The sequence below is a fragment of the Urocitellus parryii genome, chromosome 2, assembly GCF_045843805.1.
Source record: "Urocitellus parryii isolate mUroPar1 chromosome 2, mUroPar1.hap1, whole genome shotgun sequence".
In the NCBI taxonomy this organism is placed as follows: Eukaryota; Metazoa; Chordata; class Mammalia; order Rodentia; family Sciuridae; genus Urocitellus; species Urocitellus parryii.
The window spans coordinates 174,031,050-174,103,138 of record NC_135532.1 but is presented as its reverse complement, the minus strand read 5'-3'; the positions used below and the strand labels follow the sequence as shown (position 1 = coordinate 174,103,138).

Genomic DNA, 72,089 nt, shown 5'->3' with positions numbered 1-72,089 from the left:
TTTGTCAGTGCTTAATCTCCTCTTCTTCTTTTTTTTTTTTTTAGTTATGGTTGGACACAATACCTTTATTTTATTGATTTATATGTGGTGTTGAGGATCCAGGACCCCACAAGTGCTAGGCAAGTGCTCTACTGCTGAACCGCAACCCCAGCCCCAACCGCCTCTTCTTTAAAGCACACTGGTCAGATTGCATTAGGAACTCTCTAGTGACCTTACTTTAACTTACTTAACCTCTTTAGGCTTTTATCTCCAAATACTGTCACATTTGAGGTTAGAACTTTATCATGTGAGTTTTAGGGACATAGCTCAGACCACGACATCCAAACTTACTTTACAGACAAGTGAGGTAGGCCTGGGGGGCAGGGGACTCTTCCTGGATCTCAGAATTGGTGTCAGAAGCAGGAGTGGAGAGATGAGCCCCCTAACCCGTCCTTTGCCTTTCCTGACAGCCTGGAATTCTCTTTGTCAGCTCTCTGCAGTGTGTAAGCATATTTCACCCTGAGTAAACTTCCACTCGTTTCTTTGTGGAAAAGAACTGGATTTCAAGATGAAATGCTCATGGAGAAGATCCACTTGCCAGTTGTGTGGTTTCTGGCAACTCATCTAAAGTTCTTAAGCCTATATTTCCTCATCTATAAAATGGGAAGGTTAGTCCTAAATTTACCAAACTATAGTCCGTATATGTTTTTCTGGTGAGAGCTGTGGGGTAAGGACAGAAAGGAGGGTGGGCCCGAGGGTGGCCCCAGTCAAACAAAATTTTAAAGTGCTCCTGACACCACAAACCAGATGAGCGCATCCTCTATATGTACTTTAGAAGTTTACTGTAATTTAAATTTAAATTTTGAGACATCAGAGCAAATTCTCTGGCCTCAAGTCTACCTCCAGATCAAGCTGATACGCCTACGTGGGTTTCCACACATTTGTAAGAAAAGGTAGACTGCAATTCAAGGCTGCAGAGCATCCCAGTGTGATAAGGCCAGCTCTCCCTGTCTCTGCATGCATCACTGGCAGAGGAGACATGTGAGGCCCCCAGCATTCCAGAAGACAGAGGTGCCATAAGTTTCCAGATCCTGGTGCCATGTTGGCTCGTAGTGTGGAAACTCCTCCTCGGGACTCCTCGTTGCTCACCTTCTCCACCTGGCTCAGAAGTTACCCTCAGGCTCTGTGCCTTCATCAGGAATGAAGAGCTTGCTCCTGATGTCCCCTGGCCTCAGCCCAAGCTGCTGGTGACCAAACGGGGGAAAGAGACGTTGTGGTCTCTGAGGTGTTCCATGCCACTAGCAGCTGCTATGAATTCCACAGGTCCCTGCCACTTCTCACCAAGTTCTGGAGACTGGAAGTCCAAGATCAAGGTGCCAGCTGATTTTCTGGTGAGAGTTCCTTCCTAGCTGCTGATGGCCACCTTCTGTGTCCTCACATGGTCTTTTCTCAGTGTCTGTTATAGAGCAGGGGAAATGGGAGAAGGTGAGAGAAAGAAAGAGCCCAACTATTAGAATTTAAGTCAGATGGTATATTAAAGCAACAAGCAGCATTTTTTTTCTTCCCCCCTTGGCATTGCCATTTATTAGATATATGACCTTGATAAAACTTGTTGTTTAACTAGCAGCATCTTAAAGCTACTTAAACAATGACACAACATATTAACCTCTTGTGTGTGTGTGTGTGTGTGTGGTACTGGGGATTGAACCCAGGGGTGCTCTACCACTGAGCAACATCCCCAGCCCCTAATATTTTTTATTTTGAGACAAGGTCTCACTAAGTTGCCTGGGCTGATCTTGAACTTGTGATCCTACCTCTCCCACTCCCATGAATACTTGGAATTATAGGTATGAGCCACCACACCCAATTTCACCTCACTATTTGAAGTTGTGCAGTATTTCTCTTTGTTGCTGTTGAGTGTTTCATAAAATATATACTTGGCTTCTTGAAGTAAAAATATTCCACTGCTATTGAAGTCTGTCCTTCTGATAACTGTTTAAATGTTTTAAATATTATGTTTTGAAGCTATAGATTCCTTATCTAAAATACAGTTGTCCTTAATCCCTTGTTGGAGATGATTGCTAAGAGGATCATTAATATACATTATTTATATTATACTATATTAACAAAGTATATATTTCATATCATTATAATGTATTAAATATAACTATGATATATAAATATAGTAAATATTTAAATATTCATAAATTTTTGTGATCTGTATAAATTGATTATACATTATTGATGTCAGAAAACTTCAGGAAATTGATATTCCTTATTAAGGAGAAAGGCGCTTTTATTCCTTTGAGAGCAAAAATGACTCCCATTTTCTGTTTAGGGAAAAGAGGATTATGTGTCTTGGGCTGGGATCTATAATAGGAAGTATTTGCTGATAGTATTTGTTTTGGGGGTATATTCAGCATATAAGCCCCTTTACTGTTTAGGGGAGCATTTTCTTGTGTGGTCTTGGGAAACACAACCATATCCCTTGGAAATTAGGGTATGGTTGCATAATCCAGGCTCAACCCCCTGAATATGTGCCAAGAACATGGATCTGGAGTAAGTGGTATAAATATGCTGACTGGCTTCAGAGGTGGCAGCAGCAGTCTCTGGTGTCTCAGACAATAATGGCAGAAGTACCGGAGACAGTGTTCAGCAGCCACAGTGATAAAGGATTCCAACCAGGCCATCCCCTTGGTTTGACTGTGGTTGTGGTTACACTGCCCACCTCCTCTTGGTGCTGCCCGTGTGATCATCTAGCTGTCCATCCTTCACCTGGCATCTACCCAATATCTGTCCAACAAATTCCTTTCCTGCTTAGGTGAGCCAGAGTCACTTTCTGTTGCTTGCAATTGCAAACCCCGACTCATTCTTCTTCAAGTAGGAAAAATAAATGAGCAAACAATTCCTTGAAGTTGAGGAAGGTGATGGGGAAAAGATGAGACTGAGGAAGGCAGAAGGCACTGGGATTTGGAAAATTTGGAGGATTTGGATTTTGGAAAGTTTTTTTTTCTAGAATTAGTGGAAAGAAATGATGGCTATCAGGAGGCTGGAGTTGTGGCTCAGTGGTAGAGCGCTAACCTACCACACATGAGGCACTGGGTTCAATCCTCAGCACCACATAAAAATAAAATAAGGTATTGTGTTCACCTATAACTAAAAATGTATGTATATTTTTTTTCAAAGCTAAATCCCCTACAACTGGCTAATTTAGACACTCAAAGGCAAAAGGATTGGTGTGTAGGAGAAGAACACAAACACAGTGAGTAAAACAACCCCATGTATGTATATTTTTAAAAAGAAATGATAGCTATCTGTTTTGCTCAAATTAAACTACATTGCCTGCAGCTATGAGCAAAGCTTCCAGACCCTCAGAGAAATGAGTACTGCCATTCAACTGTCGAAAGTAAAAATGTGTCTACCATCCAGGGGAACTGAGTCACCTAAATGATAGAGTTCTTCAGAAAGGCTGGGCTCAGTGGTGCACACCTGTAATCCCAGCTGCTCCAGAGACAGAGGCAGGAGGATCGTGAGTTCAAAGCCAGCATCTGCAACTTAGTGAGGCGCTAAACAACTCAGTGAGACTGAGACATGAAAGCATTTCGAAGAGGAGTTGAATGTTAGCGAAAGCTGGAGGACCTGACGTATTTGAAACATGAAATAAACTTTCCATCTAGGATCACCTCATTCTCAAGTTTGTGAAAAGAACAGATTGTATAGACTTTGTTCTATTTTAGGCCCCAACTGGATGATTATCCGCAGAAATGACCTGTTGATACGTTGTATAGCCACTCTGTGCCTCAGTTTCCACATTTGTAAACCATTGATAACAGTATCTTCTTCATAGCCCTGTTATGAAAATTAAATGAATTAACACAGTAAGCCCTTGGAACAGTGCCTAGCACCTATTAAGAGCTCAATAAACTGGACACGGTGGCACATGCCTGTAATTCCAGCAGCTTGGGAGGCTAAGACAGGAGAATCCTGAGTTCAAATCAGCCTCAGCAACTGAGCAAGGCTATAAGCAACTTAGCGAGACCCTGTCTCAAAATAAAATATAAAAAGGACTTGGCTGTAGATCAGTGGTTAAGTGCCCCTCAGTTCAATTCCAGTACAAAAATAAAAAGAGCTCAATAAGTGCTCATCATTCATCTTGTGATTGTTGGAGTTTTTGTAACTTAGGGTAACCTCTGATGTACTCCCAATGACTGTGGGAACAAAAGCAGCTTTGGGCAGCAATTTAGTTGAAACAAGATTACTTAAGAAACCCAAAAGGTGTGACACTCCCCAAACATCAAGTTTTAGGGGAATTAAAAAGAGCACAACCATTTGGGGGGCCCTCAAGGATTAACCAGTCTGCCACTAATCAAGGGGTCCCTAGAAGTACACTTTTTGCCAGACATGTCTTTTAAATGATCCAGAGGCAGGTGGAGAAAAGATTTAAGAAAAGTTTGTCATCATGAATTGTCAGCTAAGAGGACAAAGGATACCCAGGGATGCAACCCAGGAAACCGACAAGGAGTAGAGGGGGTGCTGGGTCATAGATCACAAGAGAAAGCTGAGGTGGGAAGGAGAAAGACATCAGACAGGATGCTGTGGTGGGCATTACCAGAATTCCCATGCAGATTCAAGACACAGACCACAACCCCCTCCCCCATCCAAATCTCAAAAATGGTCCAGAGGCAGAGATCTCCATTGGCTGATGAGAGACCTTGACATCCTCAGGCCTGTTGCAAATCCATGAAACTAAAACCAGACTAAGACAGGTGCTCATCACAGGAGATGGAGCCTGGGCTCTGGAGTCAGATCCTGGCTGCAATGCTCATGCTGTTCCACCCACCAGAGGGATGAACTTGAGCAAGGTACTTTGCAGCTCTGCACCTGTCCTTCCCACAGTAAGAACGAAATTGATGTTAGCTATTATTATTGCTTGCTGACAATATCATTTGCCACAGAGCAGAGGAAGTAATAAGGGGAACTGTCACTCTGAACCTAAATTTGGCCAAAAGGAGGAATTGGTTGGCAGAGTGGAAGTGACAGGAAGCTTGGGAGAAAGCAACTGTCTTCTGAAGAAGCCTGTGATAGTGAGAGACACATTCATTGGATTTTTAACAAGTAAAAGAAAATAGTTCAGCTTGAAATGTTAGAAAGATGCTCAAGAGTTTAGTTACTTTTTTTTTTTTTTTTTACATTTTTCTTTGAGTACTGGAGATTGGACCCAGGGCCTCGCACATGCTAGGCAAGTGCTCTTCCACTGAGCTCCATCCCCACCCAGCCTTAGTAACTTTCTAGGACATTCTTTTTATCTGTGAGATGGTCAGTCAGTGACAAAAGGGAAGAGGCTTAAAGAACACACCTGGTTACAGATGCTATTTCTTTGACTGGAAGAGAAAGTGAGCGTAGGCCCAACAGACACATGACCCCAAATGAACTTAAGAAGATGGAATGAATGTCAATCATGCTTCTGAGAAAGTGAAAGCCACACAGGAACTGGGGCCTGTGAGGGGCTTCATAAAGTCATATTCAAAGCAAAAAAGGAATACGCTGCTTGCGGTCAATGTTGTCATGTTGGTGGGTGACGAAGAAAGCAGAACTCCTCAAAATTCGTATTTTGCTTCTGTTTTCTCTGTCATGTCAAAGGGAATGTTCTTAGAACTGAAACGCCTGGAGGAAAAGGCAACCCACGGTGGGAGAAAAAATTGCAAGAGATCTCTCCAGTATTTCTACATGAATTCCAGGAATCCAACCAGAACAAATTATTTTCCAGAGGATGGGGAGACTTGCAAATGAATTGCCCTCCAGGCATTGTCTAAAGGGTAGACACGTGCTCTGGAAGCAAGCACTTACTACGATTTTCAAAACAGTGAAAAAATTCAATGCCTCAACCCACAAGTCATTGTGTTTATTGAGCCCAGAACCAAAATGGATTATTAATGATACTTTCATGTGCACCTCACAGAGGCGGGGGTTCTTGGAGTCAGTGTAAGGGGCTGGAGAACTGATTGATCTCTACCGTTTTGTCCCCAAGGAGGATTTCAACCCAAATATCTCAAATGAATTCTACCAACACTGATTACTTTCATTGGGAACATGTTTTCTGAAACTAACCCCACTAAAATTTAACTCCTTCATTGTCTTTCCATGCCACTCATTTGAAACATTTCCATTTTTATCCATTTTTATTTTTGGTTAACTGAAATATTGTTCACTGAAATCATTTTTTTTAAATCATTTTTTTAAATTTACAATTTTAAACTAAGTTTTGCCTCATTGATTGATCTGTATCAGATCTATATCAAATTTTACTTAAGATCCTGCCATGCTAGGTGACCTTAGAGTTGCTCCCCGCACCCCAACATCCATTTCCTTATTCCTGGTGACACCCCAACTTTTGTCCAGTAACCATATCTTCACCATGCAACCCAGGGGTGTTGAAGAAAGTTAGCTACATCCCCGGCTAAAGTAGGGACCATAGCTTAGGCCTCATCAGAAAATTGTTGATTGCAGGGAAGAAACAGGACATAAATGAATCCATTGACGCTGGAAAAAGACTTAGTGGGATTCTGGGAAAGCAAATCTCCCACCTCTTCCTTTGAATAGTGTGGTATGAAGATGTGAAGCCTGGAAACACTTCAGCCATTTTGCTGACATGAGGGAAGTCTGGTTTAAAGACAGAGCCACTTGTAGATGTGGCCACAAAAACTAAATTAAGATCTATTGGTGAACTTTACAGTTATACAAATCATTAAACACTTCCCTCTATCCCTTCCCTTGCACCTCTTTTTTTTTTTCCCTCTCCTAGTATTAGGGATGAATCCAGGGATCCTCTACCACTGAGTTACATTTCCCAGCCCTTTTTATTTTTTATTTTGAGACAGGGTTCTTGTTAAGTAGTCCAGGCTGGCCTAGAACTTGTGATCCTCCTGTCTCTGCCTCACAAGTTTCTGGGATTATAAGCATGAGGCATTGTGCCTGGTTCCTTCTTCATTTTTGAAGACAATATAGTTTTCTGTTCCTTGCAACTGAAAGTATCTTGATTGATACACTAATTGCTAATTTTCTTTTATGTTTTTTTTTTTTTTTTTTTTTGCGGGGTTGGGGATGGAGTACAGGGGTTGAACTCAGGGCACTCAATCACTGAGCCACATCCCTAGCCCCATTTTGCATTTTATTTAGAGACAGGGTCTCACTGAGTTGCTTAGTGCATCATTTTTGCTGAGGCTGGCTTTGAATTTGCAATCCTCCTGCCTCAGCCTCCAGAGCCTCTGGGATTACAGGTATGCACCACAGCACTTGGCTGCTGATTTTCTTTTATGACCCTTATTTATATCAAGTCCAAATTTTCCAACTCAAATTTTGCAGGCCTAAATTTCGTCAAGATTTTACTTTCAAATTTTGGTTAAAAACACGTTAAAATGTTTTCTTTCTTTTTTTCTTTTAGGGTGGCTATAGATAATGCCAAAGTACCTTTTTAAAGCTAGAATAAAGGATTTTTGAATGTTTTAACCATGAATGTTTAAGAAATGTTTGACTTGATTAAAGCATCATATAATATGTACCTGTATCAAAACATCACATAGTACCCCATAAATATGTACAATTAAAATGTTTTTAAACAATATTTTAGTTGTAGATGTACTTTATTTTTTATTTATTTATTTTTATGTCATGTTTATGATCAAACCCAGTGCCTCACACATGTGAGGCAAGCACTCTGCCATTAAGCTACAACCCCAGCCATTTTAACCCCCAGTTAAAATGTTTTAACTTAAGAAATTGTTAGCTTTATTTTCTATTGTTGTATCTACTAATGATCATGAATTAATATAAAAGATTAAAGATAATTCATATTTATTTATTGGCTAATGTATGACAATAGTCTAAGCAATGAGGCGGTGGCGGGGCATGCCATGGAGTATTACCAAGGACAAAACAATGACTGGCCAAGTGGCTAGTGGCTGTGTATCTTCCAAAGAGCATGGTAAGGATGAAGAGGTTCAACCATTGGTGTGATGGTCCAAAAGTGCATCCAGTAATCTAGGATGGGATCAGAGAATGAAGGCAAAAAAAGAGTCTATGTTAGCAGCAAGCAAAGAAGAAAAATGACAGCTGGTGTTCTACCTAGAAGACAGTTCCTCCAGTTCAGCTTCATCCTACCAATCAGGACCCTGGGATGTGAAGGCCCTGTCAGTTTGGGTCCAACTCCATCTCCTCTGCCTTCTGCCTTCAGACCAAAGTAGAGAAGGACCCTTGCCTCTCCACAAAGTAAGAAGTGCACTGGTAGCCAGGATCCTCATAAGAGATGTGCAGCAGACACTGTGCTTCTTTGTTGCACTCCAGCCCAGGCTGCTGGATTGGTCCATAGGGAATTGTCACCTTACCTGTGCCACTCCCCTCTTCTGGTAGTCTGGCAAAACCTGTGTACCTCTCAGAATCTTGATTATTAATTGTAGAAGAAAATAAGTCTCATTTATTCGCAGAACAAATAAACTGTATTTAAAAAGAGTTTTATCTATAGATATCTTGGGTCCATGAACCCAAGTTATGAAGCTCCAAATAGATGTTAGTTTGTAGTCTGCAATTCAAATGAAAGAGGCAAAAGAATTTTATAAGATATGTGTTTTCAGAAGGGTCAAGTAAAGTAGAAAAATGTAAAGCTATTCTAAGTTTTATTTGTGTTCGAGATTTTTTTCTTTCTTTTTTTCTTTTCTCTCTCTTTTTTTTTTTTTTTGGTACTGGGATTGAACCCAGGGACACTTAACCACTGAGCTACACATCCATAGCCCTTTTCATTTTTTATTTTGAGACAGGGTCTGGCTTAACTATTGATGGTGTTGTTAAGTTGCTGAGACTGGCCTTGAACTCGTAGTCCTCCTATCTCAACCTCCTGAGTCATTGAAATTACAAGTGTGCACCCACTGTGTGCAGTTTATGTTCAAGATTTTATTTGATTATTAAATATAAGACTTGTTTGGCCAGTTTTATGTTAGCCAGCTCAGTGACTTCTCTCACATCTTGATATTAGCCTCAAAATTCACATTTCCCTTGGTGCCTTAAAACTCTTTCATTTGTATATTTAAACAATTTTGGAACTGATTTTTTACTTTCAGATCATACCACTCTTTCATAAGGATACAATCCAATCCTCTGCATGAAATAATAATTATTTATTTATTTTTGGTGCTGAGGAACCCAGGACCTTTTGCATGTTAAGTACTTGCTTTGCCACTAAGCTACACCTTCAGCCCAATACTTCATCTTTTTTTTTTTTTTTTAAAGAGAGAGAGAGAGAGAGAGAGAGAGAGAGAGAGAGAATTTCTTGTAATATTTATTTTCGGCGGGCACAACATCTTTGTTTCTTTGTGGTGCTGAGGATCGAACCCGGGCCGCATACATGCCAGGCGAGCACGCTACCGCTTGAGCCACATCCCCAGCCCATACTTCATCTTATTTGCTTCAACACATCTAGATTCAAGATGTGTTCCCACTACTGATTTTCTATTATGTAGTTGAATCTATAAGTTTATTCATTTGCAGATTTCATACTCAGGTACCACATTCTGATTGTGCTGCATGGCTGTTCTTACTTTCACCCCTGGCCTCTTGATCACTTCAGACTTTAGTCTCCTTCAGACTTGCCCTACTTTGCTTGTATTCTTTGTGAGGCTCAGCGGCCACAATCCAGTGTGGTTTTTCTTTTTTTTTTTTTTTTTTTTTTAAGAGAGAGTGAGTGAGGAGAGAGAGAGAGAGAGAGAGAGAGAGAGAGAGAGAGAGAGAGAATTTTTAATATTTATTTTTTAGTTCTTGGCGGACACAACATCTTTGTTGGTATGTGGTGCTGAGGATCGAACCCGGGCCGCACGCACGTTGGGCGAGCGCGCTACCGCTGAGCCACATCTCCAGCCCCAGTGCGATTTTTCTGACTGTGGACCTAGGATGTGAATAATGACATATTACATCACATCATATCAGCACATGCAAATTAGGCAATTTGAGGAAGGATTAATAAAAGTACTGATACACAGGGCTACTAATGTCTCTAGATCTGAGGAGAGGCAGCGATGACCAGAGCCCAGAAAATGAGAGTTCAAAAGTGACATAGAGAGGGCTCCCAGTTCTATGACTTCTGGTTGAGGGAAGCAGCCATTCTGAAGAAACCCCAATAGGAGGGAGCCAGGGGAATAAGTGCCTGCCTCTCATCTCTTGCTAGGGGTCTTCATTAGGCATCACTAGAAGTCAACAGAAACAGGAATGGCTGATATAGTCAGGTCAACTGTTCTGAGCATCCTTTGAGAGAAGGTGGAGAATTGATCTGGAAGATCAAATAGAGCTGGACCACTGTGGTTCTATGCAATGGCAGGAGACATCATGTTACCTGTTTTATTTCTATTATGCTTTTGTAATATGTTTGGGCAACAGTAGCATCTTTGTACAATGTGTTCTTGAAGAACCTTTAATGACTCTTATTCTTAGCCTTACAATTTGTCATACTATAAACAATATAAATTATTTCCTGAGTTACCAATTGCTTGCTTACACTGAAACTTGACCACAGTCACTTTTCTTATGTAATATAGTTTTACATAATTTTCCAGCAGAGAACTGGCTGGGGACGTAGCTCGGTAGTAAAGTGCTTGCCTAGTATATATGAACCTGTGGGATTGCTCCCCAGCTCCAAAAAGGAAAAAAAAAAATGAAATAGAATTTCCCAGCAGAATTATTCCTATCCATTTCACTTTGTTTTGTTTTTGTTTATTTGATACTGAGGTTTGAACCCAGGGGCACTTAACCCCTGAGTCACATTCCAGCACCACCACCACCCCACCCCCGCATGCGCACACATCTTTTTTCTCTTGAGACAGGGTCTCATGAAGTTGCTTAGGATGGAATGTGTGATTCTCCTGCCTCAGCCTCCTGGGTTACTGGGATTACAGGCATGTGCCACCATAACTGGCAACTTTTTATTAACTAAAATAATTTTTTTTTAAAGAGAGAGTGAGAGAGAGAATTTTTTTAATATTTATTTTTTAGTTTTTTCAGCAGACACAACATCTTTGTTTGTGTGTGGTGCCTGAGGATCGAACCCGGGCCACACACATGCCAGGCGAGCACACTACCGCTTGAGCCACATCCCCAGCCCTAAAATAATTAATATTGTAAGGATCCGGCGAATCGTTGGAAAAATGTCGGGGACTAGAAGGACATTCTCCTTCAAAGATTAGCCTGACAGCCCCCTGGGAGACATCCTGCCCTGCCCGGAAGGCATCCTGCAGCTACCTATCTCCCTGGAACACCCTGCGGTTATCAGGATCATCAAACATCTTGCAGCTGGCAGTTTTACCCACCCACATCCAGCAATTGCTAAGAGCTTCCCCATCCCCAGCATATAAATACCCCTGTGTGAACAATAAAAGTTTGCAGCTTGATCAGAACTTTTGTCTTGCTGTCACCCTTCGTGTCTCTTGTCCCTTCATTCCTCCCCATCTAGGTTCGCTGCCCACGTTGATGTGTCCTGCCGGACGGGACAGAAAAAGAGACCACAAGAGACCAGCTTCATGCAATGGGCAGGAGGGAGTTTATTGAAGAGGATCCTAATTCAGCGCGCTGAGGCTCAAGGCTCACTCAAGAAGGGAGAGCAGCCCAGAGCCCCGAGCAGGGGTTAAGCAGTGCTTAAGTACACTTTTTGGGGAGGGCAGGAGGCTTTCATACATCAGAACAAATCATCATGAGGCGCGGGAAAATTGAACAACAACTCTGAGACGCGATTGGCACATTCATTGGTGGGAACAGGTCGGGCGGGGGTGATTGGTCATTCCTAAGCGGGGTACACATTCAAACTGATTGGTTCGGGCCCTGTGACAAACTGCACAGGGCCCTAGGCTAAATGGCCAGTAGGGCGTTGTCTTAACTGTCTCAGGAATTTGGGTGTAACAGAGGAATTTAATAATACCTAATCTTTTACATTTTAATTCAAGCTTTCCAGCTTAGAAACTTTACCCTTTCAATATCATCTCACTATTTGCCCTTTTGACCCTTTGTTTGCCAATTATACTATCTTCCAGATAACTTATATGAATATCTTAAAACACAACTTGGAATAATTAGGTCTCATTTAATGATTAGTGATGGAAAACCAATTCAAAGTGGCATAAACAAAAGAAAGATGTATTGGCTCATATAACTAAAAAATCTGGTTTAAGGTGAGATCGAACAATGTTTTCAGGAACCAGTGTGTCCACCTCTCAGCCTGACCCTCGCGGTGACGCTCCAACAGTAGCAGCCTCCTCCCAGGTGGCAGTTTCAGGTCAATGACCTACCAGTTTAGCAACACCCAGGGAAAGAAGTCCTCTTTAGAAAATAGTCTAGTAAAAGACCTAGGACTGGTTCTCCTGTGTGACCTGGGGTCAAGAACCTCTCTCCTAATCAGTCCCTGTGGCTGGGGAGGGAATGCCCTGATTTTTCTGGACTGAGTCATCTTCCCACTCCTGAAACTCCACCCAAACTACATGAACTAAATTTAGAGGAAGGAGTGGTTCTCAGAAGAAAACCAGTGTGTGCTTTAATCAGAAGAAGAGGGATAAAGGCTGGCAGATAAAAGTGATGACCTCCTGTCTGTACCTCTTTAAGAAGACAAAGAGTTTTTATAAATATGTCAGTAGATGACCCATGATAAACACATGCATACTTCCATAACAGAGTTTCAATAGAATAAAATTCCCTTTTAACAGCCTGGTTGTCTTTTTCTGTAATTGATTATGTTTCCTAACAAGGTCATTAGAGCAATCAGGAGACTTTCAGAGCAGAATGGCTGTGCTGGTAGAACAGAAAGAACACTGGATGGACAGGGAGAAGATTCAGAGGCAGGCCCAGCTCGGTTCTAACAATGGGCATGGTTCTTCCTGGGTAAAATGAGGTCATACAAGCCCTCTAACGTCTATTCTAGTTATAAGAACTTAAAATTCTGAAGGAAGTATCATCAAAGAGGTAGTAAAATGGGAATACCATTTATTTAAGGGAGAAAAGAGAGGGTCCTCAGGCTGTAGCCATGACCACAGAAGAGAGAAAAAATTGCAGTTCCAAATTTCACAGTTTGAGAGAAGTTTATGTCCATCAAAGCACATGATCAGCAGAGTGAAAGGCAAACCATGGAATAGGATACAATATGTTTAACTCATATATTTGAAAATGGTTAGTATCCAAAATAAATAAAGAATTCTGATAACTCAACAATAACAAAAATTTCTTGACTTAAAAATTGGCAAAGAACTTGAATAGACATCTCTTTAATGTATACAAATGACCAACAAGCATATGAGAAGTTGATTAACATAACTATTCACTAGGGAAATGCAAATAAAAAAATTGCAATGGAATATCATTTCATACCCAGTAAGATGACTGCTATAAATACATACACACCCCCCAAAACAAAAGCAGAAAATAATAAAAATGTGGAGAAATTGGAACATTTGTGAACTGTTGGAGAAAATATCAAATGGTGCAGCCACCATGGAAAACAGTATGGAGATTCCTCAAGAAATGTAAAATAGAATTACCATATAATCCAAACATTCCACTTAGAGTGTATATCCAAAAGACCTGAAGACAGCCAGGGGCTATGGAGAGGGCATGATGGGGAATTTGTTTAATGGCTATAGAGGTTTTTTTGCAAGATGAAACAATTCTGGAGATTGGTTTGAAAGGGTAAAGTTTCTAAGCTGGAAAGCTTGAATTAAAATGTAAAAGATTAGGTATTATTAAGTTCCAGAACCTGAAATTCCTGAGATAGTCAAGACAACACCCTACTGGCCATTTAGCCTAGGGCCCTGTGCAGTTTGTCACAGGGCCCGAACCAATCAGTTTGAATGTGTACCCCGCTTAGGAGTGACCAATCACCCCCGCCCAACCTGTTCCCGCCAATGAATGTGCTAATCACGTCTCAGAGTTGTTGTTCAATTTTCCCGCGCCTCATGATGATTTGTTCTGATGTATGCAAAGCCCACCACCCTCTCCAGAAAGTGTACTTAAGCTCTGCTTGACCTCTGCTCTGGGCTCTGGGCTGCTCTCCCTTCTTGAGTGAGCACGGAGCCCCAGGGCGCTGGAATGGATCCCCAATAAATCCCCTTTTGCCAATTGCATGGAGCCAGTCTCTTGTGTGGTCTCTTTCTCCGACGCTCCACTGGACCCTTACAGGTTGAAACAACATAAATGTATTTAATACTACGGAACTGAACACTTAAGTATGGAGGCACACACTATAATCTCAGCAATTTGGGTGGCTGAAGCAGGAGGATTACAAAGTCAAGGCCAGTCTCAGCAATTAAAGAAGACTTCAGCAATCCCCACTACCACCCCCACTTCCCTGCCCCTGCAAAAAAAAGAAGAAGAAGAAGGTTGAGATGGTAAATTTTATGTTATGTGGGGTTTTTGGTTGTTGTTGTTGTTTTTGTTTTGGTACTGGGGATTGAACTCAGGGGCACTCTGAGCCACATCTCCAGCCCTATTTTATATTTTTTATTTAGAGACAGGGTCTCACTGAGTTACTTAGTGTGCCTCTCTTTTGCTGAGGATGGCTTTGAACGCACGATCCTCCTGCCTCAGCATCTGGAGCCACTGGGATTATAGGCGTGTGCCACCGTGCCCAGCTGTTATGTGTATTTTGCTGCAAAAAAAATTGAAAAAGATTAGAGCAGGAAGAAACCTGAGATGTTCCCCAACATTTCTTTTCCTACAGAGAGAAAAATGGAGTCCCTGAGTATTAAATTATTTGTGTAAGAACAGAGCATAGTTCTATCTCAGCCTTACTGTGATTGTTAATTTTTTTTTTCATTTTTTAAAATTTGTTCTAATTAGTTATACATGACAACAAAATGCATTTTGATTCATTGTACACAAATGGAACACAACTTTTCATTTCTCTAGTTGTACTGTGATTGTTCATTTTATATGTCAATTTGGCTGGGCCACAGTGCCCAGATGTGTGGTCAAACATTATTTTGAGTATTTCCTTGAGAATGTTTTTGGAGATATTAACATTTAAGATTAACATTTAAGTCAGTGGACTTTGAGCAAAGCAGATTACTCTCCCTAATGTGGGTGGACCTCATCCAATCAGTTGAAAGGCTGCACAAGACAAAAAAGACTGATGTTCCCCACACACACACACCAAGAGGGAAATCTCCATCCTGCTGGCACACGTTGCAGATTTTGGACTTGCTAGCTTCCATAATCATGTGAGCAAATTCCTCAGAATAAATATCTTGGTAAATATACACATCCTGTTTCTTTGGAGAATCTTGAACAATATACCTGCCTTTTCTTCTTCCTTTTTTAAAATATTTATTTTTTAGTTATAGGTGGATACAATATCTATTTTATTTTTATGTGGTGCTGAGGATCAAACCCAGTGCCTCATACAGGTGAGGCAAGCACTCTTCCTCTGAGCCACAATCCCAGCCCCCTTTTCTTCTTTTGATCAATTGTGTCTCTAAAATACTAATACTGTCAGGGTGTGTTTCCCAAAGGTTCCTATGTTGGAAGCTTGGTCACCAGTGTGGTGGCATTAAGAGGTGGTAACTCAGTGGTAAAGTGCTTGCCTAGCATGCAGGGGCTCCTGGGTTTAATCCCCAGCAGCAATGGGCACATAAGATGGTAGAAACTTTTAAGAGGTGGAATCTAGTGGTCTAGTGGGAGTTAACTCCCAGGGAAATTATCCTTAGAAGGGATTAATGCTAGTCTTTTGGAGAGAGTTCAGTGACTGGGTGGGGCCTTGAGCCTTGGGCCTTGAGAGTTGGGTTATTATAAAAGAGCAAAACTGGTCCCTCCCTGTTCTCTGGCTTCCTCTCTCACTATGTGATCTCTCCTGCACGTATTTCCACCACTGTGATGCCAATCCCCAGAAGATACTTCCTGGAGGCCAAACTGATGGGACCACTCAATCTTAAACTTTTGGCTTTCAAAGCTGTGAGATAAATAAACCTCTTTTCTTTGTATGTTATTTGTCCTCAGATATTTTGTTAACTTTTTGTTAATATTTTGTTTAAAAATGGACTGATAATATGTATCTCTTGAAATTTGCATGATACTACAACAACCACATAGATTTTTTTTCTCTGATTACAACAGGAAAAAGAAAAAAATCACATGAAAGTGTCAAACTGTCAACACCTAATCCAGAAGTTAATCTTAGCATGACTAATGGTAGAATCCTCAGATATATCCCCTGGTTCATGAAGTACCCAGTATCACCTAGGGTATAACTTTGCTAAAAATGTTTAAATTGAGGGCTGGAGTTGTAGCTCAGTGGTAGAGCACTTGCCTAGTACATGTGAGGCACTGGGTTTAATCCTCAGCGCCACATAAAAATAAAGGTATTGTGTCCATCTAAAACTAATTTTTTAAAAAAAATGTCTAACTTGAATTGAATCAGATCTTAAAATCTAATTTATCACTTTAGGAAATAAAGGGCATAGAAGACTCAACTAAGAACATTATGACAAGAAATCATTCAGATGGATCCATAAGATGGGATGTTCCCTTCCACTTGTCAACATCATAAATAAAAGGGCCTTACTTACTGTAACAAGTAGATGCAAAGATAGTCCTGGATTAGAACCTAGTTTGAAACTTAACACCAAAAAAACAAATAGCCCAAACAACATAAATGAGCAAAGAAACTGAACAGACACTTCACAAAAAATAAATATGATTGGTCAACAAATAAGTGAAAAAATGTTCAATATCACTAGCAATTAGAGAAATGCAAATTGATACTACACTAAGATTTCATCTCACTTCAGTCAGAATGGAAATTATAAATATAAGTAACAATAAATGTTGGCGAGGATGTGGGGGAAAAGGTACACTCATACATTGCTGGTGGGACTGCAAATTGGTGCAACCACTCTGACAAGCAGCATGGAGATTCTTCAGAGAACTTGGAATGGAACCACCATTTAACTCAGTTATCCCACTCTTTGGTATATACCCAAAGGACTTAAAAATAGCATACTACAAAGTTACATTCACATCAACGTTTATAGCAGCTCAATTCACAATAGGTAAGCTATGGAACAAACCTAAGTGACCTTCAATAGATGAATGGATAAAGAAAATGTGGTATATATACACAATAGAATATTACTCAGCCATAAAAAAGAATGAAATTGTGGTATTTGCTGGTAATAGATGGAACTGGAAACTATCATGCTAAGTGAAATAAGCCAGTCCAAAAGAACCAAAGGCTGAATGTTCTCTCTGATATGTGGATGCTAACACACATAACAGGTTGGGGAGGGAAGAATAGAAATTCACTTGCTTAGATTAAGGAGAAAGAAAGGAATCGAGAGGATATAGGAGTAGGAAAGATAGTAGAATGATTGGACATAACTTTCATATGTTCATATATGAATACACAACCAGTATAATTCCACATCATGTACAACCACAAATGGGAAGTTATACTCCATGTTTGTATAATATGCCAAAATACATTCTACTGTTACATAAAATTAAAAAGAAGTAAAAAGAACCTAGTTTGGGACAAAACAGTGGTAAAGAACATTTTAGGGACAACTGCAGAAATTTCAAACATGGATTCAGTATTAGTGTTAGGAAAACATAGCTAATTTGTTGACCACTATAGTTTGAATGTTCAGGAAAATATAATGTTTTAAATATGTACACTAAATCATTATCCAAAGTACATGTATGAAGACATGAATTGGTGTGAACATAATTTATATACAGAGATATGAAAAATTGTGCTGTATATGTGTAATAAGAATTGTAATGCATTCTGCTATCATGTAGTTCAAAAATAAAATCAATTAAAATAAATAAATATGTACACTAAATATTTGAGTGGAATGTCAATGTCATAAGGCCTTTAAATATGCTTTTAAATATGTCATTATGGGGCTGGGGATGTGGCTCAAGAGGTAGTGCGCTCGCCTGGCATGCGTCTGGCCCGGGTTCGATCCTCAGCACCACATACCAACAACCATGTTGTGTCCACCAAAAACTGACTGAAAATTAAATATTCAATAATTCTCTCCTCTCTCTCTCTCTCTCTCTCTCTCTCTCTCTCTCTCTCTTTAAAAAATAAAAATAATAAATAAATAAATATGTCATTAAAAGCTAATAAAGCAAGAATGAGCTTTCTTCCCCAGAGGCTCTGGACACACAGACACACAGGAGGGGAGAGCAGCATGCTGAGGTCGCCCTGAACATCCAGGTGAACCCACCACACATGCCTCCTTGGCAAGGAAAGGCCATGGATGGACTGCATTGTTCTCAGCATTTCCTTCCTGCAAAGGCTCCCTTCCTGACTCCCTTTTTAAGTTTCTGAGAAACTCCTATCTTCAAGGGACCACCCCTAGTGGGTTAACCTGGAGACAAGGTACCTGAAGTGCTTGCTGTCACTTCAGAGAAGAAAGACCCAGGTGGACCAATGGGAACACTGGAGGCAGATTTCATATGGATAAAAAGGCAAATGGAGCAGATCTGTTAGGAGAAACAGCAGGATTCCCATCGCTCCATCACAGGCAGGAAGGCTTGACAGGAGTGAGTGGGGGAGGGATAAGCAGGCCTTGAGGACTTGCCCAGTCCCTGGAAGCCTCAGCTGCCAGGACCCAGGAAAAGCAAAGGTGCAGGAAAGGAGGCCAGCAGTCAGGGACCAGGCACAGGCTGGGAGGGGCCTTGAACTCATTCTCTGATCTCCAGTGCCTCCCCTTTCCCCTCCAGAGCTTCTCGGGCTGCTTCCTGTCTCTTACAATCTGGAGAAACCAATTTCCTGCAGTGGCTGATTTCATTTGATAAGGAAAGGGAGGGGAGCTGGAGCCAAAGCGCCAGCAGAAAGGGGAGCTGGGTCGTGACATTTCCTGCCCCATTTCAATCCATCCCGAAAGCAGGGAGATTTAGGAGAGAAGCCGCCAGCCAAATTCTTGCAAGGTTTGTTTTGAACTTTACAAGGACCGCATTGAAAGCCAACAAAGAACAGTGGCCAGCATATTTCCCAGCTCCAGAGAGGAAAGAACAATTCAGTTCAGGTCAACAAACTGCACCCTAGGGCCACTTTGTGCTGAGCCTGGAAGGAATATAAAGATGAATACATGCTTTCCTTGCCCTCAAAGCATTCCCAACCTTCAACTGCATCTGGAGAGCTAAAAATTAGCTACAGGGACTGGGGTTGTACTCACCTAGCACGTGTGAGGCACTGGGTTTGATCCTCCGCACCACATAAAAATAAAATAAAGGTATGGTGTCCATTTACAAGTAAAATATTTTAAAAAATTAAATACAAAGAAAAACTCACTATAAACATATTTAGTCCCGAATTACCAGGAAAGAATATGAACTCTCCCCAGATATATAACAATGTAACAAATTATTTATCCCATGTTCTTTCTGGTGGTTTAAATGCAGCTTTAGGTGAGGGGCAGGGAAGTGGCCTTAAACCAATGATGGTGGTGTCTTCTAGATTAGAATTCTAGAAGTAGATCTCCCTGTTAGGCTCTTGGTCCCAGGGAAAGAAAGAACCCTCTCTCCTCACAAAGGGCTAGAATCCAAGTCCCTAGAAATAATCCTACTCTTCTGTCTTGTCTCTCAATAGCCCTCAAACCCTCAAGAATCACTTTTTTCCAACGTCTAATTCCACATGCCCATGAAACAAAGGCCAAAATGCTGGTAAAAAGGAACTAATAAGGATAAATAGTGCTTTAAAAGTCCTCGGTCAGCTGGGGATGTAGCTCAGTGGTAGAGTGCTTGCCTACCATGCATGAGACCGTGGGTTCAATCCCCAGTACCATAAGAAAAAAATACAAATAAAACAGTTTTTAATTAAAAAAAAAAAACACTTTAAAAAATAAAAGCACTCTGTCACATATAAAAATCTTTCCATATAATTTTTTACCTTAGTACCTCAATTCTGTATAATTATGGAAGGCATATTATTAATTATTATTATTATTATTATTATTAGACATCAAGGATTGAACCCAGAACCATGTAACCAATGAGCTACATTCCCTAGCCCTTTTTATTTTTTTTATTTCAAGACAGGGCCTCACTAAGTTGCTTAGGTCCTTCCTAAAATGCTGAGGCTGGCTTTGAACTTGAGATCTTCCTGCTTCAGCCTCCTGAGTGCTGAAAATACAGGCATGCACCACTGTGCCCAGCTTGGAAGGCATTATTAATACCCATTTATAAATATGAAAACATACTCAGAAAAGGCAAGTGACTTGCCCAAAATCAAGTATATAAAAATCAAGCATATGAACTATGACCTAGTCCCAGCATGAGATGCTACTCTCCCAGGTGCTCTCTATTCTACCACACTGCTTCTATATGAGCACACCGTAATAGTGGATTTCAGAGCCAAGCAGTGAGAAGGTCCTAAGCTTACATTCCTGGGGGATCCCAGCAGCCTTATTCTTCACCACTGTGCTTGGATATTCCCAATCACTCACGAACTGCCCCCAGGTGTACAGGTGTGGACAAAGCTGCCAGACAGATTGCAGGCAGGTGTCTAGACTCTCTCCTATTCTGTCAGAGGATTCAGCAAGTGAGTGGGTCCAGCAAGAAAGTGGGGAACAGGGAGATGCGCAAGAAACTGAGAAAGGCCTCTGTCTTCTAGTGGTTGTGGTAGAAGATACACATGATGAGACTGGATAGATGAGGAAGTAGGGGGCCTGCCAGCTTTGGCCTTGCCTCGGGCTTCCAGAGTAACTGGAAGGTAGCTCTGGGGCTTGATCTATAATCCTGACAGTGGGGAAAAACAGGAAAATGTTGGAAATGGAAGAAGGGATGAGGAGGGTGAAAGGAACTAGAAATTTCATGGCCAAAGCAGAGGGTAATGAATTAGGGAAACAGCAAAAGAATAAAAAGCCAGGTTCTCAAAATTATTGACTTAACCAACTCCTTCCAAAAGAAAAGACTGTCAGCTTTACAGAAAACATGGTATTTGTGGCTCAACTCACCACAGGGTGTGGGTTTGCCTCTGAAATGGGGTTGAGGAACTAGTTAACTTTTTCCACTTAATGGGTTTCCTCCTGCAAGCTCCTCCCCTGAGGGCACCCCACAGCTCCCCACACTACCCAGCACCTGAAGTGGGCTGCTGCTGCCGCCTGCTGGAGGGAACACTGTTGGACCCCCAGGGACAGGGACTCTGCTGAAGGGTGGCTACTCTCCACAACAAGGCAGAAGAGAGGACTTTAGGAGGTAGGCAATAAAACAGGGTTCAGGTACAGCCAGACACCAAAGTAACACTGTGTAGGAAATGTCTGACTTACAATCAGCATACAGGCCTGTTAAAGGGGTCCAGGAACACCAAGGGGAAGGGTAGCCACCAGAGGTAGATTTTAATGAGGTCTAGACTGCCCATCGGTATCCCCTGGCTCATCTGAACCTTATTAACCTTCCTAAAGCCCCAACCTAACTCTTTAGTCGTACCTCCCACCCTTCCTTTTTTTTTTTTTTTTTAAAATGGTGCTGGGGATTGAACCCAGGGCCTTGTGAATGCAAGGAAGCACTCTACCAACTGAGCTATATTCCCAGCCTCCACCCTTCTTTCTTGCACAGGTTATGCTGCTGTCAAACTGGATTCTTCATTCTCCCCCACTCTCTCTCCTCTCTTTCCCCTGTTCTTTCAGTGCCAATATTCTCTCCTATCTACCCTGCAAACACAGCTCTCTGAAAGACATGCATTATGCAGATATAAAATTATGAAACAAAAATGATACAAGAACAGGTGTATATTTTTAAGCTAATAACCTTAGTGTATTTTTGAATCTTGTACTCTGTGCCTATATTTCATATTTAAAATAATAAATTCATTAAATAGCTTATTTTAATCCAAAATAAGTAGACTAGAAATCATGGAAACATAGTATATATTTAATGATTTTTAAAAATTCAGAAAATTTGTGGCCGGGCATGGTGGTGCAAGCCTGTTATCCCAGGGCTCAGAAGGCAAAGGCAGGAGGATCACGAGTTCAAAGCCAGCCTCAGCAATTTGGTGAGGTCCTAAGCAACTTAGTGAGACCCTGTCTCTAAATAAAATACAAAAAAGGCTGGAAACGTGGCTCACTGGTTAACTGCCACTGGGTTCATTCCCTGGTAACGAGAGAGAGAGAGAGAGAGAGAGAGAGAGAGAGAGAGAGAGAGAAAGAGAGAGAGAGAGAGATTGTGAATTAAAATATGATGAAATTTTTATTTTTTTATTTTTTACATTTTTTTTAGTTGTAGATGGACACAATATCTTTATTTATTTATTTTTATGTGGTGCTGAGGATCGAACCCAGGGCCTCATGCGTGCAAGGTAAGCACTCTACCACTGACCCACAACCCCAGCCCAATGAAGAAATTTTTAAAGTAAAAAATATGTAATAGCAGCTAAGTGACATGGACTAAATAAAATCAATAATCCATTTTCTTTTTTAAGTCTCAGAAGATAAGAATGGTGAGAAAGGTGAAATAGGAATGATTTAAAAGGTAATTGTTGGGGCTGGGGATGTGGCTCAAGTGGTAGTGTGCTCTCCTGGCATGCGTGCGGCCCAGGTTCGATCCTCAGCACCACATACAAACAAAAATGTTGTGTCCGCCGAGGTAATTGTTTCCTGGATATCCACATTCAAGAGAATGAAGTTGAACTACTACTTTACACCATAAGCAAAAATTAATTCTAAATGATCACAGACCTAAATATGAGCTAAAACTATAGATCCGTTAGAAGAAAACAAAGACACAAGTCTTTGTGAGTTTGAACTAGATAATCATTTCTTAGAGATGATACCAGAAGTACAACTGACAAAATAAGAAATAAATTGGAATATGTCAAGGATATATCAGCTGAAAGAGAATATACTCTTTACAATAGCCTCAAAAAATAAAATATTTGGGACTCAACCTAACAAAAGAGGTGAAAGATCTCTACAATGAAAACTACAGAACACTAAAGAAATTGAAGAAGACCTCAGAAAATGGAAAGATCTCCCATGTTCCTGGACAGGCAGAATTTATATTATCAAAATAGCCATACTATCGCTAGGTGCAGTGGCGCATGCCTGTAATCCCAGTGGCTCAGGAGGCTGAGGCAGAAGGATCATGAGTTCAAAGCTAGCCTCAGCAACTTCCAGCAAGGCCCTCAATAACTCAGTGACACTCTGTCTCTAAATATAATACAAAAAAATAAAATAAAATAAAAAGTATACACAATGGAATATTATTACTCAGCTTTTTAAAAGAGAATAAAATTATGGCATTTGCAGTAAATGGATGGAGTTGGAGAATATCATGTTAAATGAAGTAAGCCATTTATCATACCACAAATTACACTAGAGCTATAGTAACAAAAACAGCATTGTATTGGCACCAAAACAGACATGAAGACCAATGGAAGAGAATAGAAGACACAGAGACACTCCCACATAAATACAGCTATCTCATCCTAGACAAAGCACCATAAACATACATTGTAGAAAAGATAGCCTCTTCAACAAATGGTGCTGAGCAAACTGGAAATCTATATGTAATAGATTGAAATTGAACCCCTATCTCTCACCGTGCACAAAACTCAACTCTAAATGGACCAAGGATCTAGGCATTAGACCAGAGACCCTGTGCTTACTAGAAGAAAAAGTAGGTCCAACTCTCCATCAGTTCAGCTTGGGAACCGACTTCTTCAATAAGACTCCTAAAGCGCAAGAGGTAAAATCAAGAATTAGTAAGTGGGATGGGATCAAACTGAAAAGTTTCTTCACAGCAACGGAAACAATCAAGAATGTGAACAGAGATTCTACAAAATGGGAGAAAATCTTTACCACCTAAACCTCAGATAAGGCATTGATTTCCAGGATATACAAAGAACACAAAAAACTTAACACCAGAAAAAAATAAATAAAAATATATGAAAAAGTGTTCGACATTACTAGCAATTAGAGAAATGCAGATTGATACGACAATAAGATTTCATCTCACTCCAGTTTGAATGGAAATTATAAAGAACACAGTAACAATAAATGTCGGCAAGGATGTAGGGAGAAAGGTACTCTCATACATTGTTGGTGCAACCACTATGGAAAGCAGTATGGAGATTCCTTAGAAAACCTGGAATGAAACTACCATTTGACTCAGTTATCTCATTCCTTGGTATATACCCAAAGGACTTAAAATTAGCATAATTACAGTGACGCAGCCACATCAATGTTTATAGCAGCTCAATTCACAATAGCCAAGCTATGAAAACAACCGAGGTGTCCTTCAATTGAATATTATTCAGCCAAAAAGAAGAATGAATCTATAGCATTTGCCGGTACACAGATGGAACCGGAGATTATCATGCTAAGTGAAATAAGCCAATCACCAAAAGACAAAGGCTGAATGTTCTCTCTGACATGCGGGCTCCTTGGTAAAACAATTGATACCAGGTCTGCAGCAAGAAAAGTATGAGGTCAATCTAGGACAACTTGTTGTACTACAAATTTATCTTACATGTGTTTGCAATGACCTTTGTATAAGGTTATTCATTGCACTGTATCCATAATAAGAAAAGACTGGAATAAACTAAATGCCTATTGATAAGTACTATGTGAGCCAGGCATGGTGATGAACACCTGTAATCCCAACTATTCAGGAGCCTGAGGCAGGAGAATCTCAAGTTCAGATTGCCTAAATATGCTATTATTTATATGGCTGAATGTTGGGGTGTGTGGGAGGGGAAGCATGTTTGTCAGCATCTTTGCCTAATACCCGGGGCTTCACACATGTTAGGCCGGTGCTCTATCACTTACCTATATCCCTAGCATCCTTGTCTGAACTTTAGGACTAGGTGAGTTGAACATTTTATATTTCACACACACACACAAAAATTTGAATTAAAAAAAATTTCAATAAAATTGCTTCTCTCTCATGATTGGCTCCTAATGATATTTACCTAGAAGAAACAAGAAATGCAGTGAATGCTTACTCTGTTTCCTCGCTACCCACTATTCTAAACAGCTCAACATGCATTTGTTTTGAACTATCTCCCTCTCCATTTAACATATCAGGAAACCCAAGCAGAGAGAGATGTCTTGCTTAAAGTCACGCAGGTAGAAAGTGTAGAACTGGGGTTTGAATTCTGGCGATCTTGACTCTAGCATCCATGCCTTTAACCACCACACTATGTGCTTTACAAAACTGGGTGACCAACACAACCTGACAAAATACCTTTGACAAATATGCAACACCCCTAAAATTGTTGTTGACCTTATCCTTCATTCCAGTGAACAACCAAACACAGCATTGAATTTACCTCTAGAGAGAAATAGCAGAATTGATAGAGGAAAAAAAAATTAACATGTGCATTAGTTTTTTAGGGCTGCCACATGGTGGGGCGGGGGTACCACGAACTGATGGAATCAAAAAACAAAAATTTATTATCTCACTCTTCTGGAAGCTCAAAGTCCAAGATCAAGGTGTCATCATGGTTAATTCTTGACTATTTTGAACAAGAATTTGTTCCACAACTCTCCCCTAGCTTCTGAGGGTTCCCTGGCAATCTGGCACTTCTTGGTTTCTGCTGGATCAACCAGATCTCTGCCTTCATTTTTACATGACATTTCTTCTGTGTGCATATCGGAATCTTTCCTTTTTATAAGGACACCAATAGGAGTGGGGGGCTCATTTCACTCCAGTATGACCTCATCTGAACTATTTACATCTTTTTTTTTATTTTTTATTTATTTTTTTAATATTGATTTTTTAGTTCTCGGCGGACACAACATCTTTGTTTGTTTGTGCTGAGGATCGAACCCGGGCTGCACGCATGCCAGGCGAGTGCGCTACTGCTTGAGCCACATCCCCAGCCCTACATCTTTTTTTAATATTTATTTTTTGTAGTTGTAGTTGGACACAATAACTTTATTTTATTTATTTTTATGTGGTGCTGAGGATCGAACCCAGGGCCTTGCACGTTTGAGGCTAGTGCTCTATTGCTGAGCCACAACCCCAACCCCACTATTTATATCTTAAATGATCCTATTTTCACAGGGTCTGAGGTACCCAGAGGACAGGATTTTAAAATGAGTTTTAGGGGGCTGGGGATGTGGCTCAAGTGGTAGCCCGCTCGCCTGGCATGCCTGTGGCCCAGGTTCGATCCTCAGCACCACATACAAAACAAAGATGTTGTGTATGCTGAAAAAAACTAAAAAGTAAATATTAAAATATTCTCTCTAAAAAATAAAATAAATGAGTTTTAGGATGATACAATTCAATCCATAATACTAGGTTTCATTACTTTTATTCCCGAAGAAATTTTCAATAATTATTTCTCCTTTTGTCGAAGTTTGATTCTTGGAGACAACAAATCACAGATGCAGCTTCTCAGTTTGGGCTTAGCATCCAAATTTCATTGTTGCCCTGATTCAGGGAGGACCAAATCCACTGCTCTCTGGAAGAATCCTAACAAGTATACTAGCATCTTTTTATTTTTATTTTTTAAATTTAGCTTTCTAAGGTCCATTGAAAGAATAATAAAAGAGATAATAAGTTTCCTGGGTATTCACTATGGCTGTTGCTCTGCCAATGACTTGCTCTCAGTATAAAACAAGAGCTCTTTTTTTTTTTTTTCTTTTTCCTGGTCACAAAATAGATATTTTTCTTTTTTTAAAATATATATATTTTGGGGATGGGGCTGGGGCTGGGGCTGGGGCTCAGAGGCAGAGTGCTCACCTGGCATGCGTGAGGCACTGGGTTCGATCCTCAGCACCACATAAAATAAAATAAATTATTGTGTCCACCTATAATTAAAAATAAAATTAGGGCTGGGGATATAGCTTAATTGGTAGAGTGCTTGCCTCACATGCACAAGGCCCTGGGTTCAATCCCCAGCACCACCACAAAAAAAAAAAAAATAAAATTAAAAAATATATATTTTTAGTTGTAGGTGGACACAATACTTTTATTTTATTTTTATGTGGTGCTGAGGATAGAACCCAGTGCTTCATGCATGCTAGGTGAGTGCTCTACTACTGAGCCACAACCCCAGCCCCCAAACAGATATTTTTCTACCACTCTCAGGCTCCTCAAATGTTACTCCTGAATGGTGATCTTCAAGTTCAGGGGAGAATTACCTGGAAATTTTTTTTTTTTTTTTTAAATACTGATACTAATGCCTTATTCCCCATAGACTTTATCCATCCTGGGCATCTTTTAAAAGCTTCCCAGTTACATAGTAACTTGATTGTGATGGAAAATGTACATGTCAAAACTTAACAAATTGAACAATTTAAATGTAGATAGCTTATTGTATGTCAATTCTCAATAAAGCTGATGTAAAAAACAAAACAAGGGGCTCAGCAGTAGCTAGCGCACTGGCTTGGCCTGTGGGAGGCGCTGGGTGAGCCTCAGCACCACATAAAAATAAATAAAATAAAGGTATTGTGTTCAACTACAACTAAAAAAAATAAAATAAAAAAATAAGTGGGAGCATTTAAATAAATAAATAAATAAATAAATAAACGAGCTTTCCAGGTGATTCTAGTGGGCATGCCAAAATGAGAACCATTGAACTAGGTCAACTTCCTTTTAGCAGATGAGGAAACAGACCCAGAAAGGAAGAAGTCTGCTCAGGAAACTGTCGTGGTTTACAGCACCTCCAGGATTTGGAACTGGTGGCTTCTGAACTACTAATCCAGTGGTCTTGCCTAAAAACCAAATGATAGAAAATTACTGAGCTCCTCAAAAAATTAAAAAGAGGCATTTGAAAAGTTTTAAGTATTAGAATTGTAACTCAGAGATGTGGGGCATGGGAGAGGAATATCTAAATCACCAGCATTTAATTGTACGCTGTCCTTTCAATGTCTATACTAGGTACTGTAAGAGTAAAAGAAATTGAAGTTAAAGTGTAAGAGTTAAAGTGTAAAAGACCGGGCATTGTAAAGTTTCCAAGCTGCAGGGCCTGAGTTAAAAAGTGAAGGACCAGGTATTGTTAAAATCCTCTGTTAGGACAATACCCAAACTGCCCAGTAAATATTCCCACTGACTCTCTGGTTGTCTAATAACCTGGGACTCTGTGTAGTTTGTCACGTAGTCCTTTAGGCCCTAAAACCAATCAGTTTGAATGTGTACCCCGCTTAGAAGTGACCAATCACCAGTTTGTCACGTAGTCCTTTAGGCCCTAAAACCAATCAGTTTGAATGTGTACCCCGCTTAGAAGTGACCAATCACCCCTGTCCAACCTGTTCCCACCAATGAATGTACTAATCACGTCTCAGAGTTGCTGTTCAATTTTCCCGTGCCTCATTATGATTTGTTCTGATGTATGCAAAGCCCCCCGCCCTCCCCCAAAAGTGTACTTAAGCATTGCTCAACCACTGCTCTGGGCTCTGGGCTGTTTTCCCTTCCTGAGTGAGCCTAGAGCCTCAGCTCGCTGAATTAGGATCCTCTTTAATAAAAATCCCCTATGCATGTTGCATGAAGCTGGTCTCTTCCTCCGACGTTTCACCGGACCCTTACAGTACACCTCCCTTCACTGGTCCTACTGAATGGTGGAGCTGGTAGAATCAGAGGAAAGCAACTCATTAGCATCCCCCCACCCCTTCCTTCCCAGGGCACTCTACTACTGAGCTACATCTCCTTTATATTTTTTATGTTGAGACAGGGTCTTGCTGAAGCTGACCTTCAATTTGTTAGCTTCCTGCCTCAGCCTCTTGAGTCACTAGGATTATGGGCATGTGTCATTGCCCCCAGCTTCTCATCAGCATTTGTTTCAGTTGACTGTTCACTATCTGAACTATAATCTTATTAGTTCTAACTGCCTTTTTTTCAGTGGGTGGGTACTGGGAATTGAACTCAGGGGCACTCAACCACCGAGTTATTATGGTTATTATAAATTAACAACCACCGAGCCACATCTCCAACCCTATTTTGTATTTTTATTTATGGACAGTGTCTCACTGAGTTGCTTTGCCGCAATCCGGCTGCAGGAGCCGCCATAACCCGGCTAGACACAGAAACATGAACCGCTCAAGCGGGAAACAAAGCTTTATTTTAAAAAAGCCGCTAAGCGATCCCTCTGCGTCTCACTGGCAAGCCGGTTGACCCACGTGTGTCACCGGAACCGGGCGCTTGGACCTCCCCTCGGAAGTTCCCTCCTACTATCCTTCCCCAACCAATGGGAACTCTCCCATTACAAGAGTGACACGAGTAACCCATAACAGGCCGAGGTGAACAGCAGGAGTCCAATTTTCATATGAAATGTAAAGCTTAACATAATCATATCCTCAATGGTTTGCTGGCAGTCATCTAAACCAAAAGAGCCATGTATCAATACTTTTGCTGTGGCTCCTAGCATTTGCTTAGCACCTACCTTTGGCTGAGGCTGACTTTGAACTCACGATCCTCCTGCCTCAGCCTCCGGAGCTGTGGGATTTACAGGAATGCGCCACTGCACCCAGCGATAGTATGGCCACTTTGATAATATAAATTCTGCCTATCCAGGAACATGGTAGATCTTTCCATTTTCTGAGGTCTTCTTCAATTTCTTTCTTTAGTGTTCTGTAGTTTTCATTATAGAGGTTGCCTGGCACCCGGCTTCCAATTGCCTTTTGATTCTAACTTAGATTCAACATGTTTGCAAGTTAATATATTGACACCACCACCCAATCTATTTCTTCTTTTTTATTCCCTAATAAAAATACCATTATTCTCTACATGTCCACACTAAACTGGGTGCCTCACTCTTGACTCCTTAGATTGACTATTATGACCTGGCCTCAGTTTCCTTGATCCATGCCCTGTCCCATTTCTCCAGTATGCATCATTTTCAGATATACTGGACCTCCTTATGCCTTTGTATCACAGCACATACTACTCCCTCTTCCTACAATCTTCATTAATATAAATCTTAATCAAAAGACACCACTTAGCTATCTCACCCCAGGTTAAGTTGAATATTCAGTCTCCTATGCCACCCTGGACCTCATACACAATTTCACTAAAGCAACTATTCCACTGTTTCATGGTAGTCTATTTCCACATTTGTGTTCATACTAACTTATAAGCAACTTCAGAGTAGACCTTTCTCTGCCCCCTCCATATCCCTATTATATCTTACTAGCACATCCCTAGTAACTGACAAGAGCCTGGTACATAATAGGCACAAGAATCTATTTAATGAATTCTTTTAAATATTGTTTTTAGTCACAGATGGACCCAATACCTTTGTTTTATTTATTTTTATGTGGTGCCAAGGATAGAACCCAGTGCCTCACACGTGCTAGATGAGCACTCTACCACTGTGCCATGATCCCAGACCCTCATTTAATGAATTCTTAATTATTTTTTCATTCTTTCTAAATTACTGAGTTACTATAGGTGGGCAGGGAGATCCTTCATAATTTCAGAAGCTATGGTGCAGTTACAGCTACATGGCCCAGGGAGTCAGTAACAGTTCCATATGATTCCATAGGTACTTAAGTTCACTATTCCAATAGGCTGTATTTGAAAGCATGGATGCATTCAGCTGCTTCCAAAAATTTGATTCAGTCTTTGCTACCACTATGCCTTTCAGCAAATAGCCATCTGTCTTCTACTGCTCTGGAAAATTTGGCCATGAACAATATCATTCTTTGGCCTATTGGGGGGGGGGGGTGTGGGGATAGATGTTACTGACAACTCATCCTAACCTTAAGCCTGCTTTCCTTCAAAGTTGGAGGTGGTCAACAAAGGGCATAGACGAATAAACCGGCAGGGAAAAAAAAAAAAACAAAATAGCTACATTAAAATTAACAGGTACATCATCTATTCTCATTATAATACACCTTTAATTAATCAAATTTAGGATACTATTTTAAACAATTATTTCAAGGAGTCTTTCTTAAGGGGGATAGGAACTTAAAACCATTCCCATTATTTTATTTCACCTCTCCCAATTTATTTGTAGAGGAAAGGAACAGAATACAGATATCATACTAAGTATCACACCATAGGATAGGGCTTGACTTCCCTTATCTTTTTCTTATGCTCTCCTGTTTAAAAGAAACAAATTAAACACCACAATAGGGTGACCTAAGGAAACTCCCTAAAGATTCTTGAGTCAATCATTATGAAATCCTATGTACAAAGGCTGAATAATGCATGACAACTTTAAATCCTGCAGGACTGCTTTCAGGAAACTATATTAAGATTAGAGAACATGATGCTGTCAACAATATTCTAATGACTACATTAAATAAAAAGCAATTGGTTTGGGGGAGGATCTAAAAATGAAACTAGGACAACAGACTGGTAAAGCTGTCCCTATCGTCTCTTTCCACTAAACAAAAAAGATACAGAAATTTCACACCTCCTTAATTTTCTGTTGGGAAATTAATTTTAACGTTAATATATTAAGAAACTTTTAGCAACATGCACTGATTCTCTTCTAAGCTTTGTATCTTGGAGGCCATTTGATAAGCCAGTCCTAGACTAGTATGCTGCCTCTTCTAACTCTTGGCAAACAACCTACATTATCAACTGTTAGCTGGGGTTGTGCCAACAAGGAACAAGACCTACAGAATTACTGTTCCCTGTCTACGTTCCCTTCTAAACATTCTATTGTTAAAAGTCATGGAATTTATAGGTTAATTTCTTCACTACCTTTGGCTACAAGGCACCCCAATTTTTCTGACCAATGTATAAAATTTTTCCTTTCCAAAATGTAAGCAATCACAGGTGGTTAAGCTTTGTTTTAACTTTTTATTAGGAAACTAAAGCAAAACAACAGAATTCCAAAAAATTAAAATACAGAATTCTAGTTTCAATTCTAAACAAATACAAAATCTACACCAAGAACTAAAAATCAGTTTACCAATATTTACAAATAAAGGGGAATGGCTAAAATGCATTCACAATAATTATTTTTTCTTCATTAGCCTTGGATTTGCATCTCTTTCCTTTCTGCTTCACTTGGACTAGGACAAAGAATTTCTTTCTCATCTATCTTTTGTTAAATATCCTGTAACTGTAGAGGAACTTTTGTCTTTCTATGTAGTTCTCTGTTCCTCAACATATATGTAAGCCTATTGAGCTTAAAGATGTGAACACAAAGATGAGTCCATCAGAGACCCTGTCCTAGTTTAGGGAGTTAAGACACCAATAAATAATCAATAAATATAAATAATTTTATGCAAAGTATAAAGTCATACAGCATGAGTTAAGTATAGATACATATAAAACTAAGAAAATTTCAAGGAAGGAGAGATTACATTCAGCTAAAGGGATTGAGGAATGTTTTATAAGGATTGCATTTGGCTTGGGTATGGACTCTTCCTTCCTAATAAAGGCTTCAAAGTGGGCCTATCTACCACAGTCCCAACTATGGTGGTCTTGATTTCTGGAAAGTAATCTTTTAACTCCTTAAACTTCTATCTCTTCAAACAGTTCATTTCTTAAAATTAGCCAAAAAATACTAGTTACAGTTTACATAAAGAGTAGTTTGGGGACTTAGGTTAAAAGTTAATAATCATTTCTATAAAGTTTAGGGGTTTGTTATTTTTTAAACTCCCCAGTCAAATCATATGTGAAAGGCAGAAGAGGCCTAATCATTAAGCCATGATTTCATATATTCAACTGGGCAAGACCTACTTGGCTTTAGGTGCCTTACCTTATATGAATAAGAATGAAAGATGAAATAAATAGCTTGATATTTAAAAGTCAAAATAATGAAAAAGTAAATGGCAACTATGAAATGATATCTATTAACCACAAAATTCCTTGTATGAAAAATTTTAATGAGTTATAAGCCAATGAACATCATTACAGACTTTAAACCTATTGATAGTCCTTTCTTTCCTATGTAAAATCAGATAAATAAAAACAGTCTATCTCAAGTATGACAGAAGACCATCATCTGAATATGGGTAATGGTAATGTTTGCTTCCACATCTGCATACTTCATTAAAAGAACCAAAGAGTGAGCTCCCAGTTATCCAAGGCAACACAGTAAATTCAATTACACATTTTTTCCTGATCATGGTTGCAGTTGAAATAGAACAAATATTACTTTGCCTTTCATCCTTAGCACAAGCACTTTCCCCTTATTTTTTCCTTTACCCTCAATATCCTTGTGAGGTAGTGAAGGGAGGGAGCAAGAATTTTCTATTTTGCAGATGAGAAAAGTAGGTGAGTTTTAGAATAATGGTTCTCAACCTTGGTGGCTTATTGGAATCACCAGGAAGTTTTAAAATATCCTTTAGGCCAGATCACATTCTGGATGAACATCAGTGTCTTAGGATATGGGACCCAAGCATAAATTTTTTATTTTCCTATGGTATTGAGGATTGAACCCAGGGCACTCTACCACTGAGCTACATTCCCAGCCTTTTTTTTTTTTTTTTTGAGACAGAGACACCCTAAGTCGCTGAGTCTGGCCTCCCACTTTCAATCCTTCTCCCAATTTGCCAAGATTACAGGTGTGTGCCCCTGAGCCTGGTAAATATAAATATTTTAAAACAAACTCCAAAGTGATTCCAAATACAGGCAAGGTTGAGAACTATTGGTTTAAGTGATTTATATTCAATCTTCAGGTACAACTATCTTCTACCTAAATGCTCTCTCAGCAACAATGAAAAAGAGACCTCCTTGAATATGGTAGCAGTTTGTTTTAATCATCTGGACAGTCACTGCTGGTCTCTAGTAACAAATTGATCCATCAGGATATAAATGAAGATTCTTTATTCTCCTGATGCTCATGCTAACTACGAAACTCCATTTTACAAAACTTGCAAAGGGGATATTTGGGAATTCAAATCTTTGATATAAGAATGGCTTGATGTTAAATATTTAGGCAATTATTGGACTCTAGGTTCAATATGGAATGAATAACCATGTTTTTGTTTTCCAATAAGCACCTTCAAAACTTTGTTGTAAATGAACATTTACTAACAAGACAAAATAGAAGTTATAAACAAAATTCTTAGCAGATGCTCTTGGAATTGACCATATCACAACCTGAAAATGCAACAAGTACTTAAAGGTCTTTATCACTTTGTAACTAGTCAATCTTCATCCTGAACCAGTTCTCTTTAATCATTCAGATTTAACCAATTGAGTTGTTCTACACCAAGAAAAACCAATTCCTGTGTCAGTTATATTCTCTAATACATTTAACATATACTTTCACTCTGTACAAGGCAGCTTTTTCTTGACATGGATATCGAAAAGAATCTTTAACAATCTTTTTTTTGTTTCAAACAACATACCAAATGCACAATAAATACTTGTAAAACTTTCAGGTAATAATAACAAATCTTTGTTCTATGGCTGACAAATCCTGCTTCATAGGGATTTTGATAATTTTAACTCTCAAGGAGCAACCCAAGAACCCCAGCAAGCTGCTTGCTGTCCCTAATTTTATTAGATTTAAAATTATACATACGGCAATAATTTAAAAAGTACAAATATTTCACTTGTCTTAATTCTTATATATCTGAAACCATACAATTTATACTTTCATACAGAAAGATGTTTGTTTCTCTTCTAACAAAAGAAAAATCTCAGCTCATATGTGTTGGATTATTAATTCAAAAGAGTGTTAATGAGAAAAAAAAGATTTATCAAAATAGGATGTTAAGCTCTCCTCCAATGAAAATTCCAAAACATTGCCAACCTGAAGTTCTCAGCACAAGGTGTTATATTTCCAGTCCCATGGGGGCAATTATCTATAATGAGATTAATAAAATTAACCTGGGTTCAGGTTGGCACTGTTTCAGATGGATAGGTAAACATTTTTTGATAGCCCCAATGAAGAGTTTGAGGCTTGGACTGTTACATGATGTAAACAACATGAAATTAAAAAACTTTAATATCTACAGCATTATAAAGTTAAAAATAAAAGAATCATTAATTAATTCTTTTCCTAGGTTGTATGACTAATATCGTTCATATTTGAGGACTGTAAGAGCACATGGCATTGTTTTCTGTTATGAGACACTTTCTCAGAAAGCCAAAAAAACCCCCAAAATACGTATATTACTATTATGTTTAGATCATCTTTACTGATATATGAATAATCAGAAATAGACTTGTCTTCCCTCAATCTTTAGCCAGGAGATTGAGGAGTCTTAACTATAATTTTGATGGTTTAACTAAACAAAAATCAAAACAAGCCAACAACAGACAACAGACTATAACAGTTATGGGAACTGAATCAAAAGTAAGACCAAATGAGCCAATACAACACATCTCCTCTTAAAATCCTCCTCTTTGTAGTTACCCAATTGTCCCTAAATGTTATTTTGATTTTGTACCATGTAGTGGTTTTTAAGAAATTGAAATAGAACAAAGCAACCCTTTGTCCTTTTTTTCTTTTTTACACACATATTGTATATACAACTCTTAAAATAGCTGCACAATTTTATTTCTCATTGTTAGAGAAGTGCAGTCCAAGCAGACCATGCTTCTCAATATATTAAAAATATTAAATAAAACCCAACCAGTTTCATACTTTTCTAATAGTCAAGCTGGCTGGAAAAAAAGGGACTTGAGAAAAAACAGGCAGTTGTAAGATGGGATCAATCTTTTTCACAAACGCATTACTTAAAAATCCTTATCCCTTTTACGGATGTCCCTAAAATCTCACCTTTAAAGTTGGAAATAACACATTGCTAACATAGAGACAAAATCTGTTGCAACATGCATATGTCAACTGCCCACTCAACCAACTGCAACCCTGAGGATTTTTCTGGCCCAGTGGAAAGAGGAAACACTAAGATAATCTGTTAATAGAGTTGCTTCTCCAGTTTACATGTGTTTTTCAGGATGTTTCTTGGACATGCACATATGACACTGTCACTTCATGATTCTACTTTCCACAAGTAGATCTCTTCTCCAGTCTGTCTTTCATCCCAAGAAAGCCACTGTCATCCATCCAAGGGTTTTCCAAGGTAAACCAAAGTCACTTCTGTGTTGCCATATACAGCAGAAACTGCTGGATATAAACAGGCCTTTGGAAGTCCTCTAAAGGCAACCCCCAGGAACTCATATCCACGTTCAAAAGCTAAAGTCTTATCTTCCATGTCCAAGATGACTCGAATTCTTTCTCCTATCTGCAAAAAGACATCAAAAGACAGTCAGAAGGGCTGGGTTATGGCTGAGTGGTAGAGCGCTTGCCTAGCAAGTGCAATGCACTGGGTTCAATCCTCAGCACCACATAAAAATAAATAATTAATCAAATAATTTTTTAAAAAAAGGTTAGAAGAAAATACACTATCACATCTACAGTAATAAGGCTTTTAGAAATAGTAATTATAATTTTGACTCCAGAATAAAATGAGTATGCCTTAAGGCTAAGGTGAAAATAATTAAAAACTCTAGCAGTTTGTCTGAACTTGTCTGTCTCTAGAAATTATTGACACCTCCAAGGGTTTTGAATCCACAGATTAATAAGTAGCTAGCAGAGGGTGAGTATGCATGTGTATGTATATAGGTGCATTTGTTGAGCTGAGATACGTAGAAAACAATAATTTGGATATGCCATGATATAGGAAAGATGAAATCTTGATCAAGAACTCACAAACTATAATCCCTGGGCCAAATCTGTCCTGCAGCCCATAAATAAGATCTTATTAGAACACAGTCATGTTCATTTGTTCATATATTATCTACAGCTCATTTGTGCTATAACAACTGTTGAAAGCTGTGATAGAGATTGTATTGACTGCAAAGCTTAAAATACTTACTTTATGACTTTGTACAGAAAATGTTTCCCAATCCTCAATCTAGAACAAAGATGAGTTGTTTATGGTGGAATATGCATTAACAGATAGAGATACATCATATATACCATTTACTTTAAAATTATCAGAAAAGACATAGCTGCTATATAAAAATTTATAAGCCTAAAACAAATTAAGGTGTGACTGGACAAAGGCCCACACCTGAAAACAGTTTCTCACCTGGTATTTTGGTGCATTGTTGCATTGTGGAAAACTGCCATTGACTTCCCCATTGTGTAGTAGATTATTGTCCACCAGATTCCAGCCCCAGCTCTGGTCGTCGCTTCCCAGCAATGCCACATAACCTTGGCACTGCATGGGGGCCCGTTTTGTAGCAATTCCAATCACTGCCACAGTGCCCAGAGGGCCCTCCCACCACACTTCCCATGCATGGCGGCCCTCACTGAAACCGATCTTGGTCCTTGCACCATCAGTGCTCTGAGCGATAGGGTTTCGATGCAAAGTAAAGCCATTCTTCTTAATATAGACATTCCTGGAGCAGTCATTAGTGCTGAAGGCATGTTGGAAAGCACGTACCTAAAAAGACAATAGACCAAAGAAAAAGAAATTTGTTTTTTCTTAAACACTGAGAAATACCCAAACTTCAGACTATATGTTTCTAAAAAATAAGTTTATATATTTTTAAATAACATAATAAGTATTCCAAATAATGGCTAAAGTTTCAGGATGGGATACTAACATAAAACATTGCATAACATTAAGATAACTGCCAAATGCAAAATGTGGTGGTATAGTAGCACATGCCTGTAATTCCAGCAACTCTGAAGGCTGAAGCAGGAGATTGCAAGTCCGAGGCCAGTCTTTGCAACTTAGCAAGACCCTTTCTTAAAATAAAAAATAAAAAGGGCTGGGGACATAGCTCAGTGGTACAGAAATCCTGGGTTCCATCTCTAGTAACACATGCACACCTCCCCCACCAACTGGAGCCAGAAACTGGAGCATGCCTACAGTCCCAGCTACTTGGGAGGTAGTGGGAGAATCAATTGAGCCCAAGAATTCAGGACCAGTATGGGCAATATAGTAACCTAACCACAGTAACCCTGTCTCTTAAAATAAATATGTACATACCTATACATATAAATACATAAACAGAATTACTGCAAAATGTTTCATTACTGACCAAATTTCAAATTACAGTATTTCTCCAAATGGACTTCTTAAAACATTAAAAAAAAAAAAATACAAGAATCCTTATAACATTAGAGATAATACCGAAATGTTTATGGATGAAATAATGATATCTAAGAGTTGCTTTAAAATACTCAGGAGTGGGAGAGTGCATGAGGTAAACATGACCATAGATTTGTGACTGGTCACTGGTAAAGCCTGGTGATGGTATAGGGAAGCTCAAACTATTTTCTCTGCTTTTGCCTACATTTGATCTTTTTATATAAAAAATTTTTCAGGGGGGCTGGGGCTGTGGCTCAGTGGTAGAGCGCTCGCCTAGTATGCGTGAGGCACCGGGTTCGATCCTCAGCACCACATAAAAACAAAGTAATGTGTCCGCCTAAAACTAAAAATACATAAATAAATAAATGTTTAAAAAAATTTTTTTTTCAGGGGCTAGGGTTGTGGCTCAGTGGTAGAGCAATTGCCTAGCATGCATGAAGCAATGAGTTGAATCCCCAGCACCACATAAAAATAAACAAATAAAATAAAGGTATTGTGTCCATCTACAACTAAAAAAAAATTTAAAAAAAATTTTTTTGATATTAGCAATGATGCCATGGAAAACAATTATATTTTAGGGCTGGGAATATAGATCAGTGATAGAACATTTGCCTAGCATATGCAAAGCTGTGGGTTCAATACCCAGCACCACACACACATATTTGTATAAAACATATTTGTATATATAAATGTGTAAGTATATATTTATGCATAAATACATGTACACATATATTTGCATGTCAACACATGTTTGTATATGTATAAATAATATACAAAATAAAGACCTTAGTTATAGCAGCTCTATAACTTATAAAAATTTTATTAGCCACAAACTACCTTAGGTCCTTAGTTTATTTTCTAGGTATTACTCATACACTAAGACATGACCACTCTGATTTTTCCAAATCAAATAATCTCCTAGATAACATCTAAACTCAAACAGTAGACTTTTTTATAAAGAGATAGTCATTAAGAGCAGTTAACAATAGGATCCTTCAGTAATTACAAATTTTTCTAAATAAATAGTTTCTTCTAAATAGTTCCCCTCTACAAAAAAACCCTCCTATTTTAATAATTAATAAAAAAATTGCCTTCTATATTATTTTAAAATTTTCCTTCTTGGATGAGGATGTAGTTCAGTGCTAAAGCACATATTTAGCATGAGGGAGGCCCTAGGTTCAATCTCAGCACAGCAATAAATAAAAAAAAATAAAATTACAATCCTTTCTTTATTCAAACTACCCCAAAGCAGTGGAAGATAGACCTATTGCTCTTGTTAACCAGAGAAATCTATACCAGAGTCACAGTCAGCATTATGAAGGACCTTAAAGGTCATTTACTCCAAACTCGGGTAAAAACACAAACCTGTCAACAGCTAGGTAATGCAGGAGCCCCCAAGAGAAATCAGGTATCTAGTCCCCTCAGTAAATGTTCAATTCCATTAGCTAGTACTTTACTGTTTCATTGTTGCACTGTACAGCAGTTTTAAACTGCTTCTTTTAGGTACCCCATGTTTTCATAAGGAGGCTGTAAAACAGATGTAGTCTTAATGTTTTCCCTATCTTGTCCATTATTATATACTTGTGAGCACCTAAAAGATCAGAAGTAAAAGTAAATAAGGAAAGAAAATGTCCCCTCACAAGCATTATCTTAATCACTCAAGAGAATAACATCAAGCAAAATAATTCCTCACTATAAAATATTTAGCAGGGCTCAGTGGCACACGCTTGTAATCCCAGTGACTTGGGAGGTTGAAGCCAGAGGACTGCAAGTTCAAAGCCAGCCTCAGCAATTTATAGAGGCCCTCAGCAACTTAGCAAGACCTTGTCTCAAAAATAATAAATAAATAAATAATAATTAAAAGGACTGGGGATGTGGCTCAGTGGTTAAGTACCCCTGGGTTCAATCCCCACAATCAAAAAAAAGTTTTTTTTAATTAATATTTCCCTATGCTTATTCTTCAAGTCTCACAAATTCCAGCTGCTTTTTTTTCTATCTTTATTCTCTTTGTCATACTGATCAATTAATAACCTCTTCCTCTAATTTCTGTGACATCTTCCTATTTTACTGTAGTGATCCCCAATTATATTCTTTTTATTGGCCACCATTCCTCTGCCTCCTTAAATTCTCCAGTCCTTCACCATGAATTCTTTCCAGGCCTGTCTTTCTAAAACAGCATCTTTATTGCATCTTACCCCAGTTAATAACCTTTAACAGTTCCAATATTTAGTACCATATCAATTGCAAATTCTTCTGCCTGGCTTTTTTTTTTTTTTTTTTTTTTTTACAGGGGAGTGGGGTACCAGGGATTGAACCCAGGGGCGCGCTTACCCACTGAGCCACACCCAGGGCCTTTTTATTTTTTATTTTGAGACAGGATCTCACTAAGTTGCTTAGGGCCTCGCTTAATTGCTAAGGCTGACTTTGAACTTGTGATCTTCCTGCCTTAGCATTCCAAGTTGCTGGGATTATAGGTGTACAGCTCCTCTGCCTGGCTTTTGAAAATCTCCAGATTAGATTCTTATTTCCTTTTCTACTTTCCTTGTATCCTTTCTGCTTGCCTCCTCCTACACATTCTCTAACACCACCTCCATGAAGCTATTCTTAACCAAGGCCATCGAATCTCTTTATCTTCTGAATTCCTATCCACCATCGTCTATATCATACAACACTTAATTATATAGATTTTACTTTCTAACATACCTCTAACCACTTGATTCTAGTAAAAGTATCTTGCCAAAAAAAATCTAATCTAAATTTATCAAATTTCTGTAGTAAATATGGGGGACAGAAGAACATGCTAAACAACACCATGAAATCAGCAAAATCCAATCTCATGACAAAGAAGTTGCAGGGATGAGATGTTAAGATGCGTGGGGCTGGGATTGTGGCTCAGCGGTAGAGCAGTCGCCTAGCATGCACAGGGGCCCTAGCATGCACAGGGGCCCTGGGTTTGATCCTCAGCACTACATAAAAATAAATGAATGGAATAAAGGTATTGTGCCCAACTACAACTAAAAAAATATATATATATATTAAAAAAAAAGAAAAGATGCAGAGTCAATCTGTATACTAAAACAGCCTAGAGACACAATTAACAGTTTGCCATGATAGCCTTATATAAATTAAATAAACCATAATAATAAAATTTGAGAATCAGAAATTAGAACACTGCATATTTTATATTAAGAAAATTATTTTCTTTTTAGAAGTGATTAACGGTATCATTATATTGTCTAATAGAAATGGATACTGAAAAAATCCAGATGAAATGGAAAAATACCAAATAAAACAATCCATAGCTTCTGTCTCAGTCTCATAACAACTTGGATTTTACATTATAGTAAATAGCTTTAAGACCTAGCTTAAATCTGAAATTTAGACAATCAGATGACAAGTATTATGGGACTAACTAATGCTATTTGGTGACATGTAAAACATGAATTTTTAAAAAGAAAACTCCTGTCTAAAAAGAACAATTTTTTTTTTTTTTAAAGAGAGAGAGAGAGAGAGAGAATTTTTCAATATTTATTTTTTAGTTTTCGGCAGACACAACATCTTTGTTTGTATGTGGTGCTGAGGATTGAACCCGGGCCACACGCATGCCAGGCGAGTGCGCTACCGCTTGAGCCACATTCCAGCCCCTAAAAAGAACAAAATTTAAAAAAGAAAGAAAACTGCTGGGATTAGATGTGTTAGCAGACCATGTGCCAAGCATGCATGAGGCCTGATTCTCAGCAAACAAACAAGCAAATTTAAAAAAGGAAAAGAAAAAAAAAAAAAAAAGGAGAAAACCAAATAGACTGACAAAACTTTAATACTTTTCAATTGTAGTTATCCCAAATCTGTTTCGATCCTTTATTCAGGCTCCACAGAAATTCTACTTGATTCTGCTCCTTACCCCACTCACCCAGTTAGCTGCCCATCTACATGGATTTGTTGTTTATGATAGCTCTCCCAGTCATCTACTTCTTTCCTCTATACTGTATTTCTGGTATATGCACTAACCTCTGCCCTCTTCAGTTCATCTTATGGCCCCCCATCTTTATTTTTGTGGTACTGGAGATTGAACCCAGTGGCACTCTTACCACTAAGTTATACCCCCAGCCCTTTTTATTTTGAGACAGGGTCTAAGTTGCCCAGGCTTATCTTGAACTTGTAATCCTCCTGCCTCAGCCTCCTGAGTATAGGCATGTGACATTGTGCCCAGATGGCCTAGTCTCTTTAAAGCACAGCTTTTATTTTGTCACTCTTCCAGTCAAACTTCTATGGGTTTTCCAACTATAGAACAAAGTTCAAACAATATACTGAAAGCTATATTTCAAAAGGCTCATTTCATGATATACCCAGTCCAGCTTATGTTTACAATCATATTCCTCTTCATTCATTCATTCAATATAACTGAACTGTTTTATATTTTTAACCTAGACATTTACTCTAGCTAGAGCCTTTAACAGCTACCTACCTGTAATTGCTGATTTCTCAAAAACACCATAAATTCTAATCTACCCCAAATGAACTTGTTTGTTGCCAGTCCTCTAAACCTAGCCAAAGTTATTCCCATATTATGTAAGCCAGATACCTAAGAGTCATCCTTGGCACCTCCCTCTTTCTCATCCGTTTCAAATCTATTGCCAAATTCTGCAGATTTACCTTCCTAAATCTATTAATTTCACTCCATCTCCTTCACTATCTACTTTCTAATTTTTTTGTCTATCATATCTCTAAGGTCCCCCCACCTACCTCTCATACATAGTAATGCCAGAAATATCTCCCAAAAATGCAAAATAATCATAACATTAATCCCCATATCCCTAAATTCCTCCCGATTACAATTTGAAATGGCTTCCCTATAGTCTGGCCCCAGTCCACTTCTTCCATCTTATCTCAAACCAGCTTGCTCTCTATGCTCCAGCCACATAGACATATTTTCTGTCCCTTATACTCATCAGATTCTCTTAAATGGCTCTTCTCTCTCCCCTTGGCCTATTTATCTTTATCCTTCAGATCTCAGTTCATGCATCACTTCCTATGAAGAAAGCATTCCCTGACCTCCAACCTATGTCAAATTCTCCCATAACTGAATCTCAGAACTCCATGTGTCTCTCCTTCATGGTACTTATCAGATGCAATATTCATTCCCCGACTAGACTGTAAACTCCATAAGACAAGGCATTCATAAGAGTTTGCTTTTTTTTTTTTTTTTAAGGATTCTGTCTTTATTCCCCCCTCCCCTAATTTTATCATAACTTATTTCCCTCCACATTTTTTATTGGTAAATTAGATTTGTACATAATGGTAGGATTTATTGTTACATTATTTATACATGGACACAATACAGCAATGTAATTTAGCCAATATCACTCCCTTGTACTTCTCCTTTCCTCCCCTCCCCACTGCCTGCTCCCTTTCCTCTATTAAACTGATCTCCTTTTGATTTTCATAAGATTCCCCCCTTTCTGAGTTTGTGGGGTATTTTTATTCACCATTACATCTGCAAAATTAAGCATGGTACCTCTGATTTCCTCTTGTTCACCTTCTGTTCAAAATACTTCCTCCTCATAGGATATCCAAATCCATCTCTTCTTTAAAATTGGGCTCAATAAAACCTCAACTTCAAACCTCCAATTTTCTACTCAATGACTTCCCTAGTAGACAGTATCTGACTTCTTCTGAACTAATCTTTCATCCTTAAGACATTTAAAAATGGTCCTGTAACATCTAAAAGAACCTATGATTAGTAGTACAAGCCTGGAATATCTAAATGCATGAAGAATACAAACCAAATAGTAACACAAGTTGTCTCCAAGGAGGGGAACTGGTTGGCTTCAAGAAAGGGCCCAAGGGAAGACCTGGCTTTATATCATTGTGCTTTCATTGAAGCTTGACTCACATGAACACATTATCTAATATTTGTAAGATACATATCTATTAGAAGTAAATTATCAAAAAAATCTTAATTTAATATAAGCAAAAATAAACTCTATAAGAAAAACTTTAAAAATTAAAAACAAAAAACCACTCATGAAACTCATACATTTATCAGGCAAAGTAGAAAAGAATTGCAATCTTCTGCACTCTCTTATTTGCCTATAATTCCAGCTACTCCGGAGGCTGAGACAGGAGAATTATGGTATGAGACCAGCCTCAGCAACTTAACAAGACTCTGTCCCAAAATACAAAAAAATTAAAAGGGCTAGAAAATGTAGGTTGGAAGTGGTGCATCCCTGGGTTCCATCTCCAGTATCAGGAAGAAAAAATAATAAGAAGAAAGAAAATGAAAAGAAAAAGCTGCTATCCATCTCTGGATCCCTTGTTTATATGTCCTGGAGAAACCTCGGGGCCCTACCTCAACCTGTTACTTGGCATTTTTATTTTCTATTATGAAGGTGACAGGAATATGGACAAGAATCTAGGGGGAAGAAAAGGAAGCAGCAAAAACTGGAACCGGCATGTTAGATGACAAATGGAACAGAAGAGAAACATCAAGGTAGAACTATGAAAAAGTTAGCAAGGAAGAAGTCAATAACAGTAGCACAAGGCAGTATTAGGACAATTATCTGGTGCGGATGGAAGGATGTTCTGTGTCTTTAGTTAGCAGTGTACCTAGGACCACACTTGTAAGCTGGAAATTCAATGGAAGGGGTATAAAGAAAATGTGATTATAAATCAGAGCTTGGAAGAGATTAAATGAATGCAAAGATCTCATACACTAAGCCCATATTAAAGCAAAATTATCTTATAAAAGTCTATATGGAGACCAAGGAGAAAAATAAGATCAGAGTATTTTAAGGAACAATAGTTGGTGGTCCGTCCTTAAGAGGAAAGAGGGTTGAAAAGTAGAACGAGTGATTGATTGATACAAGTGGTGGGAAACCATCCACTCTTTTAAAAGTGGACACGAAAGTCGGGTGGGTTAAGCAGCACAACTTCAATCCAAAAGAAAAGAGGATCTTTATGGAGGGGGAATGTGAGGAAGGAGCGGTGGAAAGGCGGGATGGTGAGACTAGAAGCTTAAAGGAAGCACAGAGAGCGGCGCGGAAGACTGGACTAAGGGCAGTAGTGTGACCCGGGGTTCCCTCACCTTGGCCTTGTAGCTGGGCAGGTTGCAGAGGATGTCCGTGCGCAGAGCCTCTTCTGCCAAGCTGCGGGCGCACAGGCTCCGCCACACCTCGCTGTTCTCATCGCCGTGTAGGCAACGGTACCAGTGCTTGCACACCAGGGCGCAGCTCCGCAGCTCCGACAGCTCCAGGTAGGAGAACACCAACTCCAGCACCCGGCTGGGCAGCCGGCCCCCGAGCCCCGCGGACCCGGAGCCTGCGCCCGCGCCGCCACCGCTGCAGCCAGCGCCGCCCGAGGCTGCCCCAGCCCCCGGGCCCGGCGCCGCCATCACCTCACCAGCCGGCCCGAGGGCCGCCGCCTCCGCCGCTTTCCCCCGTCTCTGCGCGGGAGGCCAAGCCTCGCCTTGAGACCGGAGCAGCTCGCTCACCGCCCCTTTCAGGGCCAACCGCCGGCGCCTCCACCACTCCCGCCCCTGCCCGGGGGCGTCCGCTGCGCGCCCCGCCTCACTGAGGGCAGAAGCACCGGCTGCACGGGCGTCCCCTGCCCCTCCCCCGCGGCTCAGTGCGGGCGCCGAAACCTCCCGACTCGCCCAGCCTCCTCGAGGCGCGCCGGTGGCTCCGCCATGCGGGTTGAGGGCACGAAGCAAGGGCGCACGCCCAGCTCGCTGGCTGTTCCTCTCGGCCCCGGATGTGACTGTTCGGCTGAGGCGCCTCGCGTTCGACGCTTAATGGGATTGGACGCGGCTGATGAGGTCATCACTAGGAGCCCAGGAGGAGAAGGGGAACGCAGGTATGAGGCTGGTGCGGGTGGGTTCTGGGTTGCGCTCCGGTACCTTTTCAAGCTCTTTTTGCTCTAATGGCTTCGAGTCCGCTCTCTTGGGCCCCTTTGCTTGGGAAGTTTTCCCGTAGCATTTGGTTCCTGTTAAGTCTCCAAATTAACGTATGAAACTTCTCTTTTCCTGCCAGCCAGTTCCTAGCGATGCACGTTCGGTTTGAGTTGGATCCTTTTTCTTTACCTTGGGTATCTGGAGCCGTCTTTTCCTGGTCTGATTTGATCCGTTTCTATACCTTCGGCGGCTGAGGCTGTCCTTTCCTGGTCAGGCCCTCTTGTTCTTCTTAAATATCGATACTTAACCAGAATTTCTGACCCACCGTGCGCTCCAAAAGTATATTTGAATACCCTCTACGTTAGAATACCTGGCTATATTTGAATATCCTCCTGACACCGCCCCCCGAAAATTTGGATAACTTCAAAGTGCCGTTTGCGAACTAAATAAGTGCCGTATTTTTTGGACAAAATGTAGTATTCCCAGATCCACCGCTTCATAGATTAAGGCAGTGTGTTGGGGTTGTTTTGTTACTTTATTACTTTATTTATTTTTATGTGGTGCTGAGGACCGAACCCAATGCCTCACATGTGCGAGGCAAGCGCTCTATCACTGAGCTATAACCCCAGCCCTTAAGGCATTAATTTTTAATTAAACATTACAATAGAGAGAATGACATGGAGACCATATTACAGATGGTTTCGTGGAAGGAAAAGAATTTCAGCATTATTTGGTCATAGTACGTTTTCCTAGAGGACCCCAGCCGTTTTCTGACAGCCTTTAAAGAACACATAGGAAAAGAATAGTCACAGCGTGAGCCTGGCTCCATACTAGTTCTTTTACATCGCTTTTTTTTGTTGTTGTTGTGCAGTACCAGGGATCGAATTCAAGGCCTTGGTGGCACTTATGCAAGTACTCTACTACTGAGCTACATCCTTAGACCTCTACTCTGGTTTTTATATAATCCTCAAGACAATTCAAAGCTGGTAATTATTTTAATAGTAGGGTTCACAGATTCCCTTAGTAGTCACCTTCAGTGTCTTGCAATCTTTATGTAGTAAGAAATCTTGTCTGAAACTTCCTGTGTATAATTTCTTGTTCTCTAATGAAAACAAGAACTACAACCTCCATCCCTTCTGTTATGTAATAACTTGTTTATTTCCGGTTCCTTCTTCCAGATATCTTTTTCACCAAGCTCAGTAACCCTGAGCTTTTGTTTTTACTAATACCAATGTCACAGCCTTTCAATCATTTTGACCACTATCCCATTTCTCCATGTCATGACCAACTTTAGGAAACAAACCTGTAAAGGAACAGTGACTATTGTTTATAGTAATGGTGATGCTAAGGTATTTCCTGAGTTCCAAATGATAATTTTTGTCTGAAAAGACAATTATGTTTATTTTAAATTTGCAAGAATGAGGTAAAGTTGATGCCCCAGAGAAGGGGATAAAGAATCGTGCAGAATCAACAGATATAAGGCACTGACAAGGTGTGGTGCACTGCAAATGTAGTCCCAGCTACTCTGGAGGCCGAGATAGGAGGACCACTTGAGCCCAAGAGCTTGAGATCAGCCTAGGCAACGTAACAAAAGCCTATCTCTTTTTTCTTTCTTTGGGGGTGTGTGTGAGAGAGGGAGGGAGGGAGGGAGAGACTGGCGATTGAACCCCCTGAGCTACATTACATCCTAGCCCTTCTTAATTTTTTATTTTCAGACAAGGTGTCAAAAAGTTGTAGAGGCCATCCTTGAACTTGTGGCCCTTTTCCTCAGCCTCCTGAATAACTGGGATTACAGTCCTGAGCCACCACACATGGCAAAACCCTTTCTCTTAAAAAAGGGGGTAGGCATGGACATTTGAAGAAGTGGACTAGTGGAGGTATGGCTGGAGAAAAGTGTTGCTAATCAAGATTATTCATTTATTATACTTTGAACTTTATTTTGTCTGAAAGTACGGGTGAGGTAGAGCCTTTGAAGGATCCCATGAGATAATTTTGGTGTTTTTCTAGTCCATCATTTAGGTGACTTTCAGTGGCAGACCATCCCCCAAGTGGCCCAGGTAGAATTTCAAGGGAGAAAAAGATTCCTCCTTTTTACAAATCTTTTACCTGCTCATCACCCTTCCCCTTCCCCTCCTGTTTATTGCCCTCATTCTGCCCTCTAGCTATTAGAACTGTCACCTGTGGCACTCCACCCTCAAGTTGCTCTCAAGATACCACACCTTGTCCTCACCCACTTTATGATCTCATTAAGTGTTAGAAGGGAGGACTCTATCATCTAAAGTAATTTATAGGAGGATATTAACTGCCATGCTTGATCCTTTAGGCAACTGCATAGGAAAAGAGAAACTTATAGATTTGGTACATGAATGTGGGGATACTGGTACTTAATCTATTTCCACTAAGCTTTCTAGTCCCAGTCAGAAAAATAAGAAACAGTAGCTTGCTAACAACTCATTCCTGAAGAATTGTTTAATTGAACCCAAATTTAACACATTTTCCTTACTATCCTTCTACCATAGAGGTCTGTTTAACACTTCTCAATAGTGGTCTTTGGGAAAGTTCCAAATAACAATTTTATAAACTAAGTAATCAGATGGTTTTGGAGGCTCTTGTTGAATCCCTGATCAGTATTCCATATGACAAATGCTGATTGACTAAAATTAAAAGCCTCACTTGAATGTATAGATTTTTTTAAGTTTTTCTTAGCTTTTTTTTTCTTTTAGCATTTCCAGTAATACATCTTTTTTTTTTTCCCTGACCAGGCAAGTGACCAGTAAATATTACCCATGTGTTTTCAAGATTAGAAATTTAATTCATTTTAGAGTTTAAGGTAGAACTGTTCTTAGAAATTGTGGGTTTAATACAAGAGTTACAATTTGTTCCTATGGAAAAATTTATAGAAAACATCATTGTTGGTTATAATAGTGCTTTTAAGCATAATGTCCACTTATTGCCTAACTTCTCACAATTTGGGGTGGAACTTAACCAAATGTACTTTTAAAATTGAATTAATTTATTTCAGAAAAGAATTATATTAGGAAGAAAATCTGCTAAACTTTTGTCTGCCAATCAACATTTTTTATTTGGAGCTACTGTGAATAGAATTGTATTAGAGGAAATAAAAGTACTAGAATCCTGTCTCATTCTTGTCTTCCCTAAAACCTGAAATCCCAGTAGGGATGCCAAACCTGTATGCATACACAAAAAATGCATATGATAGAATCAGAGTACAGACTTCCTGAAGTTTTGGGGGGGAGGGGGGAAGACACGATATTGAAACCAGGGTGCTCTGCCACTGAATCACATTCTTCAGCCCTTTTTTATTTTTTTATTTTGAAACAGGGTCATTAAGGTACAGAGCACGCTGACCTCTAATTTGTGATCCTCCTGCCTCAGGCTTCCGAATTGCTGGGATTACATGCATGCATCACCACTCCCAGCCAGACTTTTTGATATTAAAGTTGATTCACCATCACAAAATTGAGGCCCTAATTTAGTACAGAAGTGATCAACACTCTAAGAATTAATAGTTAAAATTATTGGTGACTTAAATTGCCTTTTCAGTAGTTAATTTAAATTTCATATTTTAAGTTAGGAAAGCATCTTTGCCAGATGAAGTGTCAGTATGACAGTTCCTGCCTTTATTTAAAATCTTAAAGGGGCTGAGGATGTAGCTTAGTGGTAAATGGTGTGCTTAGCATGCACAGGGCCCTGGATTCCATCCTCGGCACACACAAAAAATAAGTAAAGTCATTTGTCCTTTCTCTTGATTTATATGGAGCTTTTGGCAAGAATCTTTGTTATGGCAGAAGATTATTTAACTACCATTTAAGTACTTCTCAGCAAAAATCAAACCACCAGGGTTTCTTTACCTCCCTCTGAGTCATTTCCTCTCTAAGAGTCTACTTTAGATCTTTGTTTCAGTGTCTGTTTAATTAATTTCCTCTATATACTAATTTAATGCTTTTGCTGAAAAAAAGTTTTGGTTTTGTCTTTCTCCCATTTTATCCTCTTTATGAATATTACTGTATGTGATTTTATGACCATGTTTCTGTTACCTTGATTACTAATATGTCTGAATTTTTTTTTTTTTTTTTGCAGTCTAATTAGTGATTGTGCATGTGAAAGAGATAAAGGAGTGTGGCTACAAGTAGGAGGAAATAAGCAGTTTTGTATTGAGAATGCAAACTTTAGGCACCAGGTTGTTTTAAATGATTTAAAAAAATTTTTTTTTTTTTTTAGTTGGGCACAATACCTTTATTTTATTTATTTTTATGTAGTGCTAAGAACCAAACCCAGTGCTTCACACATACTAGGCAAGTGCTCTACCACTGGGCAAACCCCAGCCCTCAAATGATTTTTTTTGAAACATTATTGGAATTTATCTATGTACCATTGGGCTAAATTCAAGTATCTTATCTGAAAGTAATAAAGCAATTCAGGGAGTTTTTCTTTGGTAACTTCTCTCTTGGACTGTGAAATGAAAAAGTAAATTTGTCCCGATAGATTTGTTTTCTTTTTTTCATCTGACCATTAAAGTTGTATAAATTGTCCTGATTTCCTTTTTTAGACCTTAGCAGTAGACAACTGAGACAGGGCAGTATTATGTGTCAATTCCAGTCTGTATGTCTGGGATTTCTAGAGTAGGATAAATCTAAATTTTATATGTTCATACTATTATTGTATAAGTGCAGGTAGATACTAATATAGTTTTAGAATCCGTGAATACATTTAAAAGCTGTACTAAACTATTAATAGCATTTGGTCATTTTCTGTACTTTCAAAGAACACTAATAAAACTATTGTTAAGTGCAAAACTATTGTTAAATGGAATCGTTAGAAAAAGCTCTTCATTATTTAAATATTTGGAATCCCTTTATATTGGTTTTCATGTATAAATCCTAAGAGACAGGTGTCCTTGGACAAATTACTTAACATTTCTGAGATTCAGAGTTTTTGTTTATTTGTTTTTGTGGTGCCAAAAATTGAACCCAGGGCCTTGTACATGGTAGGCAAAAGTTCTACCACTGACCTACACCCCAGCTCAGTGACTCAGTTTTATTATCTGTAAAAAAAACAAAACTAATCAGAAGAGTATTTTGAGAATAAATTGATAATAGCCTATTTAATAAGTCTCCAGTGTCTCCCAGTGGCCCACATTTTTAACCAGTTCTCCAGATGATTAATAGTGTAATACATGTTTTAAAATTCTAACATACATTAGAATTACTTGGAAGACTTGTCAAACACATTGCTAGACCCTATCCCCAGAAGTGCAGATGTATATGCCTAGGGTAAGGTCCAATGATTTCTATTCTAACAAGTTCCTTAAGTGATACTGATGCTGCTAGTCCACAAAGTGCCATAGGAAACACAATTCGAGACCACTGTTGTAGTATATTTGATGCCATTTTGACCAGCCTAATAAAGATGGGAAAAGTAATAATAGGAATTTGTTTTTGAGTACTCATTATATGTGCTCAGGGTAATATTATAGATATTTTATATATATTAACATTTCATTTTCTCAATGACTCTATGAAATAAGTGGGTGTTATTATTATACTCACTTTATAGAGATGGAAAATTAGTCACAGAGAGGTTCAGTAACTTGCCCAGGCACCCAGCTAATACACACCTGGAGAAACTGGCCACAGATTTCACACTCTAAAACATCCCTTTAGATCAATCCCCAATGCCAAAAAAATGAAAAACATTATCCAGGTGAAAAGTATAATGTGATGATTGTACAGCCCTCTTTTTAAAAAAGTTTTACTAGTTTAAAATAAGTTATATTTAGTGTTTATTCTTATGTCTCACGACAAAAACTATAGAGGATCAAGTTTACTTGGGTTCCTGATGGTAAGGGAAGCCCTCTTAAGCATGTGCCTACTAGTATACCTCTGCTTTCAACTATTATGCCCTGCATTCAACTAGGTTTTGATAAACTTGACTTTTAATGTTTTTAAAATTGTCTTTAAGCTGTCTTTTTAAAATAATTTAAATGAAATGCTGCTTATTATATTTGTATCCTACCATCAAGTTCTCGTATAAAACATGATATTATAGTTTTTTTCCCCTTTCACAGAGTCTTCGGGGCCATTATGGCAGTGAAGTGGACTGGTGGACATTCTTCTCCTATTCTCTGCATGAATGCAAGTAAAGACGGGCTAGTGGCTTCTGGAGCAGAGGGTGGAGATCTCGTGATTTGGGGTGAAGATGGGACTCTTTTAGGACACATGCAGTTCCAAGGGACTGATGATGTTACCAGTGTCTTATTTTCTCCATCCTGCCCCACCAAGCTCTATGCATCACATGGAGAAACCATTAGCATACTGGATGTCCGATCCCTCAAAGATTCCTTGGACCATTTTCATGTGAATGAAGAAGAAATCAATTGTCTTTCATTGAATGAAACTGAAAACCTGCTGGCTTCTGCTGATGACTCTGGGGCAATCAAAATTCTAGACTTGGAAAATAAGAAAGTTAGCAGATCCCTGAAGAGACATTCCAATATCTGTTCTTCTGTAGCTTTTCGACCTCACAGGCCTCAGAGTCTGGTTTCATGTGGCCTGGATATGCAGGTGATGATTTTGCAAAGAATACTTGAGTAATTTCTAAATGTGATTTGCTAGCAAAATGATGGTTTTGGGTTGATTGTTTTGTTGTTGTTTGTTTTGTTTTTGTTTTGTTTTGTTTTGTTTTAGCACTGCTGTGAACTGAACCCAGGTCTTTGTACATTCTAAGCATATGCTCTAGCTACATACTCAGGCCCCAGAATCAAGTTATTGAGAATGCTAAATATGTTGCATTTTCTATTCTGTACTAACATGTCTTCTCCATTTATGAACCTTAAGCTTTATTTCTAAGTTGAATGCTAAACTGACAAAACCTAGTAGATTTTATTCACAAAGTAATCATTAATCCTTTAGTTATCCTTTCTGTATGCTTTAAAACATTTCTAAAACCTCAGGATTCAAATATTTGATTCTAAACAAATAAAGGGAAGTGCAGAAGGTAGAGTTGATCCATACATTCTCTACAAACTCTGTGTTACACTTTAAAGAAAGGAAAGGAAAGTTGGAGGTCCTGACTCTGTTTTCACTTAAAAATTCTGGAGTACATTAAATGAAATAGTGTGCGTTGATGACAATCAGAGCATTGTATTCAGTGCTGGGTTTTGAAAGCAACGTCACAAATTAGCCCAAATTCAGAGGAAGACCACCATGAAAGTAGATATATCTAGAAAACACATTATACATGGGAGCTGGAGGTGCTTAGTTTTCTTGAGGGTTGAAAATGAAATATGATAATTTTTTTTTTATACTTTTATTTATTTATATGAGGTGCTGAGAATCAAACCCAGTGCCTCACACACACCAGGCGAGTGCTCTACCACTGAGCCACAGATTCAGCCTCGGAATATGCTAATTTAAATGACAGAAGTCATAGAGAAACAGATTTTGGATTAATAGAACAGTTTTTGTATAGCTTGAACTTTTCCCTTGTTGGGATGCACTTCTCTTTGAGAAAATACATCTCATCCCTGAAGTGAAAATAATCATGACTTCTCTGTTGTACTTAGTGCTTACTGATTTACATATATTAGTTTTAATTCTAATCTTACCCTCCCAGATCGTTACTTTTCTATAAATAAGGAAACTGAAATTGAAATTAAGAGTCTATACTACTGCCTGACCAGAATTCAAACCTTAGTCTCTCTGGCTCCAAACCCTATTTTTTTTCTCTGTGACACCTGAGGTATTTAAACAGAATATCATCAGGAATGTGATAGGAGCTGGGTGCATTGGCATACACTGTAATCCCAGCTACTTGAAAGACTCTCAGAGTCAAGGCCAGGCTGGTAACTTAGCAAAATGAAAAATAAAAAGGGCTGTGGATGAAGCTCAGTGGTAGAGTGTTCACCTAACACATGTGAGGCACTGGATTTGATCCTTAGCACTATATTAAATAAATAAATAAAGGTAGTGTGTCCCTCTATGACTAATATATGTGTTTGTGTGTGTGTGTGTGTGTATGTGTGTGTGTGTTTTAAAAAAAATAAAATTCTGGGGCTAGGGATATGGCTCAAGCGGTAGCGCGCTCACCTGGCATGCATGCGGCCCAGGTTCGATCCTCAGCACCACATACAAAAAAAAAAACCAAAGATGTTGTGTCTGCCGAAAACTAAAAAATAAAAATATTAAAATTAAAAAAAATTCTTAAGGAACAGATGACCTCTAGAAAGTCATTATTTAAAAATGGCTTATATGCCTAACACTATTCTAGGCATTGAAGCTGTATTCTCAATAATATACAGCTTTTTTTTTAAAGAGAGAGAGAGAATTTTTTAAAATATTTATTTTAATTTTCGGTGGACACAACATCTTTATTTTTTTAATGTGGTGCTGAGGATCGAACTCAGCGCCCCGCGCATGCCAGGCGAGCACGTTACCACTTGAGCCACATCCCCAGCCCAATATACAATTTTTAATGCTAAGACTCTTTGTTTCTATTAACCAGTAAAGGAATTTTCTTTTCACCTTCCTGGTCCGTGGTCTTTGCCCATTCCTCCTCCTCCTTGTACATCTCTTAGGAATCCACGAGGCTGATTTGGTGGTGGTTACAATGGCCATCTCTAGCTTCATTAAGCTACCAGAATTTAGTTGGGGGCGGGGGCGGTAGTTGGAGAGTCTAGTGGTGGGGTCAGTGGATGCCCTGCAGTGCTGGGATTACTCCCAATCAATGAAGAATTGCCCCACCGAAGTGTCCTAGTGACTCTGTTGAGGATCATTCTATATGAGGCCCAGTTACTCTACAACCTCTAAATTCCTTTCCACTCCTAGATCTTTGACAATACCCTTTATAAACCTACATTCTCTATCCTTGGGGTGATAATCTGCCTGTGTGGTTGTGAAGAAGCACTGCACAGCCAGGTTGATACCTGTTTTGTTTTTTTGTTAGGGAGGCCAGTTTTAGTGTGTTTTTGACTAGTCATTCTTTCATCTTTCAGCTATTCCATTTTTCATCACTGGCTCATTCATTATTCACTAGGCATGGTAGTTAAATATGCAGAGGTGACCCATTCTCTTCAGATTAGATGAGGAATGAACATCCAGAATTTTATCATTTTGCCTCCACTTCTAGGTAAGACATTTTATTGGTAAGGCAGCTGCTAGTTAAGAGCCTAGGAAACAAATATTCTGTGAAAGTTGGGTTTAGGTAGTAACCTATTTTGATTTGCCTGGCAAAAATGTTAAAAGTTCACTACAGATTAACTTTTGTAGTGGTCTTTTTTATAGCAATTGCAGTTAAGATCAACTTTTTTTTTTTTTAATTCTGGGGATCAAATTTAATGCTGGCACATGCTAGACAAGAACTCTCTTCCATTGAGCTGCAGCCCCACCACCATGTTTTCAAGCAATTCTTTCCTTTACCAAAGTTGAAACTTTTTCTATAGTTTACTTTAAAAAACACTGTTGTCCAGTATTATTCTAATAAATATATATTTTTAAAGAGAGAGTGAGAGAGAGAATTTTTTTAATATTTATTTTTTAGTTTTTGGTGGACACAACATCTTTGTTTGTATGTGGTGCTGAGGATCGAAACCAGGCTGCACGCATGCTAGGCAAGCACGCTACTGCTTGAGCCACATCCCCAGCCCCAGTATTATTCTAAACTTTAAGAATAACCTGCTTCCCAAAAACATAGACATGATAGTAAAAGAGCATAAAAGTTATGAAAGTCTTTGTTTTTATTTAGACAGGTTTAAATAATTAGGCAAATTGCATTCAAAGAGGTAGAGACCTGCCAGACACAGTGGCACATGCCTTTAATTCCAGCAATTTGGGAGGCTGAGGGAGGAGGATCTCAAATTTGAGGCAAGCATCAGTAATGTGACACCCAATCTGAAAATAAATTGTAAAAGGATTGGGGATGTAGCTTAGTGGTAGAGCACCCCTGGGTTTAGTCTCCAGTACTACAAAGTAGGGAGAAATTTTTGAGCAGGGTCATTTTGATATGTTTGCATTCACTTCTGACAGTTTGCCAGTTGTCCATTTTCACTCCCTTTGACTTTTTAAAAAATATCTTTATTTTGTTAATTTTTTCTTGTGATGCCAAGAATCGAACCCAGTGCCTCACAGGTGTGAGGCAAATGCTAGGCTGCTGGCCCCAGCCCCAGCCCTCCCTCTGACTTTTTACAGACCTATAAGCCTCAAACTTTTATTCTTTTCTTTCACTATCTCTAGCTCTCCTGCTTAGGGTGTTAACTGCTCAAATAGCTGGTTGAGAAATGAGCTCGAAGTGCTTTGGAGTCTTTGGCAGTTAAGACAAAGAAACATAAAGAGTGAGTTGGGGATGTAGCTCAATGGTAGAGTACTTGCCTGGCATGTATAAGGCCCTGCGTTGATCCCCAGCATCAGGGATTGAGGGTCAAAAAACATAAAAGGAATATCTAAGCAGGTACCATCCAAATTATTAGTACTTGGAAATAACTATAAAATTGGTAGACTCTAAAATGATTTAGCACGTTTAGATAATTTATATCAAATACAAAAATGTTCATCTGCTGAAAACACATTTGGTGCAGTTTGTTTTAATGTCTCAGGAGGACAGAAAATACAGTCCTGACATTCTAGGGCTGTATGAGAACTGGGGTACCTGCCAATCCACTTAAACTAGCAGATTTCTGTAATGTCAGTTTCCTTGTGTTCAGGTTTTTTAATAGCATAACTGATGATCTTATCAGTTTAGATCTGTTCATTAGACTATCTAAACAAGGCTGTGTTTATCCTACTGTCCATTAAAAATGTGAGTTATAAAATGTCTGTTCTTGAAAGGATTAAGAATGTTTTCTTTCTTGGTCGAGGTGGCACAGGCCTGTAATCCCAGCAGATCGGGAGGCTGAGGTAGGAGAATAGAGAGTTCAAAGCTAGCCTCAGCAATTTAGCAAGGCCCTAAGCAACTCAGCAAGACCCTGTCTCTAAATAAAATATTAAAAAGGACTAGGGTGTACAACAAGAGAAGTGAAAAATCTGTGCTCCATTTGTGTTCAATGAATCAAAGCATTCTGCTGACATGTGTAACTAATTGGAACAAGTAAATAAATATCGAAAAATTCTCATAAGCATATTAGTGGGGGGAAAAAAGGACTAGGGGTGTGGCTTAGTGATTAGCATAGATTGACATGGGGGGGATGAACCTGAATATTATAGTGTAAAATTAGTTCTCAAAGCTTTTTTTTGTTGTTTGTTTTATTTAGCATTTTGTTTAAGTCAGTCTAGTAGATCTAAGATCATGGTAGGGAACAACAACAAAAAAGCCAGATATAAAACCAGGATGTCAAATTAATTAGCAGATACATTTGGGATTTCTCCTCTTTCCCAGCTTTTATATTAGGCAGAAGCAAAGATGAATTAAATCCCTGGAAGCAGAAAATCCAGCATTATATGTCAATTAGTAGATTAGAAATGCAGTATGTATAGGAAAGACGGTGGAATGTGATGGTCATCATTACCCTAGGATGTGACTCTACTTTGTGTACAACCAGAGATATGAAAAATTGTGCTCTATATGTATAATATGAATTGTAATGCATCCTGTTGTCATATATAACAAAATTAAAATTAAAAAAAATAAATATAAATAGTTCAAAAAAAAAAAAGAAGAAATGCAGTAGTACACACCTGTAATCCAAGCTACTCAGGAGGCTGAGGCAGGAGGATCTAAAATTTGAGGCCAGCCTTGGAAAATTAGGCCCTGTCTCAAAATAAAATAAAAAAGGGCTGTGAGTATATAGGTCAGTGGTGGAGTGCTTTCCTAGTATGTGTGAGGACATGGGTAGAATCCCCAGTACTGAAAAATTAAAAAAAAAAAAAAAGATTTGGAACTAGATATGGGATAGAGAGAGAGAGACTGGGAAATGTAAGCTCCTAGGGTTGGTAATTTGAGTAATGGGAAAGAAAAGGAAAGCCATTCCAGTCAGAAATAATTTCAACAATAATCTAGATTTAGTTTATTAAGGACTTTTTATAACAAGCATAGATGAAAATTAACAAATGTCATAATCAGCAGGGTTTTTTTTCCCCCCCCCTTGTTTTATTTTTTAGACAGGGTCTCACTATTTTGTTCAAGGTAGCCTTGAACTTCTGGACTTGCGTGATCCTTCTGCCTCCTAAGGAGCTGGGACTACAGGCAGTGCCACCCTGCTCAGCATAATCTTCAATTTACTTGAAATGATGAGATAGAAAGATATGGAAACTGGTAGCTGCTTAGCAATTACACTTTAATGAGTTCTATTCATATCATTATTTAGGATCTTGTTTTGTAAATTCTACCAACCCTTCTGCATTCTAGCTTTAAGTCCAGTTTTAGGTGACATTCTACTGGCATGTTGTGGTAGAGTCTGATTTGGTTTTTTAAATATTGCTGGGAATGTATCCAACTGATCATTCTCAAACTACTTTGATGATTTTGTTAGGAGCTGGAAAAATACTGTGGTTGAGCAAAATGGCTAGTACATTGTATGACTGTAATTTCATCTTATTTAAAGGTGATGCTATGGAATCTTCAGAAAGCCCGGCCACTCTGGATTACAAATTTACAGGAGGATGAAACAGAAGAAATGGAAAGCCCACAATCACCTGGTCAACTCTTAAATCCTGCTCTAGCCCACTCTGTCTCTGTGGCATCATGTGGCAATATTTTTAGTTGTGGTGCTGAAGATGGTAAGGTTCGAATCTTTAGGGTGATGGGAGTCAAATGTGAACAAGAACTGGGATTTAAGGGCCACACCTTGGGGGTGTCCCAGGTCTGTTTTCTGTCGGAATCCTATTTGCTGCTTACTGGAGGGAATGATGGGAAGATAATGTTATGGGATGTGAGCAGAGAAGTTGAGAAAAAACAGAAGAGTCCTGCAAAACATACCCACAGAAAGAAAACTAAACGAGCAACTTACACCAAGCAGGGTGGAAACACCAATGCTTCAGTAACAGACGAGGAAGAACGTGGCAAAATCTCACCAAAGCTAAATATTGAACATGGAGAAAAAGTGAACTGGCTCTTAGGTACAAAAATAAAGGGACATCAAAATATATTAGTAGCTGATCAAACTAGTTGTATATCTGTCTATCCCTTAAATGAATTTTAAATCCAATAAAAACTGTGGAAAAACCGATTCAGATTTTTTTAAAATTCTGCTTCACTTATCTGTAAATCTGTATATCTTACACTTTATCATGTAAAATCATACCATTTCATTGTATAAATTTTTTTAAAAAAATAGAGAATTTTTTTAATATTTATTTTTTAGTTTTCGGCAGACACAACATCTTTATTTGTATATGGTGCTGAGGATTGAACCCAGCACCACATGCATGCCACTGGAGCCTGCTACCGCTTGAGCCACATCCCCAGCCCTCATTGTATAAATTTTTAAGTCATTTGAACAGAAGAAGATAATTGGATAATATTTCATATAGTAATGACATTAAAATTTGGAGAAAGAGAACTAATATTCATTGAGTATTGACTGTGTACCAGTCATTTTACATATATATATATATAAGAAATGAAATATATTACATATATTTTATTTCAACTCAATGAAATGAGCAATTTCTCCCATTTTACTGATACAGGAATCAATACCTAAGTTAAGTAACTTGAGGACCCAGGAAAATTTTGGGCACAGTTAGTTGCATGGAAAGGCCTTTGGTTGTCTTGTCAAGCCTTCTGACTTAGGGAAGCCCACATCCCTATCCAAAAGTGGTAACCACATTAGTTGTGACATTTATTATTTCCTTTTTATTTTTGCTACTGGGGATTGAACCCAGGGGCACTTTACCACTCAATTACATATTTAGTGCTTTTTGATTAATTTATTTTTAATTTTGAGATAGGGTCCCACTAAATTGCTCAGGGCCTCACTAAGTTGCTTGTGATCCACCTGTCTTAGCCTCTGGAGTGGCTGGGATAATAGGCATGCACCACCAAGCCCAGCAACCTTAGTTATTTCTGATCCCAGACATTTTTTTTTTCTGTAGATGGACACAATACTTTTATTTATTTTTTTAATGTAGTACTGAGGTTCTAATCCAGTACCTCACACATGCTAGGCAAGTGCGCAACCACTGAGCTATAACTGCAGCCCTGATCTCAAAGGTCTTGAGAAGCCTTACCAGGTTGTAAGAAAAAAAATCTTTTGTTCTTGGTAAGGCGCAGAGGCCTTACCAATTGCCTATCCTGTGTTTATAAGAAAAGTATTCCAGGGTCAAGTCAGTTTAAAATATTATACAGCAATTCAAGCAATGATGCTGGAGGGAGCAAGAATATATTGAAGTTATAAATAATCAGAATTTCAGTTGGGTGTGGTGGTGAGTGCCTGTAATCCCAGTGGCTTGAGAGGGTGAGGCAAGAGGATCACAAGTTCAAAGCCAGCCTCAGCAATTTAGCAAGACCCTTTCTTTTTCTAAATGTTCTTTAAGCTTTTCCTCACACTGCCTACCCCTTAGAGTGTTTTTGTTTGTTTTGTTTGTTGTTAGTAGTACTAGGGATTAAATCCAGGGGTGTTCTATCACAAGCTACATCCCCAGCCATTTTTGTTTTTTTATTTTGAGACAGGGTTTCACTACATTGCTCAGGACTCTAGTTGTAAGGGATGAAAACCAAATTTTAATTGTCTTAAGGGAGAGATATAGCTCAGGGGTGGAGAACTTGCTTAACATGTGCAATGCCCTGGGTTCAATCTCCAGCATCATGAATAAATAGACAAATGTTGACTTAAGGGAATAAAAATCAATTTATTGACTCACATAATTGAGAAAGCCAAGAACAGTGAAGTATGTACTGCTGGGGTTATGCTGATGGGACATGAGTCTATAAGCACCCCACCTTTTGGAAGCCCTTTCCTAGAGATGGCAAGAGAAGCCTCAGCAATTTTGAGCCAGAAACCAGCCATTTTCAAAATGTCTTCATGGAGCCTTTTTTATTTTTTTTATTTTTTATATGAAAGGGTTGATTTAGACTTCCGTAAGGTGTCTTCCGAGCTATTTTATGGGGTGAAAAACAACACCATCATAATATTGTACTTACACGCTTATCCAATGTTTATAACATTATGTTAAATGCCAGCAAGCAGTAATAATCATGAATAACTTCTGGAGATTATAGTAAGATCTTTTGAAATTTACCCAAGTACAACATCATTTTAGCTACTGATTTTGAATATCAGACACCAACTCAGACTGCCCAAACAAAAAGGGAAATTTTACTTTTTACCATCAGGACAAGAGAGGAGGAGGGAGTAAAATTTTCTCTTAACCCAAAGGTAAAATGGACCTTCCCTTCTCTTCAGTCTCTTTCCAGGGAAACCATTAAGAACGAAGACCACCGTACTTTCTGTCTCTTGAGTCCCTATAGTCACTTGGCTCTGTTTCTTTCCACCTAGTGGCTTAAAAAAAAAAAAAAAGATGGCTTTTTGGGGTTACATCAGCAACTCTTTCAAAGCCAGAAACCAAGTGGAACAGTGTCCCAGGTCCAAGTTCCAACTTCCTGAGAAAATCAGATTTGTCCCTCTTAGGTGCTTATCCCTGATCCAGTCATCTCTGGTTAAGAGGTGTTATCACATACATGATTATTGCCAAAGGGGCCCACTCCCATATGAGGAGATATTTCCAAAACAAGCTTAGCTCTGGGAGTCAGCTACCATTCAGGATAAATAGGAACTTGACCCCAAAGATTTACAACCAACTATTGATACTTTGGTAGAAAATATTCATTGTGAAATTTATAAACAAAATGAACTATTATGAGTGCCAAATGTTTTGCTACAGTTTGAGTGTAAGGAAGAGAGATGTCTAGATTGATTAATGAGAATTTGAAGAAATGTGAAGCTAAAGTAAGCAAAAGAAAGCATCTCTAAGCTTACAGAGAACCAGAATATCCTTTTTGACAATGGTTTATCTCTGGTAAGTCTGCTGACCACTCAGGTAACAAGTAGGAACTTCAGTGATTGCTCTCCCAGAAGTAGACTTTCAGTGACAACCGCCCCCGGCCCCACCATTTTTAGTAGGCTGAGAAATATGCCCCCAAAGATAATCAGGTTCTAATCACTGAAACCTTTAAATATTACCTTATTTTGGTGATATTTGTAGAGGTGATTAAGTTATGAGTCTTATGTTAAAAAATTATAATCATACCTAGGTGTGATGGCACACACCTGTAATCCCAGCAGCTTGGGAGGCTGAGGAAGGAGGAGGATCGAAAGTTCAAAGCCAGTGACCAGCACCGGCTTTATGAATCAAGGTTCGAAACATGAGAAACCGCTAGGGAGTTTTGAATTAAAGAGACAAGACTCTAATTACCTTTAAACCAGCTCCAGGACGGCTCCTCCTAGCGCCAGCCTCCAGCCACCTATTGTGGTATCCAGGTTTACTGAAAAGGAAAGAGAGAGAGAGAGAGAGAGAGAGAGAGAGAGAGAGAGAGAGAGAGAGGGAGGAGAGGGAGAACATGCCAGGGAGTGGACTTTTATTGGAGAACAAAAAATTCTGGGGAAATCCCATCCAGTGAAGATTAAGGGGGGCAGCATCCCAAGGTCTTCGGGGTAGTGGTCAGACACTCCTCCACACGGACAAGCCCTCAGACCTGAGAACGGTGGGGAAAACTCTGGACACAGGATGTGCCTAAGCACCTCTCACCTAGACAGAGAGGTAACTCAAATCACCTCCGAGGCTGGCCTCCCACAGCCAGCCTCAGCAAAAAGCAAGGCACTAAGCAACTCAATGAGACCCTGTCTAAATAAAATAGGGATGGGGAGGGGCTGGGTTTGTGGCTCAGTGGTAAAGCGCTTGCCTAGCATATGTGAGGCACTGGATTTGATTCTCAGCACCGCAAAACCGCATATAAATTTTAATAAAAAAAGGTCCATCAAAAACTAATAAAAATATTTTAAAAAAAACAGGGATGGGGATGTAGCTCAGTGGTCAAGTGAGTTCCATCACTGGTACCCCCCTAAAAAAAAAAAAAAACTATAATCATGTTTGTCTGTTTTTCTTTTTATTGGGGTGTAAGATGCTTAAGGGTAAGGACTGCCTTATTGAGATCCAACACGGAGGCCGGCGCGGAGAGATCAAGTCTCTGACCTCTTCAGCTGCGCGGGCATAGGGAGTTGTAATCTGTCTAAATGCTGTTTGCTCAGGATCACTAGGCAATGCTGAGCTGACATGGATGTGGGGTGAACAGTCTGGGCCTCTCAGAACACACACCGAGCCCGGATCGGCTGCATTCAAGCTCCCGTTCGCCTGCTTCTCACAGCCAAACTGCTGTGACTCAGCATTACCGATCCTGCTGAAACAACTGGTCGGCCTTTCTGAGCTTACTGAGGTAATGCCAACCGAGCCTTCATAGGCACTGGCCACAGGATTGAAACGGGGCTTGGGAGAGACAGTCAGGGAACGAACTGTCACCATTTGCATGGGATACCACCATGGCAGAGAACTGACGTCACTAGAATGCAGCGGAGGAGATAACTTCATTGAAACCATAGGCCACAGGTGTGTAATCCCCTAGCCTTCCCTCTCCACACAGCAGGGAAACCTTAAGGGCCCTTCCCAGCTCTCCTGTGAGCGTGATGGCCAGACCGAGGGAATCAGGAGTGGCGTGGGACTCGCGGTGTGGAACTCCCAGCTACCGCTTCCACCAGTGCTGACAACTGAGGTCTCTTGCACCAGCTACCGGGGGTGTGGCTACCAGAGGGCAAGCAAATTCACTGGGGGTTCTTAGCCCCAAGATCTACAAACTTAGGGTCTGAGGGAATGGCAAACAGGGAGAGTGTGCCCAGGCGTTCATGAAAACAGGGCTCCCAGGAGCAGCAGACCTGGCGTGTAGCCAGTATTGTGGTGAGCGTCACCGGTGAGCGAGGCCTGGCTTGAGGAAAAGTGGGGAAGTGACTAGACACAAGAGAAGGCCTTAGGCACTCAGGATTGGAGACCCGCCCAGTCTGGGAGGAGGAGCTGCTGCACAGTGATTAGTTCCCGCCTATTGAGAGTAGAAGCTTGGCCCACTGGGCACAGCTCCACCTACTGGAAGAGAAGTTAATCAAACTCTAAGACTGCATTTATTAATTTTTTTTTAATTTGGGTTTTTTTTCATTTTCATTTTTTGTTGTTTTTTTTTTAATTTTTTAAATTTTTTTTAAATTTTTTATTTTATGTATTTACTTTTTTAAATTTAAATTTTCATTTTTAAAAAAAATTTTTTTTCTTTTTTTCTTTTATATTTTTTCTTCTGTCTTTTCATTTCTTTTCAATTTTCTTATTCCCCTTTCCTTGAATTCTACCTGCTTACTCTCATTCTCTTTAGTGACTTCTTCCTTTCCCTTCTAATACCTTTCCTCCCAAGCATCAAATAAATTTATAGGAGTAAACAGTAATTCAGCAGTCAAACAGAACAAGAAGTAACATGAGCAGCATGAAAAAGCAAGGAAGAAAAGGAGTACAAACAATGCAGGACAGCCTAAATATTCAGGAGGACCTAGAGTCATCAGAAAAATGGTCATATAAAGAATTCAAGGAATACCTTAGACAGATGGAATGGAACCTTAAAGAGGATATGAGACAGAAAATTCAAACAGTGAAAGAACACACTGAAAATGAATTACATAAACAGATAAAAGAAGTTAAGCATCTTTATCAGGAGATAGAGATTATAAAAAAAAATCAAACAAAAATTCTAGAAATGAAGGATACTATAAACCAAATTTAAAACTCAAATGAGAGTATCACTAACAGAGTGGAGCAAGTAGAAGCCAGAACGTCAGATAATGAAGACAAAATATATCATCTTGAAAAGAGTCTAGCTAACTCAGAAAGGCTGGTAAAAAATCACGAGAAAAACATCCAAGAGATATGGGATAACATAAAAAAAAAAATTAAGAGTCATCGGGATAGAGGAAGGTATAGAGATTCAAACCAAGGGAATGAGTAACGTGCTGAATGAAATAATTACAGAAAACTTTCCAGAAATAAAAAAGGAAACGGATATACAAATTGTAGATGCAGAGACCAGAGGAGGAAGACGAGCCAGGCGCCCAGCCAGACCAGAGGAGGAAGTCCGGCCCTGCTCCGAGTGCTAGTCTGGAGGAAGCCCATCAACCCTTAAAACCCATCAAAGGGGGTGTGGCTACCAGCACGGTTCTGCAGCTGATCCAGGTACCTGGTTTCCAACTCCCCCACCCTTAGCTGCGATAACTCAAAATATTTCCCACAAGCTTTTGGGGGTTGTAGCTATCAACGAAAAACAACAACTGTACAGGCACCTGGTTTCTACCTCAGAGACTAGAGTAGGGAAGATACAGGTGGACGCTCATTTTCTTTCACACTGGCTATACCCACCACCGTGAATACAGAGGCTCAAGCTAGGAATAGACAACACCACCTACTGGAAGCAAGGAAAGCAGTGTTCTGAGAGACTTTTTTTTCCCTCTTTCTTTCTCTTTTCTTCTCTCTCTTCCACAACTTCAGCATATGTGAAACCAAGAACTGTGCATGAACAACCGAATTACCAAAGTAATATAATATAGAGGAATTGCATATACCCCACCTTCCCCCCATTTTTTTTCTTTATTTCTATCTTACTTCCCTTTTCCTTCTCTTATTTTTCTTTTCTTCCTTGTTTTTTTTTCTTCTTTTTAATTCGTATTCTCTCTATCCCACTTTCAACCTCCTAAATTTTGCTATCTATACATAGGGTAGCTATCTAAATAGATAGGAGGTTGAGTCTATACATTCTTCCATTAATTACCAGTCTAGTGGTTAGAGTTCTCCAAAGGTGCTAAGTTAGTTTAACCTCATACCCTCACTCCTTTCCCTCTAAGTATAACATCCTTTGTCTGAAATTAAGTTTTCTATATGCCACCAGATATGGTACGCCTTTTATGAAACTAATGAATATATTCTTAAGTAATAATTAAAACCAATATCTATAGTCTTAGAATCTAACTATAAATGTATTAATAATGAAAACTTGTGCTTAGATAATGGACTGTTGATATTCGGATCTGTTAACATTGTCTTTCCCCGAAAAAGAGGGATTTTGGAGCTATACAAGAACAACACAAATATATAAGGGGAAAAACTTTAGCACAACAGTTTCACAAAGCTAGAAAGAATCATGAGCAGTATGAAAAGACAAGGAAAGAAAGGACCACAAACAATACAGGTCAATTCAACATTAGATGAGGTAATATCTGGAGCTGATGGAATGTCAGACAAAGAGTTCAGGATATACATGCTTCAGATGATCTGGAGTCTCAAGGAAGACATTATACATCAAATACAGACAATGAAAAATCACTTTGACAATGAATTACATAAACAAATCTAAGAAGCAAAAGATCAACTCTATAGGGAGATAGAGGATATAAAAAACAAACAAACAGAAATCCTGGAAAGGGCTGGGGATGTGGCTCAAGCGGTTGCGCGCTCGCCTGGCATGCGTGCGGCCCAGGTTCGATCCTCAGCACCACATACCAACAAAGATGTTGTGTCCGCTGAGAACTAGAAAATAAAAAAAAAAAGCAGAAATCCTGGAAATGCAGGAAACAATAAACCAAATTAAAAACTCAAATGAAAGTATTACCAGCAGAGTATAACACTTACAAGATAGAACTTCAGATAATGAAGACAAAGTTTTTCAACTTGAAAAGAACATAGAGAGCTCAGCGAGAATGTTAAGAAATCATGAGCAGAACATACAAGAATTATGGGATAACATCAAGAAACGAAACCTAAGAGTTATTGGGATACAAGAGGGTACAGAAGTCCAAACCAAGGGAATGAGCAATCTATTCAATGAAATAATACTAGAAAACTTCCCAGACTTAAAGAATGAAAAAGAAATCCAAATACTAAAGCCTACAGGACACCAAATGTACAAAATCATAAGAGATCCACACCAAGACACATAATAATGAAGATGTCCAACATACAGAATAAGGAGAGAATCTTAAAAGCCACAAGAGAGAGGAAGCAGATTACATTTAGGGGTAAACCAATCAGGATAATTGCTGATCTTTCAACACAGACTCTGAAAGCTAGAAGATCCTGGAACAACATATTTCAAACACTGAAAGAAAAAGGGTTCCAACCAAGAATCATGTATCCAGCGAAATTAAGCTTCAGGATTGAAGATGAAATAAAAATCTTCCACGATAAACAAAAGTTAAAAGAATTTGCAGCTAGAAAACCAGCTCTTCAAAACATTCTTGGCAAAACATTACAGGAAGAGGAAATAAAAAATAACAATGAAAACCAACAGCGCGAGGTAGTACAGTAAAGGAAAAACTAAGCATAGAGGAAAAACAAATCATGCTAAGTATCATACATAACCAAATATGGCTGGAAATACAAACCATATCTCAATAGTAACCCTAAATGTTAATGGCTTAAATGCACCAATCAAAAGACATAGGCTAGGGGCTGGGGATGTGACTCAAGCGGTAGCGCGCTTGCCTGCCATGCTTGCGACCCGGGTTCGATCCTCAGCACCACATACCAACAAAGATGTTGTGTCTGCCAAGAACTAAAAAAAAAAATAAAAGACATAGGCTAATAGAATGGATTAAAAAAATGATCCAACAATATGCTGCCTACAAGAGACTCATCTGATAGGAAAAGACATACACAGACTGAAGGTGAAAGGTTGGGAAAAATCATATCACTCATACGGACCCCGGAAGCAAGCAGGGGTGTCCATACTTGTATCAAATAAAATAGATTTCAAGCCAAAGTTAATCAAAAGGGATAAACAAGGACACTACATACTGCTCAAGGGAACCTGCCGCGACCCCCAGCCGGCAAAGGAAGACGCGACACAGGATTCTTCCTTCAGCAGTTTATTCAGGCCTTTATTTTGACATGTCTTCTAGCTTCTATTACTTCTACTACTACTACTTCACCCAAGCGCCCCAGCCTTGATAAAGCACATCAAGCCCCAATGCACAACTGCCACGTGGACTTTTCTCATAGGGTGCCAAGTCACAGCGTGCCAACTCATTCTGATAAGGAGTTGTTTGTCACAGACTACAGCGGAAACCAGCGCCATCTTGTAATGGCGGCCACACTACACAGAAACGGCTCACCACAGTTCCCCCTTTTTGTTTTACTAAGACAATACAGGCTAGAATAGAGGTCCTATCCCACTGTGCAGAAGTGGCAGCATAGTATGGTCCAGCCCTAAGGAGGCACCTTCCCCAGATCTGGCTCCATATCAGCCGACGCCTTTTTTCGTGGGGCGGGGCGTGGACGTCCAACCCGCATGCAATAGGACATGCTCTCCTTGAGGTCCACTTCAAGGATCACTCAAGTGCAGTGCCTTGCCTCGCATCCTGTATCGTGACGATGGTGGACGAAGGGGGACAGCTGAGGCTGCCTTCGTAGTACAGACAAAATTAAGTTGGCAACACCCCAAGAGAAAGGCACGGACAGTAAAGCAAAAGATAAAGACCAGTGTGGAAACCCACCTGCGTGCAATGGTGACAAGACCCGCAGAGTGCAAAGGCTTTCCAACACTAGAAGGATGACAAAAGAAGGACATGTCGATCCCAGTGCAATGTTATAATAACTTGGGGTGCAACGACCATGTCAAAGGTTTACTGTTTAAGATGCGCAAGCCAGACCTGTGGCGAGTTGCCATTTTCTAAAGCAGCAAGAGCTTGGATGAGCATTGCCTTGTCCCGAGCATTGCGGGTCTTGAGACGACAGAGAAGCCACAAACAAAGAATCTCACCAAAGCAACACATAGTACCAAAAATGTTTATTTCCATTCATTCCTTAAAAAAGGAAAAGGCAGAAGATATCCAAGTGGTGAATTGACTCAAGGTCACTGGTTCGACACGGGTGCTATTCAAAACAGCAATCTGAGTTAGTTGAGACTGGATCAGGTTTTCTGCTTCCATGGACCAGGTTCCGGATAACTACTCTCCGATGATGCGGGAGGCATTTCTGGAATCATTAAATCTGACAGCGGTTATACATAAATGTGCACGTTGATCAATACAACCCAAATGTACTAGGTCAGACAATTCCTCAACTTGAGCTTGAAGTAGATCTATCCTTTGATTAGCAGCCAAAATCCCAGATAGAATGTGTTGATTAATTCTACTTTGAGATTCAAGTATGGTGGATGTTTGTTGAATAACCTGATTAATAGTGGCAGCAGTTTGTACCTGGCTGGCCATGGCTACTCCAGCCGTAACTGCTGCAGCAGCAGACACCGCCACAGCTGTCACTATAGCTGCCTTACATTTTTTAGTACATTGTTCAAAAACAAGTTGCTTAATCAAAGGCATTGCTCTATCGGGATCGCCAAAGATTTTTCCTGCAGCATCCACCATCCTAGCAACAAAGTCTGAGAAAGGCTCTGTAGGGCCTTGTATAATCTTAATCAGATTGCCAGACATTTCTCCTCTATTTGGGAGTGATTTCCATGCACAGATACAAATGTTATTAATTTGTTCATACACTTCAGGGGGGTATCCTGTTTGTTGATTAGCAAACTTGCCTTGTCCCAGAAGCATATCATTATCCCAAGCAGGGTGTCCCGCTGCATGATTTTGGGCAGCCTGCTCTACTGCACCCTCTAGCATAAATGCTCTCCAGTCCAAATATTTGCCTAGGGAAACACAAGCGTGCACCAGACTAGCCCAATCTGAAGGAGTCATGCAAAATCTAGTAAGTCCCTCCACCTGAGTAAGGGTGAAAGCAGCATCTATGCCATAAGTGCGGACGGTTTTAATTATCTTAAAGTCTAAAGGCTCATGATATCTTCCCCTGTTATTGTCCTGAAACACCGGGTACATAAGTCCCATACCTGTATTGACTGTCCTCCAAACTTGCATATGAAAAGATCTCCTGGAACTTTGGTTCCCCTCCACATACGGGGGCGGAACTACTGGAGGCGTGGGGAAGGGTGGAGCAGCATCAAGTGTTGACTCCTCCTCTAGATTTTCTACCTCCTCTTCAGAGCCAGCCCTATCCTCCTCTACATGGGATGCCTTCATATCTTGTGTTTCCCGTTTTTTCTTTTTCATTTTTATCCCACGTAATTGCTGTAACAAAATATCAAGATCCTCAGAACTCTCTGAGCCATTTGTGTCCTCAGGGGTTTTAAGTGCGGTCAAATCTGGATAGAGCCTTCTCCTAATTTTAGGTTCAGTCTCTTTTGCCTTTTTACTGCTTTTACTCTTAACACTTTCTGCCACTTCGCTGTGGGATCCCTCAGATTTTTCCTCATGCAATTGCTCAAGAACAGCTTGACCCTCAATTATAGCCTCTTGATATTTACCATCTGTTATACATCCTCTAACCAGCTTCCATATTAGAATAATGCCATCTTTTAAAGTTCCCTGCTTATAAGCAAAGTCAAGGTCTTTTCCTAACTTGTCTCAGCTGGGAATTGTAAGACTCCCTGAAAAAGCAAACCAAGGAGCTGTGATATTAGCCTCTCTCAAAAACATCTGCAATGTGCTCTGTTTCACTTTAAGTTCCTTAGAACGCAGCAGCCCATCCAAGGCCAGCAAAATTGGGCTTGAGGAGTTAACACCCATAATGTTTTCAAAACTATGAAGATGTTTTCAAAACTATGAAGAAAGTGAAAGTACAAAAGCCCTGCTCTCTCTTTATCTACAGAGGAGCGTCCTATTTTATTATTTTTTTTTTTGCTCTCTCTCTATCTACAGAGGAGTGTCCCGTTTAATTATTTTTTTTGCTCTCTCTTCAATTACCGAGGAGCACCCCGCTTTCATTTGTGGATTCCCATTTACCCAGGAACTTACCGGTGCACCACCCTGACTGCTGAAAGTTCTGAATCCTGGGTTCGAGGAGTGTCCCCGTACGGGCCACCAACTGCCACGACCTTCAGCCGGCAAAGGAAGACGTGACACAGGATTCTTCCTTCAGCAGTTTATTCAGGCCTTTATTTTGACATGTCTTCTAGCTTCTATTACTTCTACTACTACTACTTCACCCGAGCGCCCCAGCCTTGATAAAGCACATCAAGCTCCAATGCACAACTGCCACGTGGACTTTTCTCATAGGGTGCCAAGTCACGGCGTGCCAACTCATTCTGATAAGGAGTTGTTTGTCACAGACTACAGCAGAAACCAGCGCCATCTTGTAATGGTGACCACAGTACACAGAAACAGCTCACCACAGGAACCATACACCAACAAGACTTGACGAACATTAATATATATGCCCCAAACAATGGTGCAGCTACGTTCATCGAACAAACTCTCCTCAAGTTCACGAGTCTAATAGACTACAACACAATAATCATGGGAGATTTTAACACACCTCTCTCACCAATGGACAGATCTTCCAAACAAAATTTGAATAAAGAAACCATACAGCTCAATAATACAATTAATAATTTAGACTTAATTGATATATACAGAATATACCAGCCAACATAAAGCAGATACACTATTATGTCACAGGGCAAATCTTAGCAATTACAAAGGAGTTGAGATACTACCATGCATTTTATCTGATCATAATGGAATGAAATTGGAAATCAATAATAAAATGAGAAAGGAAAAATCCTACATCACATGGAGATTAAACAATATGCTACTGAATGAACAAAGGGTTACAGAAGACATCAAAGAGGAAATTAAAAAATTCTTAGAGGTAAACGAAAACTCAGACACAACGTATCGAAATCTCTGGGACACTATGAAAACAGTATTAAGAGGAAAATTCAATTCATGGAGTTCATTCCTTAAAAGAAAGAAAATTCAACAAATAAATGACCTCACACTACACCTCGAAGCCTTAGAAAAAGAAGAACAAATCAGCAGCAAATACAGTAGAAGGCAAGAAATAATTAAAATTAGAGATGAAATCGAAACAAAAGAAACAATCGAAAAAATTGACAAAACTAAAAGTTGGTTCTTTGAAAAAATAAATAAGATTGATAGACCACTAGCCACGCTAACAAAGAGAAGAAGAGAGAGAACCCAAATTACTAGCTTACGGGATGAAAAAGGCAACATCACAACAGACAATTCAGAAATACAGAAGATAATTAGAAATTATTTTGAAACCCTATACTCTAATAAAATAGAAGATAGTGAAGGCATCGATAAATTCCTTAAGACATATGAACTACCCAGATTGAGTCAGGAAGATATAAATAACCTAAACAGACCAATATCAAGTGAGGAAATAGAAGAAGCCATCAAAAGACTACCAACCAAGAAAAGCCCAGGACCGGATGTATATAGAACAGAGTTTAAC

General features: G+C 39.4%; 2 protein-coding genes across 2 annotated transcripts; one reads left to right on the top strand and one right to left on the bottom strand.

Moving 5' to 3' along the window:
- Positions 1-34,016: 34,016 nt before the first annotated feature.
- Positions 34,017-45,631, bottom strand: Fbxo45 (F-box protein 45). Its single transcript, XM_026394817.2, has 3 exons — positions 44,989-45,631; positions 36,894-37,250; positions 34,017-36,044 (listed from the first exon to the last, which is right to left on the bottom strand). The coding sequence occupies exons 1-3, from the start codon at positions 45,292-45,294 to the stop codon at positions 35,859-35,861; spliced, it is 849 nt and encodes a 282-aa protein (XP_026250602.1). The 5' UTR covers positions 45,295-45,631; the 3' UTR covers positions 34,017-35,858.
- A 25-nt stretch (positions 45,632-45,656) lies between these two features.
- On the top strand, positions 45,657-58,962 carry Wdr53 (WD repeat domain 53). Its single transcript, XM_026394805.2, has 3 exons — positions 45,657-45,755; positions 51,881-52,376; positions 58,346-58,962. Exons 1-3 carry the CDS (start codon positions 45,694-45,696, stop codon positions 58,940-58,942), a joined length of 1,155 nt encoding a protein of 384 aa, XP_026250590.2. The 5' UTR covers positions 45,657-45,693; the 3' UTR covers positions 58,943-58,962.
- Positions 58,963-72,089: the final 13,127 nt, after the last annotated feature.

Coding starts and splice junctions, on each gene's coding strand:
- Fbxo45 (XM_026394817.2), bottom strand. CDS start 45,294: ATGGCGGCGCCGGGCCCGGGGGCTGGGGCAGCCTCGGGCGGCGCTGGC. Junction 37,251..44,988: donor TGCCCAGCTACAAGGCCAAG/GTGAGGGAACCC, acceptor TTGTCTTTTTAG/GTACGTGCTTTCCAACATGC. Junction 36,045..36,893: donor ACAATGCACCAAAATACCAG/GTGAGAAACTGT, acceptor GTCTTTTTGCAG/ATAGGAGAAAGAATTCGAGT.
- Wdr53 (XM_026394805.2), top strand. CDS start 45,694: ATGGGATTGGACGCGGCTGATGAGGTCATCACTAGGAGCCCAGGAGGA. Junction 45,756..51,880: donor GGAGGAGAAGGGGAACGCAG/GTATGAGGCTGG, acceptor CCCCTTTCACAG/AGTCTTCGGGGCCATTATGG. Junction 52,377..58,345: donor CATGTGGCCTGGATATGCAG/GTGATGATTTTG, acceptor TCTTATTTAAAG/GTGATGCTATGGAATCTTCA.